Below are 72,089 nucleotides of genomic sequence, written 5' to 3'. Positions count from 1 at the left end.
TCCACTTTCTCCCCACTCCCCCAGTCAGCTAATAGGTAGAAAGATCATAGAACGTTAAGGCTGGAAGAGACCTTAGGGATCATCTAATCCAACCCCATCATTTTACAGAAGTTTGATTGAGTCACTTTTCCTGAAGGCTTCTCAGGAGCAGCTTGTGGGGTTCACTGGCCGCTCTCCAATCCAGCTAGTTCAAGCCCTGAGATAGAATTGCGCCTTTTGCGGCCTGAAGGAGGCAAAAAGGTCAGTGAAAAGTGGTTTCACTTGCCCTCACCTCTTGTCCAAAAAGAACTCCCATTAGAGGAGGTCCAATAAGATATATAGCCCTCGAGTTATACACATGTGCCATATAATACAACCATTGATTCCAAAGAGCCGGCGCTGGTTATGGTGGCAGATTTATTGTGTGTGCCATGGGTCAAGGATCATAGGTCATTTTGCAAATATCCTTTTCAGGTGTCTGTGAATTCCTACAAAAACACACACAAAGGTACGAAAGCACTCAGAAGAAAGTTATTTTATTACCTGCCCAACTTAGAGTCAAAATGAAAACAAGATAAATATTCTCTCTTTAGAAATACTAGGTACTCATTCTTCTGGAATCTCTGGCACTTTGTAAGTGCCAGGGGCCATGAGCCAGAACAGATAGGGGTGTAATCTGATTGGATAGGGGGCACTTGAAATGCTCTGCCTTGCCTGTTTCAGTTGGAAGACTCTTGGGCTGTCAACTTGGTTTGGTAACTTGTCTCTTTTTTTTTTTTTTTTGGCGGGGGCAGGTTTCAAAGAATTCACAACATTAATTTTTTTCAACAAGGAATGAAGCAAAGAGAAATCACTTCTCGAAAAGCACCTTGGTGCCTAGCCCGTGAGATTACTTCAAAATGACTGGATTGCAGTTGGGTATAACCGTGTTTAATTCCTCTTGGTTCTATTAGTCCACATTTATGTCAAGCCAACAAGCATTTATTAAACACTTAGTATATGCCAGGCACTATGCAAAGGGCTGGGAATACAAATAGAAGCAAAAAGAGAAACTTCCCTCGCTCAGCTTAGTAAGGGAAGACTATCCAAAAAGGGAGCTGAGAGGTAGAGGGAGATATTTCCTTACGAATGTTGAAATTCAAGAAGTTTGAAACATAGCTAGGAGAAGAATGAAGGCTGGCTGGCTGAATCTCTCACCAAAATAGAGTCACTGGGAGAAGCCCACCAGTGGCAGATGGATGTTCTACCACAATAAGGCAATAGGGGGTGAGGGATATTGCAGAAGGAGGAGACCCCAAGTGCAGAAGAAAGTGGGAGGGTGAAACTTATGGTGTTATATGGTATTGAAGCCCAGAAAGTCAGTCCTGGCATCAGAACTTAGAACTTTCTTTTGGAATGAGACATTTTTTTCTGGGTTCTGATTTGTAAATATCTGTACATGGCTCAGAATTATTTTCAGCCAGGAAAGTTCTTTTTTTTAAAAAAAATAATAATTTTTAACACACCACCAAAATGTGTTAACCATGGAAATATTTGATATGTCTTGTTCTTACAGAGAAACAGCCCCTCTGATGTTTGAGGGGGGAGATTTTCAAACATCCTGCTGATTAAAAACCATTGTTTATGTAAAAATATTAAAACATCTCACTCATGTTTAAAACAGACTTGCTGAAGTACTTCCTGCAAAGAGAGAGGTTGGGAAATATAGAGTATCATGTTCTGATAGATGCATAACTGTGGATTTTAGCATCATTGTCTGGTAGCTGTGGGTTTTGTGCTGCTATTTTCCTGTGGTATTGGATAACTACATAGAGGTTTTTAAATTCTTCTTTCACAAAAGAGGGGGGAAAAGGAAAGGAAATTAAAAGACAAAAAAAAATCCACTCCACCCATGTCTTGCATAACTGTTAATAGTATGTGTCCATGTAGTCCCTGGAAGTCAGGAAATGTGGAAGTTCTCTCTGTTTCCCTTGAATGTGTGTGACTATTATATTTAGAGCTCATTAATGTGGGCCATGAAGGTATATAAGTGAGTGTTTCGGTGGGAACTGAGGCTTTTGTGCTTTTTGTCTCATGTTTGCATCAGTATTCTTTGTATTACTTTTTTTTTTTTTAGTGAGGCAATTGGGGTTAAGTGACTTGCCCAGGGTCACACAGCTAGTAAGTATTAAGTGTCTGAGGCTGGATTTGAACTCAGGTCCTCCTGACTCCAGGGCTGGTGCTCTATCCACTGTGCCACCTAGCTGCCCCCTTTGTATTACATTTTTTAAAATTTTCTGGATTTGATTTTGGAAGGGGGCGGAAAAGGATGCCTTGTCCATTAAAAAAAGGTCCATTAAGGGGGCAGCTAGGTGGCACAGTGGATAAAGCACCGGCCCTGGATTCAGGAGGACCTGAGTTCAAATCCAGTCTTGGACACTTGACATTTATTAGCTGTGTGACCCTGGGCAAGTCACTTAACCCTGATTGCCCTGCAAAACAAAAAACAAAACAAAGAAACAAAAAAGGTCCATTAAGCAGCCAAGGCATGGTCACTAAGGTCCCAAATTTTATTTATTTTTTATAAGATTGGGTCTTCTGATCTCATTCAAACTAGAAGTACAATAGCTAATCAGGGGCCCATTCCCACTACTGATGGACTGGGGGGCTTTGAAATACTCTATTTAGACAGCCTGGTGCCTCCACTTCATCCACTCCCAGGGGTTCACCATATTGGTGTCAGACAGTACACAGACATCAGGTCTGCATAACTTCTGCAGCTCAAATTCCCTGAGCTCCTCCAGCAGCAGAGGTAATAGGTATGCGCCCCCATGCCCAGCCCAAATTTGCTTTTCTGCTGAACCTGAGAAAATGCTCATCTGTGATTTCATTTGTGACCGTCCCTTTCGAATGACCTTTGGAGCAAAAGTTGGAAGGAATGAGCTCACAGGAAGTTTGGATGAGAATAAATCTCACCCAATTTCTAAGCACTTTGGAGAAATCTCAAAGCTTGGTGTCAGTCACTTGTTCCTTTACCTTTGCTTCTAGAAGGGATCTTGGGTGGCTTCAAAAAAGAAGAAGAAAGAAATCTTCAACCCTCATTCATTTTCATTTTTCTCATCATGGCACAATGATCACATGATGACAGAACGTGTGGCTGACACTGGAGGAATTATAGAACCAGGACATTCTCAAGACAGATGGGTCCTTGGAAGTCATCAAATCTAATCCCTTCCCCCTCCCGCACACATTTTACAGACAAGAAAACTAAGTCCCAGAGAGGTTACATGACATGTACAAGGTGATGGTATTGAATAACAAAAACATAGGACTATCAGTCAGAAGACCTGACTTCTAGTCCCAGCTCTGAAGCCAATTCACTGTGCTATCTTGGGCAAACTGCTGCCCCTCCTGGCCTCTTCTTCCTCATATAAAATAGTGACAGTAGAGTCCATGATTCTCTAAGGTCATCCACCTTGAAATCTTGTGATCTTTCCAGCTTTAAAGTTCTCTCTCCCTCTCTCCCTCTCTCTCTCTCTCTCTCTCTCTCTCTCTCTCTCTCTCTCTCTCTCTCTCTCTCTCTCTCTCCCTCTCTCTCTCTCTCTCTCTCTCTCTCTCTCTCTCTCTCTCTCTCTCTCTCTCTCTCTCTCTCTCTCTCTCTCTCCCTCTCTCTCTCTCGTCATTGAATGCTTGCAACCAACCTTTTGAGGTAGGTGCTTTAATTATCCGCATTTTATAGATGAGGAAATTGACCCTCGTCATGAGAGAAGCTGGCAGTTTCATGACAGACAAGTCAAATGAACACGCATACAAAACAAATTTGTGTCTTGGAGAGAATATATGCATAAATCACTTGGAATGCATCAATAGTTGATTAGTATATCTCCAGTCTCTTCTCTGTCTAGTGTATGCTCCACACTGCTACCAAGTTAACCTTCCTGATCCACAAGTCTCAACAGTATCATATACACATACAGACATTCAACAATCTTCACTGTCTCCCTATTGATTAGTGGACAAGACAGAAGCTTTGCCACTTAAACCTTTTCACAATTCTGTTTCCAACTTTCCCATCCAACCTTGCTATAGTCCCCTCCCCTTGCCACACATATATTTCAGTCGAACTGGATTGTGAACTGTTCTCTAGTCTTACCCATGCCCAATCCCTAGAAGGCACCCTCTCTCCATTTCTACCCGGCTTTGCACATTTTCCTATTGTTGAGTCATTCAGTCATATCCAACTCTGTCACTCCATGGACTATGCACATGCCATTTTCTTGGCAAAGATACTGGAATGATTTGTCATTTCCTTTTCCAGGATGCCCCTATTTTACAAATGAGGAACTGAGGCAGATAGGAGTCAAGTGACTTGCCAAGGTTACAGAGCTAACATCTCATGCTGGATTTGAACTCAGATCTCCTGATTCTAGGCCAAGGGATCTATCCACAGCACCACTCAGTAGTTTTGTATGTGGAAAGTACTTAATAAAGGGTTTGTTAAACTAAATTGAATGAGCATATCAGAAAGAAGCACATATTGTGAGTACTAAGAAGTGGTTCTGAAGCAGAGTATTCAGTTAAATTTGAATGCCTCCCACTCTTCCAACCACTTATCCAAATCCTATCCCTCCTTTAAGACCTACCTAGGGTCCTAACTGCTCCAATCTCCTTCTGCCCTGAACTTCTGGAACCATCTGTGCTAAGCATTTCAGGAGACTCTTGGAAAATTAATTTGCCCACTGCTATGTCTAAGTGTTTAAGTCTTCTCTTTCCATCTGAATTATGAGTGTCTTGGAGGTGGTAGCCCTATCTCACATTGTCTTCCATACCCCCTGTAAACTGTTAATGCTAACTAACTAAGACCATGATCAAGGCTTCCTGGAGGAGCAAGATAGAGCAAAAAATTGGATATGCTTATAACTTATATTGGATTGTTTGAGTTCTTGGGGGTGGGGGTGGGAAGGAAGTTTTAAATTGATGTCAAAATTTGTTTTTACATATATTTTGGAAAATAAAATTCCAAACAAAAAAATTGGATATGTAGGGGGGACTTTCAGGAAAGAAATTTGGGGGCAAGAGAGGGAAAACCATTTGTAGGGAGATCCAATTAAGTTTACCTAGATGTGGAGTAGAGATTGGAAAGAGCATATTGCAAGAAATAAATATAGCTACTCTTTCAGAGCTTCAGTTTCTTCATCTGTGAAAGGGAATTTCTTCCTTTTTGAATTTCTTTCTCACTTGACATTCCCTGTACCAATGAAATCATAAGTCTTCTCCAAAAAGGGAGATGAATGAATGAAAACATATTTATTAAGCATTTATCATGTTCTAAGTATTTGGCTAGTTGGTGAGGTGGATAGAATGCTGGGCCTAGAGTCAGAAATACTCATCTTTCTGAACTCAAATGTAGCCTCAGATACTTACTAGCTGTTGTGCCCTGGACAAGTCGGTTAACTCCAACTGCCTCAAAAAAAAAAAAAAAGCCCCAGGATCCTTAGGGTGTAGCAGCCAAGTAGAAGGCAAGGGTTTTTCTTTTTTGTCATTTCCACTGAGAAAATCCTGATATTGAACTAATTGACAAGTAGTCCTTGACAAAAGCCAAGGACTTTGGTGACAAGAATTCTCTCTTCTGGATCTTTAAGAGATGCAGCTGTAGCAACTGGAGGAGCAGTTGGCAGGTTATACCTTCCACAGGGGTTGCTTCCCAGTATTAGAACTGTGAGTATTGACCTGGAAGTACTCTTGTTCCCAAGGCACTTGGGTTAAGGATACTGAGCTTTCTGCATCTGCTTTGATTTCATTTACACTCACAAAATCCTATCATTTTCTGATGTCGAACTATTTGGCAATGCCAAGGAAACATGGTGGGAACTCTCTGGGTTTTCAGGAGTTGTGACTGCAGCACCCTCTAAACCAGTAGCCATAATACATCTAGTTTCTTTTCTGGGAAAATGGCTGAGGGGACTGCACTGGAAGAAGGACCAGTGGTCTGGGAGGGGGCTGCCATTCCCATTGATCTTGGGTTTCTTTTTTTAAAATATTTTTCTTTTTTTATTTTTATTTTTATGGGGCAATGAGTGTTAAGTGACTTGCCCAAGGTCACACAGCTAGTAAGTGTCAAGTGTCTGAGGCTGGATTTGAATTCAGGTCCTCCTGAATCCAAGGCTAGTGCTTTATCCACTGCACCACCTAGCTGCTGATCTTGGGTTTCTTTATTCATTGAATGGGTTATCAGCTGGTGGTAGTGTTGGCAAGGGAGGCAAGCTCCCTCTCCATAGTGATCACTAACTGTCATGGCTTAAGGAACCAGCTAGTAGCAGGTCTGTCAATGGTGGGGGGGGAACTACTACTCCCAAGCTTCTTGGGTTCAGAGGCCTACCTCATCTCCATTAACGTCAGATAAAGTATTATGTGCACTAACCCACTTCAGGGTTGTTGTGCAAGATCTGAGGTTCTAGAAGAAAGGGTCAAAGGGAAGCTTATGGGAATCTTTCCCTTCCCTCTTTTGAGCAGTAGATGGTGATAGAGGTGGAGGAAGAGAAAGAAAAAAGCAGGCTCAGCATTTCACATTCCACCTTTTGGGGTTCTCCATGAACCCCAGGGGAGCCACCTGCCCACTGTGACAGGGACCCTGCCAGCATCCAGTCCAGTCCTGGCTGAAGAATCTCCCTTCTTCCCCAGGGAATCCTGGATGGGGATGAGTTGTAGTCAACTCCAAGAACAGGCCCCAAACCAAGGGGCTTACAGTGTCCCAACCTGGCAAAGCCTGTCCTCCTTTTGGTCATTTTTGTTCCTGAAATGCTCTTTTATTTTGTTTTCTTTCTAAAAGACCCTCTCCCTCTCTTCACAACCCCCACCCCGGCTTTTCTTGCTAGTAGCTCTTTGTGGGCTCTGTGGGGTTCTCCACAACTACTGCCCCTCCTTGCCCCGGATTTGAGAGTTTGTAACTTCCAAAGGGAGATGATAAATGACCAGGAATTGAAAAATGATGGAAACATTAGGGAAATGTTTTCAAACTGCTCAGTTAAACCAAGCCATTGATTTAAATTAAAAACAACTTAAAACAAAACAAAACAACAAAGCTAAAAGCGATCCCCAGAACGCCCCAAAGCCTGCTTCAGATGTCCGTGTCACTTGTAAGACAGTTGTTTTCCCATGAATTCTAGCCATATGGGCAGTATGAGAAGCCTCAAATTAAAATAAATTATTATTCAGAGAGAGTCTCTCACTTGCGCCAAGATACCAAACTTTACATTTTTTTTCATCTTTGCCTCCAGTTAGGAGCACAAGAAAACAAAGGGTCCAGTTACATTGTTTAAAAAGCTTCAGCATTTTTTGTTCATCGTTCAAACCCAGCAATTTTTATCTTAACTGCCCTCCTCCCTTCTTCTGTCCCTCTCCACCAACCTTCTTGTGAGGGAAAACAGAAGGGCTCAACTCTACCTTCCCACCTCCTAGGATTTTCCCCACAAACCCTTTTTCTGCCCCTCCCCCACCATGTCTCATTTCACTTTCATTCTCCCTCACCCTCTTGAAGACCAAGTCCCCACTTAAGCAGCCTGATCAGCCGTGCTGAGGAGGAGTGGGGCCAGGCCAACAGAAAGCCTGAGCTCAAAGGAGAATGCTTTCCTCAGATTGGGAGGTCACTGTGACCTCTGGGAAGATTGCTTCATGGATTGTTGATTTTTAACTAGGCATACAGTCAGATCTTATATGTCTTGGCTTCATTTTAGGTCTTAGAAAGGAGGGCAAGTCAGATCAATTAAGATAATGTATGTAATGTGCTTCACACACCTTCAAATACTGCATGACTGTCAGATATATGTGTGTGCATATACATATATAATATATGTGAGTGTGTGTATATTTTATATGTGTGATTTTTGTATATGTGTGTGCACATATATGTATTTGAACAGGACCTGGGATTTCATTTTGGCTAGGGCATATGGTGAAGAAACTTTCTCTGCCAATGAAGATTGGCAACTTCTGCAACTTTAAAGTGCCTGGAGCATTGAGACACTCTTTTAGATGGAACAAGGATCGATTGTGATTTCATTGGTATAGGGAAGTCCTGGGGTGGGAAATTCCCTCGACCAATGTAAGTCAGCACCTTGTCTGCCACTTATAGTGCTTCCCAGAGTCCCAAAAAGTTAAAGTGAGCTACCCAGGGTCCCACAACTAACTTGAACCAAGTGGTCCTCATTCCCAACCTGTTCCCTCTCCACTTTGCCAGCTGCATCCTCTGTGTGTGTGTGTGTGTGTGTGTGTGTGTGTGTGTGTGTGTGTGTGTGTGTAGGATCGGATTGGATTCTATATATTTCATTCCATTAGAGATCTCTTCTAATCACCTTAATAATAGATGAGATATATTCTCTAACTTGTCTTAGATAATTGCCTGGGGGCACTGAGAGGGTAAGTGATTTATATAGGGTCATGCAGCCAGTTTGCATCAAAGGCTGGCTTGAACCTTGGTCTTCCTGACTCCCAAACTGCCTCTCTATCCATTACACCAGCATGCATGTGCACATGTGTGTGTACATATATACATGTGTGTATGTGTACACATGTAAAGAATGACACCCATATAAATACACAGAATATATGTGTGTATATACATATACATATATAAGCATATATCTCTATATATATCAAGAGGCTCTATTCTGCATGTTAAGTGTGTATATATGTCTGTTAGTCTGTTATGTGTGTTATATATGTTATGTATATCTATATATAAAATCTAGAATAAAGCCCATATAAACAGACATCCATTTGGGAGGAGCTATGTATATATACATACAATATACACATACATATACATATGTACATACATAAGTACATAGACACATACATTTAGAGGGTGTCCATATAGGTATACATACACATATAATTTATATTTTATATATATAATACACCACACCAAGATATATATTATATATATGGATATGTGTGTATTAAGATGTGTAACACATTTTGGTGTAGTGGATATATAGATAGATATGATATAAATATACATTATATAAGTGAAAATTACATATGGATGTATATCCATACGAGCATCTCTATATTCAGTGTGTCCAAAAAATCTCCGTATAGTTTCAAGTTTAAACTACTACTAAATATCGAAGTTTAAAGCTTAAACTAAAGCTACTAAAGCTTAAACTACAAGCTACTAAACTACTAAAGTTTCAAGCTTAAAGTAAAGCTATTAGGGGCAGCTAGATGGTGCAGTGGATAGAGCACCGGCCCTGGAGTCAGGAGGACCTGAGTTCAAATCCGGCCTCAGACACTTAACACTTCCTAGCTGTGTGACCCTAGGCAAGTCACTTAACCCCAATTGCCTCATCAAAAAATAAAAACAATAAAGTAAAGCTATTAAAACTTAAACTACAAGCTATTAAGGACTAAAGTTTAAAGCTTAAACTAAAGCTACTAAGCTTAAACTACAAGATACTAAACTACTAAAGTTTAAAGCTTAAACTAAAGCTACTAAAGCTGCAAACTGCACTGAGACTTTGAGGACACCCTATATATGTTTATGAATATGTATATGCATATGCATACGTTCATGCTCATATTCATGTCTACTCTAAATGCGTGGGTCCACAACTCCTCCCAGGTGGTGCTCTGTTTCTGTGGACTCTATTCTTCTTCCTGAGATGAAAGGGGGATGGGGTGGGAATAATCTCTTTTCTGTGTTTCCAGGAGGAGATTTTTCCTTTTCCCGTTGCCCCTTGAGGTTCCCTTCAGGAGAACAAACTTTAGAGTAAGGGTAGAGAAGAGATGAGGGTCCAGACGCTGACTCTGGAAAGGAAGAAAGTTAGCCCCCCAAAGGGTTAAAGGCACAGACGAGTTTTCCCTTTTTCAGATGTAGCTGCCCCACCCTTACCACATGCTGTTTGTCCTCAAGTGTCTGAGCACATATGGTGCTAAGGATGAGGACTTCGCTCAGAGCCCTGGGCACCATGTCTGCACTGTGAGATCTGGAGAGCCTGGTGCAGGGGAAACAGCTTGACTGGTGTGTATGTGCCTAGATTTCAAATTGCAGGCTGCACCTCGATGCCATTCAGGCCCCAGGCTCAACAGCCTGAGTTAAGGACAAGCTGTCATCCCCAGTTTGGGAGCCTTAACTCTGAATTCTCTGGCTCCTGGGGGTTTAAACCAGACCTATAATGTTATTTTAACTTTGTCACTTGTGATTTAATGGAGTTTATATGTGCCATGAATGTATGACTAGCAGCAGGATTTACTGAGAGGTCAGAGTCTCTCTAGAATTGCAATTTATATCCATCTTCCTTCCCCTTTCCACACCCAGTCCCACTGGCCCAAATGACAGAGGAATCCTAGAAATGGAGCTGACCTTTCTTTACTCAATCAATTTATCCTCTCAGACCTCATCTTTGGTCTCATTACAATGAGCTACACCACACACATACACTGTATTATTGCCCCTGCAGAGCTACACCAAATGCACCAAGGAGGCATGGAGATTAGAGGGTAGGGGATGTACAGTGGAAATACCTTTGGGAAGTACATTTCCTACCAAAGGCCCCTTTGATACAATGCTCTTCTCTTACTGCCTGGGGCAATCCCGATCTGTTGCCTTCTTTAATTCTGACCACTATTTTCATCTCTAGTTCCCTTCAACTTAACCCACTCTATTTGTAGCTAAACAAAGAGCAAAATGGCAGGCTGAGATAGACTACAAGGACAGTGATAAAGAAGTTAACTTACCTTCTTTTTTCAAACACATATGTGCATAAAGAATCCTGGGGGGGGGGCAGCTAGGTGGCACAGTGGATAAAGCACCAGCCCTGGATTCAGGAGGACCTGAGTTCAAATCCTGCCTCAGACACTTGACACTTACTAGCTGTGTGACCCTGGGCAAGTCACTTAACCCCCATTGCCCCATAAAAAAAAAAAAAGAATCCTGGGGAGGGTCATAAATGAAAATTTTAGAAAGCTACCCCTTGGCTCCTTTGAACTACAAAATTAATTAAACTCCAATAGATGGGGACCATATTGTTTTATATCCTCCTTCCTTTGTCAAAATGTAGGGTCTCAGAAATTCTTGTAGTAGTAGTAGTAAGTAGTAGAAGTAGTAGTAGTAGTAGTAGTAGTGGTAATGGTGATGGTCATGGTGTTGGCGCTGGTGCTGGTGGTGGTGGTAGTGGTGGTGGTAGTGGTGGTGGTAGTAGTGGTAGTAGTAGTAGTAGTAGTAGTAGTAGTAGTAAGAATGCCCCCCCCAAACTGAGAAAACAATTTAACCCATGTCCATGAGTCCCCTACAGAATTTCCATCCTGAATCTCATCATGAGGCTGATAGGAATTGGAACAGGAGAATGGAAAAATGGGTTAATGAGCTCTACACTACCAATTCTAGGTCTACTCAGAAAAGGTTTTCAACAATCAGGTCCTTTATCAATGGCCTATATAGGAAGCATATGAGAGGAGTGAAAAAAAAAAAAACAACATAGAATTTGAAGCCAGGAGAGAGCTGGATTCAAATCCAGTGTCGGAAGCTTGTGAATTAATTAAATGATTTTGGCCAAGTTGCTCAAATTATCTGTGCCTTAATTTCTCCTTCTGTAAAAGAGAGATGATTACACTATTATCCTCACAGGTTTATGAAAATCTAAGGAAATGGCATATATAAAGTGTTTTGCAGCTTTAAGCAATTTATGAATATCAGTCATCTGGAAAATGGGTATAAAGTGGACACGTGTCTACTTTATAAGATGATTGTGAGGTTCAAATGAAATAATCTATTGAAAGCCTCATACAGGATGTCCTAAAAGTCTTGGTTCAGTTTTAAGATTTAATAGCTGACAAGCTTTAATTACTTTAAACTGCACTAAGACTTTTGGGACACTCCATATAAATGACAGCTATGATGATGACGTAGATGTAGATATATATCTAGATGTAGGGTTGCACAATCATTTCCTCAAAGCAGGTCAGGCAAACTTTTCAGAATTCAAGATTGTAGGGCCAAAGGAAAGGCTTTGGCATTTCTCTCTTCATCTACTTTTTTCTTACTCCAACTTTCACACACCATAAACCCCTTCCTCAACAAGTACTTTCACTCCCACCCAGGTCAATAATTATTTCTTTCTCATCTTCTTCAGAGGGGCAGACAGGGGATTCAGTGCAGGAGTTATCCCTGTCTAAACCTGCACAGAGGATACTATTCACACACATGGGTGCTATTCTCAGCTTGCAACATGGTATAGCAAGTAGAGCCCAATAATTCCAGTGCCTTACCTCTCTTCATATTTCCAACTTATTTTGCATATAGCTTGCTTTGTATATATCAGTTTGTATATATTGGTTTACATGCTGTCTCCCTCATTAGATCCCTGAGAGCAGGGACCGGCTTTTGCTTCTTTTTTTTTGTATCCCAAATGCTTAGCACAGTACCTGGGACATAGTAGGGACTTAATAAATATTTATTAAATTGAAATTGAAGATGGAGTCAGAGGACCTGGGTTCAAAGTCTATCTCTGCCACTTGCCTTTGTGACCCATGGACCCAAGATGGTATAGTGAACGGAGTAGACTTGGAATCAGAAAGACCTGAGTTGTAATCTTATAGACAATGATTATCCATGTGACCCTGGGCAAGTCACTTAACTTTACTGGGACTCAGTTTCCTCATCTGAAAAAATGGGAATAATAATAGCACCTACCTCACAGGATTGTTATTAGGGGAAAGTAAAATTATATATACATATATGTATATATATGTGTGTGTATAGTGATTTGCAACTTTCTAAGAACTACATAAATGCCAGTTATTATTATTGCTAATTATTATTAGTTTCAAAGAAAAAAAGTCTCGAATAGTCTAAGAAAATGGTTTGCCTGCTCCTCCTCCACTAGGAGGGGCTACAGGAAATGATTAGCAGTAGAAGACCACCAGGATCACCCAGAGACAATGGCTTCTATAGGAGTAAAAAAAAGGAGGAGAGGGGGACCTTAGAACAATCAAGATCACTTAAGAAAAGTACTTTGTAAACCTGAACTTGCTCTTCAAATATCAACCAGTATTATGATATTATAGCTGTTAGATTTTCAAGAAACTCCACATGACTGTTTTCCTAGGTGTGCTCAGTTCCACAAACATCCCCATCAATCCTTCACAAAAGGATTTCTTGAAACCTAACCATTCTTTAGGAAAACACATATATACATATGTGTATATATAGACACTATAGACACAAATTATATATACACACACATAGATTATATATAGATTATAGAGCTAGAGATAGAGATGGGCATGGACATAGACATAGACATAGACATAGACATAGACATAGACATAGATATAGATATAGGTATAGATAGCTTTCATTTGACCCCTCAAGCTATTGAGCTATATCTATTTCTCCAGCTTTTCATACCCAAACTTCTAGAAGAAGCTCTCTGTATTTGTTGCCTCCATTTAGTCTATGTCCACTCACTTCTCAGTCCCTAACAATGTCTTCTGACTTCCTCACTCAACTGAAGCTCTCGTCTCCAAATTTGCCAAGGATTCTGAAGCACTAAATCCAGTGGTCTATTCTTAATCTTTATCCTTGACCTCTCTGCAGCCCTTGATACTGTTGATCACCCTATCTTGCTGGATACTCTTTTGTTCCTGGGTTTTTGTGTCCCTTGATCTCCAACCTGTGTGTCCACTCCTCTTCAGTCTTTTTTTTTTCTGGAAGTGGACTTTGCATCTGTATCCTGACTGATATGTGTGGCTATCCCAGGGCTCTATCCTGGTCCTTCTTCTCTCTCTTCATCCCCTCTTGGTAATCTAATCAGCTCCTATGGGTTTAACTAACACCTCCCAGATCTATGTATTTCACTTTGTTCTCTCTCCTGAGCATCAGTCTTCTAGCACCAATTCTCTCTTCAACATTTTCCAAATGAATGCCCATAGGCATCTCACACTCACCATGTACAAAACAAAATTCATTACTTTTTCTCCCCTTCCTAACTTCCCTGTCACCACTGAGAATGCCACCATTCTCATAGTCATCCAGGTTCATAATCTCAGTCATCAACTATTCCCTCTCCCTTACATCTCATCTTCAATAAGTTGCCAAGATTTGTTGATTCTCCCTCTCTAATTTCTCTCACATTCATCCCCTTCTCTCCACCCACACATCTGCCATGCCAGTCTAGAATCTTGTCAACTTGTACTATTGAAATTGATTCCTAACAGGTTTCCCTACTTCCATTTTCTCCAATCTAATTTATCTATGCCTTTGCCAAACTGTTTTTCCTAAAACAGGTCTGAACATCTCTCCCCTGCTCAAAGAGCTCCATTAGCTTGCCTTTAGGACAAAAATATGTATTATTTCATTTGTTATTTAAAGTCCTTCACAATCTGCCTCCAGCCTACCTTTCCACACTTACTATACACTTATCTCCTTTACACATTCTATATTTCTGCCAGACCAACCTACCTACCGCACAATATTCTATTCCTTGCTTCTGTGGCATGCTATAGGCTGTTTTCCATGCCTGGGATGCACTCCCTCCTCACTTCCAACAGGCACAGACCTTAGCTTCCTTCAAAGCTCAGCTCAGAACTACCTCTTTCCCCTTCATGAAGTAATTCAGAAATTATTTTGTATTTTCTTTACATATATTTTCCATTTACGTATCATGTACATGTTTCTTCCTTCCAAATCAAAGGTAATGTCCCTCCATTACCTACTATAATATTTCACTCACATGAACTTAATGAAAGCTTATTGAATGAATAAATAAAATAAAAGCTTGTTCAATTCAATTCAAAAAAATTTTTAAGTGTCTAGGAGTTATAGGTTATTGTGCTCAGTATTAGGGGAAATCCAGAGATGGATATGACACTGTCCTTACATACAATGTCATTTACAATATACCACAAAATCATAGAATCTCAGAGATGGAAGGGACCTTCTGGGACCATCTAGTGAAATTCTAGTCTAAACTGTATCTGACCAAGAATAATCCTCCTCTAACACTGACTAGAGGTGATTATCTCTGCAGTTAGGTGGCACAGTCTATAGAGTGCTGGATTTGGAACCAGGAAGATACAGGTTCAAATCCGGCTATGGATACTGGCCATATGATCCTAGACAAATCATTCAACTTCTCTAGGTCTGAGTGTCATCATCTTTAAAATGGGAATAATAGTACCTACCTCACAAGATTGTAATGAGGATCAAATGAGATAACATGTGTAAAGCATTTCACAAACCTAGGTATCTAGTGTCTGATTAAAGATTTCTAGTATCAAAGGACCCACTACATCCTAAGGCAGCTGATTCTACTTTTGGATAACTCTACATAATTAGAAGGGCAACCAAGTGGCACAGTGGATAGAGTTCCTGGCCTGGAGTCAGGAAGACATGAGTTCAAATCTAGCCTCAGACAGTAGTTATGTGACCCTGGGCAAGTCACTTAACCCTGTTTGCCTCAGTTTGCTCATCTGTAAAATGAGCTGGAGAAGGAAATGGCAAACCACTCCAGTATCTTTGCCAAGAAAATCTTAAATGGGATCACAAAGAGGTGGACATAACTGAACAACAACAACTTAATTTGATGTTTGTTTGGTTTTTTGCGGGGCAATGGGGGTTAAGTGACTTGCCCAGGGTCACAAAGCTAGTAAGTGTCAAGTGTCTAAGGCCTGATTTGAACTCAGGTACTCCTGAATCCAGGGCCGGTGCTTTATCCACTGCGCCATCTAGCCACCCCAAACAACTTAATTTGAAATGTTTTCTTCTGCGTGTATGTTGGAGGATAGCCGTGGGATAGGGCACATACACAAAATAAATGAAATCAAAATAAGTGCATGAGAAGTACAAACAATATGCTAGGAGAGGTCACAGGAGAGAAAAATCACTTCCAGGTTGGGGAATTAGGAAAGCTTTCATGGAACAAGTATATTTGGGCTGTTATCTTGAAAGATATGCAAAGTGGTACAGTGGAAAGCACATTACATGTATGGTCAGAGGTCCTGGGTTCAAATCCTAGCTCTGTCATTTACTGACTTTGGGACAATCGTTTAACCTTTCTGGAGTGGCCTGTTTCTTCAATTGTAAAATGAAGGGGTTGGACTAAAATAACTCCAAGATCTCTTCTGTCTCTAAATGTGTGGTCCTATTATTCCAACTGGTGGCATATGGGGCTAAGGCGGCAGGGGGTGGGGGGTGGGGAGGTTGGATCCATTCCAAGTATAGGGAAAGTGTGAGCAAAGTCAAAAAGGTAGAATACCAAGGAGGAGGATGGCTAATATGCTCATTTGGCTGGGGTGTCAAGTACATAGAGGTGAGTAATGTTGAAATGAGGCTACTAAGGTGGGGTGGATTGTGGGTGGCTGCTGGAAAGGGTTATAGTGTTCATGATATTGTAAGTTTGGATTTCTTTTATTAAAAAAATAATTTGGTTGACACAAGGTTTTCTTCTAATAAGAACTTTCTCATCTATGTCATAATGAAGAAGATAAAAAAGAAAGGAGTCTGGGGGAAGGAGACATCAGCAAACCAAATTCTTGATCACTTCCAGTGTCTCTGGGGAGAAAGCCAGAGACTTCCCCTTCCATACAGACGCTTCACTGGTTTTCCATTCAGCTTTCCGGAAGTCTGATGGGCTTCTGTTCATTTTCTCCCATGGATTTTTCCCCAGTCAGCTGCTAACCCTTCAGCAAAGGTCAGTCCAGTATGGTCACTCAAGGTCAAGGTCGCTTGACCCATAATATATCTAAGTGAGATATCAGTGCTCAGCATACAACAGCCCAGAATATCTCAATGGAATTTAGATGCCTGTCCTGCACAGCCTCACTGTTTGTCATGCTGCCTGTACTACATAGAACTCATACTACACCACTGGATTTTATACAGAATTTGGGCAGAGAAGCCACTCAAACAAAGGAAATGGATGATATTTTGCAGAATAGCCTGGATGTCGCAAACACTTTGTAACCTAGGGTCAGGGAAGGTAATTGAGAATTGGAGAAGATACAGACCATTTTTGTATTGGTGTCTCTGTGAGCCCCATTCATTTGTACGGAGGAAAATTACCAGACTGGCTTAAGAGAAAGAGAGAGAGAGAGAGAGAGAGAGAGAGAGAGAGAGAGAGAGAGAGAGAGAGAGAGAGAGAGAGATATCTTTGCTCCTATATTAGATTTCTTATCCTGGTGTCGATGAACTTAATTTTTTTAAAACTGCATTTTTCATATCTAGTAAACACTTTTTATTTATTCATGGCACATTTCATTTTTAGGATTTTTTTTTTTTTTGGTGAGGCAATTGGGGTTAAGTGACTTGCCCAGAGTCACACAGCTAGTAAGTGTTAAGTGTGTGAAGCCGGATTTGAACTCAGGTCCTCCTGAATCCAGTGCTCTATCCCCTGTAGCACCTAGCTGCCCCAAGACTTTTTTTTTGTTTTTTAGTGAGGCAATTGGAGTTAAGTGACTTGCCCAGGGTCACACAGCTAGTAAGTGTCAAGTGTCTGAGGTTGGATTTGAACTCAGGTCCTCCTGAATCCAGGGCCAGTGCTCTATTCACTGCGCCACCTAGCTGCCCCCCCCAAGATTTTTTAAAATTATTTTTTCTCCCTCTCACTTTCCTCTACCCACAGAAAAGAAAAAAGGAAGGAAGGAAAGAAAGAGAGAGAGAGAGAGAGAGAGAGAGAGAGAGAGAGAGAGAGAGAGAGAGAAAGTAAGGGAGGAAGGGGGAAAGGGGAAAGGAAGGAATGGGGAAAGAAGGGAGTAAGGGAGTGATGGAGGGAGAGAAGAAACAATGAAAGAAATCCTGTATCATATAAACAGCATCCGGGGAGAAAATCCTGGTATTGATGTCTCTACTAATCTGTACTAGTCCATTATCTCTCATTCATTCTTTGGGTAGAATTCAGCTTTATGGTTGGTCATTTAGTTGGTCAGAATACCCAAAACTTTTAAAATGGGTTGTTTTTACAATATTGATGTTATAGCATAACATTAATAGTATAGTATAATATTATAGAATATATTATATAAAATATAGAGATGGTGTATGCTATATATGACAGATCATATATACTATGTCATTATATAAATATATCTATATATCATAGCTATATAATATAGTATTCTAATACTATATAATAGTATAGTATCATTCCAGTTCTGCTCACTTCACTGCATCAGTTCATACAAGTCTTCTCAGGTCTCTCTGAAACCATATTTCATTTCTCACAGAACAATGGTATTCCATTATATTCATATACCACAATTTATTTAGCTGGTCTCCAATTTATTAGTATCCCCCTTAAAGACTATATTTCAGTGTATTTAGCCTCCTTTGCAATCCTATGTGTTTTCTTTTATTCATTAAAAAACATTCTGAGAAGGGGTCCACAGGCTTTCCCAGACTGCAAAGGGAGTCCATGACACACACAAAAGTTAAGAACGCCTGCCCTATGTGAAGAGTATTTGCTTTTTTGAATGATGATTTGTGCTAAATGAAAATGGATGAGATTTCCAAATCAGATGCTTTGAGCATCTAATAAGCAAGCAAATGAATATACATACCTATAACTAACCAAGGTTAAAGATTGATTGAAAACCCTTGGCCAAGATTGCAGCTGCATTTGTTGTTAGAGATCCCAGATTTGAATGCTGTTTCTGCTATTTATTTTGTGACCTTGGGCAAATCACCTCTTTGGGCCTCATTTCCCTAATCAGTAAAATGAGGGGATGGACTAGATCACTCTGAGTCTATGATATTGTAATTCCATGTCATCTAATTCCAACCTCTGTTGCAGAATGTCAGGTTACTTGCCAAAAGGGGAACTTTTAGATACTGAGATATGAAATTGGTGAATAGATTGGGTAATCTCTAAAGTCTATGAAACTGAACAGGAAAATTGCTACAAAATACTTGGTCATAGGAAAGGAAGAACAGACTGAAGAGGAAAAATTATTTAATGTTGGCACAAAGCAAGCTCCCAAATAAAAAAGAAGATTGATTACCCAGTATCATGAGTAATAGATGATAGGAAAAGAATGACACTAGGGGAGGGGAGAATTCCCCAAACCCTGCAAATAGAATAAATAATAACTGACAAAGGACATTTTAGTCTTACAACAACCCCTGTGAGGTAGAGGCTATATAGATCAGTGGGGTCAAACTCAAATAGAAAGTGATCTATAAGGATCCCTACGCAACATATTGACTTAGAAAACCACAAATTACCATCATCTGTGTTTTAGTGCATTTAAATTTTGTTAAATACTTCTCACTTTACATTTTTAATATTTACATTTTAATCTGGTTTTAATATTTACATATTAATCTAGTTTGAACAGCATTCTGGAATGTGGCCCTCAGGCTGAATGTTTGACATTTCTCCTTTAGATATTACCATTTTAAAGATGATGAAAAAAAAGAAGTTAGTGAGGTTAAATTGTTTATATAACATTTATGTAGCACATTAAGGCTTAAGATTTGTCAAGCAGGGGTACCTAGGTGGCACAGTGGATGGAGCACAGGTCCTGGAGTCAGGAGGACCTGAGTTCAAATCTGGCCTCAGATACTTAACACTTGCTGGCTGTGTGACCCTGGGCAAGTCACTTAACCCCAATTACCACACACACACACATGCACACACACACACACACACACACAGATTTATCAAGCACTTTTACATATGTTAATTTATTTTATTATAACAATAACTCTGTAAGGTAGGTATTGTTATTCCAGGAAACTGAGGCACAGAGAGGTTAAGAGACTTCCTCAGGGTCACATGCATAGCATAGTGACTGTCTAATGCAAGATTTGAACTCAGGTCTCCAAGACTCCAGTTCTACATGCTATCCACTGTGCCACCTAGTGACCACAATAATGACATAGCTAGTAAATGTAAGAAGCAGGATTCAAAACCAGATCTTCCCAACTACAGGTCCCTCAATCTATCCACCTCACTGCCTTGCCTCTTGAGTCAAATAAATGGCCATTACAATGCTGGGCTAATACCAGGTAAAGATGTGCATTAGCTGGTATTGGAAATGCTCCTTTCCAAAGCTTTCCAACTGATGAAATGTTTGAAAATGGGGCTTTGACTTGAATTCATTATATTCTGCCACAGAATGACCCGTGGGATGCATTTAAGTAGGCAATATGGTAGGAAGGATAGGATACTGCTGATTTCTAAAAGGCATCATAAGGGTATCTATCATTCACTGTTCACTACTACACAGTATGGTCAAATATATAAGGAAATGGTCTTTTCCTTATAGTTGGGGTGTTTGTGCTTGGAAAGACATTCTATCTAAGAAGAGGAAAAAGAGAAGCGGGCCCAATATTACGTTTTAGCCATGGCCTAGAGCACTCCAAGTAATCTCTAAAAGATGCCCGAGAGAAATCCCCTTTGTTCCAAGAGCCGTGGTCCTATGGGAACTTACCGAAAAAGCAGCACTGTCGTCCTCAGAGATCACGGATGCCCTTGTCATCCTAATGCTGTGCGTATTTATTTCCTGGCCTCAGACCTTGTGAACTTGTATTTCCATTCTGTGCCTGTCCACCTGATGCAGTACTAATGGGCTCCAGATGCCTGCTGGGGCATGTCAGGGCTGCTGCCAACAGAGACGGAAAAGAAACAGGCTAGGAAACTGGGATCACAAATCGGGAATCTGGAAGCAGACCTGAACAGAGAAAAAAAATAGCCATTTCCAGGAGTCGGCCAATAAATATTAATTGACTTGAATGAGGGGGAACTTTAAGATATTCGTATGGGAACAATATCTAAGGGAGGTGGAGGGATGCGTTTATGAGCAATGGGGAGTTGATTATCTCAAGTACTTGGCTATTTTTAAAAGCTTCTTATGGAACTCTTTACCTCTTCATCCTCACCTCCTCCAGCTTCCTCGGCTTCCTTCGAGTCTCCATCACCTTCTGAAAGAAGCCTTTCCATATCCTTTTTAATCTTGGTGCCTTCCCTCTGAGATTATTTTCAACTGATGCTGTTTATATCTTGCTTGTACATAGTCATTTACAAATTACTTCCTCCATTAGACTGTGGATTCTTTGAGGGGACTGGTTTTTACCCTTCCTTGTATTCCTAGCCTTTAACTCAGTGTCTGGCACATAGCAGGTGCTTTGTAAATGGTTACTGTTTTGGCGTGAGAGAAGAGAAACAGCATGATTTAGTAGAAAAGGCATTAGATGTGGTGTCAAAGACTGGGTAGAGGGGAGATCAGGATTCCAACTTTGACTTCTATATTTGACCTTGGGAAGGACATTTAAACTCTGAATCAATTTCACTCTGAACTTCAATTTCTTCATCTGTAAAATGGAAATAATAATACTTATACCACTTATCTCAGGGGGTTGTTGTAAGACAAGCACTGTGTAAATCTCACTTCAGACACTTACTAGCTGTGTGACTCTGGGCAAGACACTTAACCCCAATTGCCTTAAACTTCCAGGGCCATCTCCAGTCATCCTGATGGGTATCTCGACACAGCACCCCAGATGGCTCTGGAGGAAAGAGTGAGGTTGGTGACCTTGCACAGTCCTCCCTCACTTAAATCCAGTTCAGTGCAAGTCATGACATCACCCCCATGTTATGGTCCTCTTAGAGAATGAAGGACAAACAACAATAACTGTGTAAACCCAAGTTGTATAAATATGATCTATTATTGTTAACATCTTGGAAAGCATAAACAGACTGGAGCAAAGTAGTAGATTGGGAAGAATTGGGAGGTCGTTAGGAAAGGTACTTCTGGTGACCTCACTCTAGTCAACGCCTCCTTTTGAGGTACAGTCAACAATTTTCTCTTCTGCCCTCAATCATACCTTTTCTGAAAATATCCCCCTCCCCATTTTGGAGATTAGTTCAAAGAAGCCAACAGGGAGACCACTTAGGGCCTACCTCTTCTAGTAGCCCACAGAATTAGGCTTGAATGCAGTTGGGCTAGGTTCTGGTGATTTATTAATTTAATTTCACATATTTGGAGATAGGCTTTCTTAATATAGCATATAAATCTGTGTGAATTAATACACACATTTATGTAAGAACCATTAGGAAAATGGATCAGAGATCTTGCTAGGGGGAGGGAGGGGGCTGCAGAGAGTAATGGTTGTCTCAGTCTATCTTCCAGTATTGTCCTTTAGGGAATTTTCAAACTCCATAATTTTTTTCCCTGAAAAAAATTTGAAAGGAAATTTTTCTTCATCTGGTTCCCTCACTATTGTCTCCTTCTTTCCCCATCCCATTAATCTGCCTCCCTGGAGGGAGCAGAGTAGTTCAAGTCATACATGGAAAAAGAGATCTAGTCTCTTCTGCAAAAGCGGAGGAAGGTGAAGGAGAAGGAGGTCCCCATGTGCCTCCAACAGAGGCTAGAAAACAGGGCCCTGTGTACTAGCAGTCCCAATGGAGACCCGCTCGCTCCTCTAATGGGAAATGTATTTCTCTGGCCCTGCAGAAAGGTCACACACATTGTACCATGGCTGCAGCTAGTCTACCCAGCCCTGAATGCCTTCAGCTGTCCGGCTGCCCATCATTTTCTGTTATGTTCTACGGCTTGTCACAGGCCCGGGATCTGAAAAGGGCAAGAGGCCCTGTGTTTTGCCTGGGGCCAGTTTGGAAGGCTGTGCTCAGTCCTTCAGTAGCTGGGAAGGGTCTAAATAGACTCCGGTAAATAAGGGAGGCCACGGAAGGCAGTCAGGCCTGTTCGTTTTCATTTGTGATATGATCGGAAGCCACTGTTAATGACACTGGGCACCTCTCCTCCCCCAGTTCGCTGGCAATTTGATTATGCTACTTTTCAGACTAGTGTCAGGGAAATGCATTTTGGGTGAATTACCCTTAATAAGAAATATGAGTGAACTATGAATCTTACATTCCAGCCTGCCTACCATAGCACCAGCTGCACAAGCTTATCCTCCTTGTCTTTTTTGCTCCTTCTTCCTTCCTGCAGAAACAAAACAGTCCAGATCTGCAGAAGTCACAGGTAGAACATTAATCAAAAGCACAGTGGGGATCTGAAAGTCATTCCTGCTACAGGAAACTGTCAGGGCAGGGTGCTACATTATTCAGTTCTGCCCATAAACTTACATAAAAACAAGAATTTAAGTGTGGGGGGGGGAGACAGAGTAGTTTAACTGGAATCTAATACTGGGACCAAAACATTCCATGGGACCATATGTTGTTAAATTGTACTTAGTTACAATGTGACTGGTTTTGGTTTTGGTTTGTTTTTGTTTTCCCTGCAAGAACTATCTGGATTTTAAGACTTTTACATTGAAGAGAGAAAGAGAGAGAGAGAGAGAGAGAGAGAGAGAGAGAGAAACGGTGGTGATGATAAACAAAGACAGAAATAAAGAAATAAGAGATAGAAATAGAAAGACAGACATATAGACACACAGAGATAGATATAGATAGACAGAGACAGATATTTAGACATACAGAGAAAGATATAGATGGAGAAATACAAGCCAAATGGAGAAATTATCAGGGAGGACTTTTGCTGCTGAAATTGGAGTGTTACTAGGGGTGTGCTGGTAAATGTTTAACAACAAGCTCTCCAGAAAAAGTCACTTGACCCTGTTTGTCTCAGTTTCCTCATCTGTAAAATGAGCTGGAGAAGGAAATGGCAAACCCCTCCAGTATCTTTGCCAAGAAAATCCCAAAATGGGGTCATGGAGAGTCAGGCACGACTGAATAACAACAACAAGGTGCTATCTCTAGGGTTAAAAAATGTATGACATACTTTTAAGTTTAATCAGCATTATTAAGATTTTCCCCATCACTTTCTTAAATCTAAATAATCAACACAATAATAAATCAAGCCCAGATTTGTAGCTTTTGCCAATTTCCAAAGTATAAATGTTCACACTGAAAATTTAACAATTGGCAGCTGATGAGCTGGCTCCAGTTTGCCGCTGGCAGTGACTCATGGAAAGAGGCCTGAAATGGAAGTCAAGAGCCTAGGCCTTCCCCTAATCTAACCTTATGTCCTAGGGCAGGTCACTCAACCCTCCTAAGCCCCAGTTTTCTCATCTGGAAAATGAGGTTATTGGATAGTTTCCAAAGTCCCTTCAAGCTCTAACAGTTTATGGTAATAAGAATTACCTTAAAAAAAAAAAAGACTCATTGCTTTTATGAAAGATACCTGGACTCGATTTAATTCAACAGACTTTTTAAAAGAATACCCACTATACGCAAAGCACTGAGGTTGCAAAGACAGAAGGGGAAAGGTCCTTGTCCTTACGAAGTTTATATCTTACTTCGATTCTCACAGACAAGTGCTATCTGGCAAATGGCTTCTCCCAAATTTAGTTTCATCAGATGGCATATTTCTTAACCCTAGACCTCTGTCTTCATCTTTGCAAAGATGAGATGAGGTCTCTTCCAGGCCCAGATTGGTTATCTGTTGATCCGTCTTCATTTTGCGATGATGGGACTAGACTAAAAAGATAATATTCTATGAGATTAAGCAGTGCTAATATTCCTTATTGTTCTACCATGCAGAAAAGACTGGCATTGGTCTGGGATGAGGGGTCTGAGTTGGTCACTTGTTGACTCAATGTCTTAGAGGTTTCGTCAGTGTCAGTGTCCGTAGGCATCACAAAGCCAGTTCCACTCATTAATGCTTCCCAGCTCTCTGGGAAATGTTCCTCCAGTTCCTATAAAGGTTGCTGAAGGAACTTTCAGTGTAGAAGGATGGGCATTTCCTACCCAGGATCTTTCCCTTCCATCGTCTCTTCCTCGACTTCTCACACCAGTCTCCCCCAGCTATACTCAAAGGGACTCCCTTCAAACCACCAACCAGTTATGACCCAATCAATATTTATATAAAATTTCCTTAAGAATGTCTTACTCTGGGGGCAGCTAGGTGGCGCAGTGGATAGAGCACTGGCCCTGGAGTCAGGAGGACCTGAGTTCAAAGTCAGCTTCAGATACTTAACACTTACTAGCTGTGTGACCTTGGGCAAGTCACTTAACCCCAATTGCCTCACCAAAAAAAATTAATAATAATGTCTTACTCTGGGGGGGGGGGCAGCTAGGTGGCGCAGTGGATAAAGCACTGGCCCTGGATTCAGGAGGACCTGAGGTCAAATCCGACCTCAGACACTTGACACTTACTAGCTGTGTGACCCTGGGCAATTCACTTAACCCTCATTACCCAGCCCCCCCCCCCCCCCAAAAAAAGAATCTCTCTCTGTCTCTCTTGCCTGGCCCTGTGCTTTGCACATAATTTTTTGTCAAATGAATGTATGACTGGCCAAAAATTAATCCAAGGGATTTGGATTACGTTAGATTAAAGAAAGAAAAACAAACAACAACAACGAAGAAAAAAACCCTGTCCCGAATCTCATTCTTAGCACAGCATGCAATTCCTCTATCATGAGAGAAAGAAAGAATAAAAGTTAGTGAAGAAGGAAAAAAAAGAAGACCCTCCCTCAGATCAAATTCTTGTTGTTCATTTTTTTTTTGTGCCTGCCAGAAAAAAAGTAGTCAGTTTAACTTAAAGATCTTCAAAGGAAAAGTGATAAAGACAATATTTTAAGAGCACAGGATCTAAGATTCTATCCGCTCAAACCTGACTGAAGCTAGATGACTTAATTTGAATATTTGAAAAATGGCTGTATCATTATCTTTCTTAATGGTATATGCATCTAATCTAGCAAGTCCCTCAGACACCGACATAGCCAGATGCTCCAGCTATTAGCCAATCTTCCTATAAATCTCTCACAGCTCAAATCCCTCAACAGAGGTTCTTGGCCTGAGCTAAGCAACAGTTAGCCAAATGGGCTTGTCTTCTGGCTCCAAAGGGGCATTAACATCTCTGGGATCAGTCCCTCTATTTTTTCCTAACTATTGTGATAAAATCTCTGCCAAGGTAGAGATTCATTTTGTGGCTTCCTTCAGGGGTACAAGCATACTATTATACCATGCCATGCCATGTCATACCATACCACTCCACACCATAACAAACCATACCATAATATCTGGCCATACTATACCATAGAGCAGGTAGGTGACATGGTAGATAGAGTGCCAGCCCTGGAGTCAGGAAGATCTGCATTGAAATTTGACCTCAGATATTTACTAGCCATGGGACCCTGGGCCCTCATCTATAAAATGAGCTGGAGAAGGAAATGATAAATCACTCCAATATCTTTGCCAAGAAAACCCCAAATGGGATCATGAAGAGATGGGCAGGACTGAAAAATGACTGAAAACATCATACCATACATACATATATACACACATATAATACACAACATACACATACACACTGCATAGTATCTGGTTGTCTAGTCTTTTCTATCATCAGTTTTTCATAGAAACAGAATTTAGAGCTTGGAGATAATACATTTGGATCCCCTTAATTTTGCAAATGAGGAAAAATAATTGCGAATGAGGAAACTATCTGCACAGGTAAAGTGACTTGCCCAAAAGTTTCAGGGTAGGTACCAGAACCCACTGATTCATTCAACAAGCATATATTAGATGCTTAAAGTCTACCAAATGTTGTAACAGATGGGGGGAGGTACAAAATGTAGATGAAACTTTGTCCCAGGACTCATATTGCTCATGTCCAAAAGGGAAGATACCATGAGGTTCAAATGAGGTTACATATGTGAAGTATTTTGAACACCTTAAAGTGCTATAAAAATGTTAGCTATGGTTATCATAATTATTATAAGTGACTGTAACTCCACAAAATTTTCAGTTCATCGGAGAAGTGCAGATGAATTCCTCTCAGCTCAGCAAAAGAACAAGTGCTGTATAAGGTTGAAGGAGGAGAAATTATTACTTACCAAGTGGATCACTACTTGAAAGAGACAACACTTTAAAAGACAGATAGGAATCCAATAGACAAATTGGGGGGGGGGCGGGGTAGAGAACAATCTAGGAATAGAAAAAACACAGAAGAGAAGGAACGTGGGGATGTCTTGGTTAAAGCACAAAATGCATTTAGAAAGGCATGGTGGGAGATTAGACTGGGAGATACCTGAAAGTGGGGACTATTCTGTACCTTTCTTTGTATCCCCAGTGCTTAGCACAATGCCTAGCACATAGTAGGAGCTTGTTCACTTAACCAGAATAGTGGGAGAGGGGCAGATTGTGGAGAGCCTTGAATGCCAGGGAAAGAAAACTTTATTTGGTGGGGAATAGAGAGCCACTGAAATTGGGGAAGGGGTGCAGGAGACAAATATGATCAGGCTTATGGGTAAGGAAGATTATCCTGGCTGTCATATGATGGATGGAATAGATAAAGGAGAGAAAGGCTCTGCAAAAACTTGTTAGGAAATGATTATAATAGTCCAGGTTGCTAGGACGAGAGTTTGTATCAGAGTGGTGACAATACGAAAAGAGAGGAGGGGGAGATAGATGAGATATAGTGGGGATGGTATTGTCAGGGCCAGGTAAGTGATCAAATATGGCAAAAGGGGGAGTGGGAAGTCAAAGAGGAGCCCAAGATTTCAAACTCAGAAGACACAGTGGAATGATGGTGCCGCAGTGAAGTCAAAAGGAGAAGTGTTTTAGGGAGAAAGATAAAGGGCTCAGTTTGGGGGTGAATCAGGGGTCTCAATGGGAAATGCAGTTAGCTAGTTGTAGACAGTTGGAAGATATGTCTAGTTCAGAAGAGAATACTAAGGTACTGGGAAGGAGATGAATTTGGGGAGTCATATGCATAAAGGTGTTGGGTGAAGGCATAGGAATGAGGTAGCTTGTTGAAACAGATAGAGACAGACTGACTGACAGAGACAGAAACAGAGAGAGACAAAGGCAGAGACAGAGAAAGAGAATCATGGACGGACCTTGAAGAATTCTCATTTTAATAATGTTTGATACTTATGTAGCACCTTAAAGTTTGCAAAGCACTTTATACATTATATTCACTTAAACTTTACAATACATTAATTCAGAGTTGCTCTGCTTTCTAGTCCATGGAACAAGATGTACACTCCTCCCTCTCCCCCCTAAAAGCTTATCACTTCTAATCTCATCACCTTGCAGATAACTCAAGCTTTGACTGACACCATCTCCCTCAGCCCTCTTCTCCTCTCTGATTGGAGGGCTGGAGGGTGGAGCACCAAACTCCTCCCAATGCCTTCCTTTATAGAGGACATAAACTGGACTTTTAGGTCACCCCATTTTGTACCTGCTGCTTTGCCTGGTTTCAACTCCACAGAACAAGATGTCCCCTGCTTCCTCCTTTCCACCCCAGCTTTCCTAACTTCTTTCATGTATTATCTCCCCTCCCACTATACCCCACCCCCATTAGATTGTAAACTCCTTAAGGGCAGGGATTATATTTATTAATTGTATCCCAAGCATTTGTCACAGTGCCTGGCACATAGTAGACTTTTAATAAATGTTTATTGAATTGGATTGGAGACTATCTCTTTTTTTTCTCTCTTTTTTTTTGCGGGGCAATGGGGATTAAGTGACTTGCCCAGGGTCACACAGCTAGTAAGTGTCAAGTGACTGAGGCCGGATTTGAACTCAGGTCTTCCTGAATCCAGGGCTGGTGCTTTATCCATTGTGCCACCTAGCTTCCCCCGAGACTATCTCTTAAGTTAAGGGAGGAAAAAGAGTAATTCATTTCAAAAGCTGTTGAAAAATGAAGGACAAAAAGAACTGAGACCACAGGATTTAGATAGACAAGTCAACAAAACAGACCAATATACTGGTGGGGGCGGGGAGAGAATTGCTATTTGTAGAGCCATCAGCACTACCTCTACAAAGGAGTGGGAGGCAGGGCCACATCATTTTCACCAAAGAATCTAGATGAAAGAGGAGGAAGAGACATTTGTCATCCATCCAGCACGAGCCCACCATATATAACCATTTTTACCCAAGAGGCTTTGAGGGTGTTCAAAACTGTTTTGGGGTTTTGCTGGGCAGTCTGGAGCTGTTACAGGAAGAGCACAACTTGAATTTGGCAATCGGAGTATCCTTTCCCATAAACCCCAAAGCAAACCCAATTAAATAAGACTGAGACAATGGCTCCAGGGCACTTTACAAAAGCAAAGACATACCACTCTCCAAGTTTCTGGTTGGAGGGAATCCACATGTTAAACAATATACTCTGCTGTTAAACAAAAGCTCCTTTTTATTGATAGTGGGTCACCGAAGCCTACCTAGCTTAGCCATGGTGACAAATAAAAGAATATTAAGGCTTAGGGTCCAAGATCAGTTACTCAGAATGCATATAGACATGTTGAGAGAACTCCCTGGTATTATTAATACAAGTATCAGAACTGAAGTGAAAGGAAATAGAGCCCTAATAAGGGCTGTAGGGAACTGTAGAACACTAGTTAAACAGAGGTTCAGAAAATAATCAATAATCAATTAACATTTTTAAGCACCTACTATGTGCCAGGCACTGTGCTAAGCATTAGGGGTACAAAAAGAGGCAAAAGTCCCTGCCCTCAGGGAGCTCTACCCCAAGCACCTAAACTTGGGGCTTTATTCATAGTAGGGACTTAATAATGTCAAATGAATAAATGAATACACTGTTAAAAATGTACCTGGAACTTCCAGAAGCATTGTAGGATCATGGATCTGAAAGATACCTGAAAAGCTGTCAGGTTCAAGACCCTCAATTTAAAATGAGGAAACTGAGACCTAGGGAGGTTAAGGGACTTGACCAAGGTCACACAGATAGTTGCATTAGAAGTAGGATTTGAATCCATATCTTCTGACTCCAGAGCCAAGGCTCTTGTCACTATATCATAGTAATTAGACCGTGAGCAACTTAAAATAAGGGACTGACTGTCTTTGACCTCTTTTTGAAAATTCCCAACACTTAGCACAATGCCTGGCACATAAAAGACATTTAATAAATGTTTATTGACTAAGCTATATGCATGGTACTTCTACAATAGGGCAGCTAGGCAGCTTAGTGGATAGAGCACTGGGCCTGGAGTAAGGAAATCTCATCTTTCTGAATTCAAATCTGGCCTCAGACACTTACTAGCTGTGTGACCCTGGACAAGTCACTTGACTGCCTCAGTTTTCTTATCTATAAAATGATCTGGAGAAAGAAATGGCAAACCACTCTAGTATTTTTGCCAAGAAAACACCAAATAGGTTCACAAAGAGTTAGCCACAACTGAAAAAAACTAAACAGCAATTAAAGGGAACTCCAAACTAACAACCAAACCAAAAAAAAAAAAACCACAAACCTATACTTAAACATACACAAAACCCTTAGCAAGTCTATCAGGGCAGAAGCAAATGAATTAACAGCAAAAGATAAGGTTGCTTCTGTGTCATTTTGTGTGAGAAATCGGGTAGGACAACGGAAGTAAGTCTAGAATAAAAAGTCACAGTGCAGTTCTTTACTAGAAGCATCTGGGAGAAAGAAAAGATCAGATAGTCTCAGCTCCTTAAAACTTTAAACAAGAGGCAGAGACTTACTGCTCCTTGGTCAATTTGGGATGGTCCCAAAGGGGAAGGCCCAGAATAATTCTTTGTTATCCTATTAAAAGGGGTCATCTTAAGGTAAGGGTGATAGTGGTCCCACCTATTGATTTTGTTTTGTGATTAAAGAGACAACCTTTGGACGAAAAAAAAAAAGACAAATTTCTTTCTTGGGGTTTACACATTACCCAGAAGCCTCTGGCTTCCTGGAATTCATAATAAAAACTCCAGGGGGGCATGCCCCTAACTGTTAGGAATGATGAATTGTGCACTAAAGAAATTGTAGGAGAGGGCAATGGTCAGAGACGTTCCTGGGGTGTAGTGAATCTAGACAATTGCCTCCACTATGGAGTTAGGGGCTGGCTGATAGGGAAGGAGAAAGCTTTTTGAGGTGGTAAAGAAGACCCAAGGCTCATGTAAATATGTCTAATAATCCTATTCGATCTCCACCATCACCATCATCATCCTCATCATACATAGGAATAGGTGGCACAGTGGATGGAGTGCTGAGGTCTGAGTTTAAATCTGTCCTGAGGCATTTACTAGTTGTGTGACCCTGGGCAATTCACTTAATCCTGGTTGTTTCAATTTTTTCATCTGTAGAATGAGCTGGAGAAGGAATGGCAGACCACTCCAATATCTTTGTCAAGAAAACCCTAAATGGTGTCACAAAGAGGTGGACATGACTGAAAAAGACTGAACAACAAAAATATTTCAATGGGAAGATCATTGAACTTAGAGTCACAGTGCATGGATTCAAATGCTAACTTAGTTACTTATGTATAGTTACTATAACTATAGTTAGTTATTTGGTTACTTATATACTTATAACTGGTATAACCTTAGGTAAGTCACAAAACTTCTCTGGGCCTCAGTTTCCTCAAATGTAAAATGAGAGGGTTGAACTAGATGACCTCTAAGATACCTTGCCGATTGAAATATATCACCTCTTATGACCAAAATAAAGCTCTCCTGTTTCCCCTGGTGAAGAAGAAGGGGGAGGAAGAAGAGGAGGAAGGGAAGGAAGGAAGGAGGGAGGGAGGGAAGGAAGGAAGGAAGGAAGGAAGGAAGGAAGGAAGGAAGGAAGGAAGGAAGGAAGGAAGGAAGGAAGGAAGGAAGGAAGGAAGGAAGGAGGGAGGGAAGGAAGGAGGGAGAAGAAGAAGAAGAAGAAGAAGAAGAAGAAGAAGAAGAAGAAGAAGAAGAAGAAAGTATGCTCAACACACTTTAAATTTAATCTGTATTATTAATAGTATCCAAGGTGTAAATGCTCAAACTGAAAATTTAAAAATCAGCTCTCAACAGCCGATATGAGCTGGCTCCAGCACACCCCTGCACACATCCCTTAGGCTTCCCTAATATCCTTTCTCTCTTCAAAATTATCCCTGGGTTCATTTGAATTTGATGTCACTATTATAAAAAATATTTAGGGAAGGAGGCATATCATCATTTTCCAGTTCTTAACTATACCAAATTTAAACAGTTGCCTTCAAAAATCACTAGTTCTATAGCTGAGATAACTGCTTTGCCCCAACCCCAAACAGGATGTGTTGACAAACTGTGGATCCTCATCTGAAAATGAGTAGAGAGGAAAGACAAAAAGGAAGGAACCTAAAACATGGAATTTCTGTAAGAAATTATTTTTAAAAAAACATTATTATGAAAGTAATAGCCTTTGATAACAAACCCAGCCTCCCCCCCAAAAGAAAAACCACAACCCATACACAAAACCTTTAGCAAGTCCAATAGGGGAGTAGCAAAATGGACTAACAAACAACAAAAGACAAGCAAAAGACTTTTGTTCTGTGTCACCTTCCAGTTCTTTCAGGACTGCTATGCTGTCTGTCCATCTGTCTGTCTCTCCTTCCTTCCTTTCTTTTCATTTTTAAAAATATAGTTAGGGTCAGTATGTATACAATTGTAAGCCTGCTTTTCTGGTTTTAAATCACTTCATACAGTTCTTTCCATATTTTTTGTATCCTTCATATTCATTTTTTATACCAACAATAGATTTTTAAAATAAAACATTCATCATCCCAGTAGAAGTAAATGTTGTGGCCAAGCACTTAACTTCTGTGCAACTCTAGATGCCATTTACACAAATACATATACATATATGTGTATATGTAGATGTATATATGTGTGTATACACATGCAATTTTATTAATATATATATAACATTTGTATATCCCGTTTTTTATATATGCACCATTTATATTTATATATATATACCACTTTTATACACACACACACACATCCATAAGTACATATCATACCATCAATAGACTACATAGTTATCCCTCCCACATCGTGACTTTCCCCATAATGGTTTCAATATATCACGGGTCTGTATAAGAAATGAAATGGAAATTTGGGGGGAGTTTTGCAGAAGCTGCAGATGACAGGCAAAGGTCAGCAGATGATGCAGAAAAAGTTGAGATGCTCATAAATGCATAAAACATATGTATAGTATTGTATAATATCAACATATTTTACCTTTTAAAACCATAATAATTCACATTTCTTCTCTGGTGCAAGAGGGTAAAAAAATTTATGCGGATTTTCTAAATGATGGGGTTGGCATGCCCCTAACCCCTGTGATGTGGAAGGGATAACTATAATTGGTGTAGGCATTCTCCATGCTGGAAGTTCTACCACCAAGTACCAGTGGCACCATTGCTGAAAGCACAGATCCTTCCCTTATCAGAGCAAGGGCCAATTCAGATCTCTTCCCAAGCAGTTCACTTGGTGGTATGGTAATGAACCATTTAAGCTAATGCCCCCACCAAACATACATACATGCATATAGACACACGTACACATATATACATGTATATGTGTGTGCATATATGTGTAAATGTTTATACTGTGTATATATACACCATATATGCACGCGCACAGACACAGTATACATGTATATGTGTGTATATATATACATATATATACATATATATTCCATACATAGCTCCAATTTTGCTCTGTGACTCTGGGCACTCTCCTCCATCGTTCACCCTGCAGCTTTTGGCATGCCCTTCGAGAGTCTCTGCCCAAAAGAGACAAGAAAGGGTGACATGCCACTAAAGGAAACCATACCTTTGATTGTCTTAGTATCACTGTAACAGAAACTAGCACAGTACCCAATGAAGCTATCAAGTCTCAATGGTGCCATCTTGATGGATGCCAGTTGAAAAGAGAGAGAGAAGACCATTGCTGAACACTTATTCAGACAGTTATTAAGGTGGCCATACACCCTGGAGTTTTCTTTGATTTGTCATTACAGAAAGGCAGGAGATTTGGTCAGCATTTTCGATTAGAACCATAATTTGACAGCTTTCATGATGTGTAAAATGTCCTGGCAATAATCTGCATATGAGGATTTGGGAAGATAAATTTTGAACGTGTAAATTTTATGTTCCGATAACCCGGTAGCTATAAAATATGAAAAGCAGAAGAAGGGGGAGTGGGAACCTTAGCATGTCAAGTGGAAAGAAATCAAAAGCTGACCTAAAGGTTACTCACCTGGAAAAATATACACAGTTGCCATGATTTAAGAGACTACTGCATGATTACTGTGGCACGTCAGAAAACTCCGAAGCAATCCACAAAACCCCGTTTCTTTGACTTATGCTCTCTCACTAAAGAAGCCAGAGAAAGACAGCAAGGATACCTGTGAATAATGTTGGCCTGGGGAAAGATTGCATGTAATCCATGATTCTGGGGTGGGGGGAGGGGAGGGAATTCAGTGTCTGCTTCTATTTCTAAATGCATGCAAAGTGCACTAGGGGATCCTACTGAGTCTTAGAAAGGAAAAGGGGAAGGGGAAGGGGGAGGGGAAAGGGATAAGGAAAGAGCCTTGGACCAGAAGTCACCAGACCCAGATTCTAGTCCCAGCTCTATCAATTGTTTCCTAGTTGACTATGGCCAGTACCACTTCCCAGATTTCACTTCCCTCATCTCCCAAGAGAAGGACGGGAACTTCAGGGGTTATCAAGAGTTCCCAACCTTTCTCAGTCTCTATTCCCCTTGGTTTTCTATAAATCTCCCCATATCCCCTATTAAACAAGAAAATATTAATTTAATCATTAAATTAATTAAAATATTAATTAAACAAGAAAAAAAATCCAGAGTTTGTCATACACAGACACAGAAGAAGTCAAGTAAAATAAGGTTAATTTTTTTTTTTTTTTTAGTGAGGCAATTGGGGTTAAGTGACTTGCCCAGGGTCACACAGCTAGTGTTAAGTGTCTGAGGCCGGATTTGAACTCAGGTACTCCTGACTCCAGGGCCGGTGCTTCATCCACTGCGCCACCTAGCTGCCCCTGGTTAATTTTTCAAAAAGAAAACTTTCTTAGTATATAATTTCACTAACGCTACTTTGTTTGGAATATTCCAGTGGGATAATATTTTTATCAACTATCCCGATACCTTCTTGACAAGTTTCTCTTTGGGGGAACAAATACTCCAAGTTGGAAGCCCTTGGACTAAATGAACCCTAAAACTATCTTTGCCATATTTTCAGTTCATTCCTTTTTCTTTCCCTTCCCATAATTTTCTCCTATTCTTCTACCACAGCTCAGAAGGGAAGAAAAGAAAGTATATTCAGAGTTGGGGACAATATGTTCTTTTTCCTTTTTTATTTTTTTTCTGTGTGTATGGAAACATTCTGGGCCCAATTCTTTTTGTCTAACTCAAGTTCTGCTGGGAATCATTCCATGTCATTCCCATTTATTTTCATGGTCATAGAGCTAAAAAGAAACCTCTGAAGCCAGCTGGTCCAATCCTTCATTTTACAGATGAGGAAACTAAGGTTCAGGATTGTTAAGTGACTTGTCCAAGGAAGGAAACAAGCATTTATTAAATGTCTACTGTGTGCCAGATAGAAATATCTCATTTGATCCTCACAACAATCCTGGGAGGTAGGTACTATTAATATCCTGCTTTTACAGCCAAAGAAACTGAGGCAGGCAGAAGTTAAGTGTCTTGCCCAAGGTTATACAGTAAATGTCTGAAACTAGATATGAACTGAGGTCTTCCTGACTCCAGACCTGGCACTCTAACCACTGGGTCACCAAGATCATACAGGAAGTAAATGACAGAAGCGAGATTTGAACCCAGGTTCAGAGTCTTTGTATCTTCCATTAATCTAGGCTCCTTCCCCAAATAGAAAACAGTCTCAACCTTTGTGGATCTGGTATCATTTGGCACTAAGTTTTTGTTGTCTACAATGACTCCAGAGTAACTTAGTGACTTAAAGGCCCCATGTTTCCATATGCCCCATGATTAAATGAAAGAGTGCCTTTTGATGGGGCCAACCCCACCCTCTCCCAACCAACATTCAGTATTTCCTTAAAGTACAATTTCCTGGAGGGTCTATGATGAGGAATTAATTCACAAAATCTTCAAAACCTCAGCAGTAATTGAAGAAACCCTGCAGATTAAGCACTTCAAACATATCTGGGTCTTTAGGAAAGCCTTAGGATGAAATAAAACTCAGCATCATTATGGGAGGATGGGCCCAGAGCAGGACATTTGACCAGATCCATCTCTAATCTGCCTCCTGGTTTCAATATGCTTTCTCCAGTCAGAGTCACTTAACATGCTTATCACAGTTTTCGGAGTGCTTCCTTCATCATTTTAGAGACTCTCAAGCGAGCTTCTTTGTCCTTGATTTTCCTCCCTTTTCCAACCTTCTCTTCCCTCCTCTATTTCCCATTTGTCCCAGTCGGGCATGGACTTAATTCTGGGCCAGAGATCAAAGACACAGGAGCAAAAAGCCAAACACATCTCACTACTTTATAAAACCTTCTTATTGACCTCTTGCTGCTAAGGAGTTTGGGGGGGGTTTAAACACCTTTATACCCTAGGCCTTGAGCTGGATTTTGCAAATTGAGCTCTTTTGAACCTTTAACTGTCTGTTTCAGATAATATAAATAGAGATCTTCGATGCAGCATTAACCCCTGCATTTGAGATTCAAAGTGTATGGTCGTCTGTATCAGTCGTCTCATTTAATTTACTTCCCTGTGTTTTCTATGGTGTTTCCAACTCATCGATAACGCAACACCTATAGTATTTTTAAATAAGCCTGTGTTCGTTATACATGTTAAACTTGCTATAGTTTTACAGGGTCGGGTTCATAAGGCTAGTCTGTCAGAGACTCTTCCTGTACTTGCAAACAGGGTAGCCACCACCAGCCAAAGGTGAAGGCCTGATATGACTTTGCTACCTAAACAGTTAGGCTTCCCCTGGGCATGGGTAAAAATTCACAGATTTGAGTGCCTGAGCTAGTCAAATATTTTTTCCATGAAAAAATGTTTCATTATTAAAATAACAGAGCATAAAGATTCAATTGAATAAAATCAACAATTCAATAAACACTGCATGCCTATTAGATGTGAGGCACTATGCTGGACAGCTGGGAATATAAAGATAGATTGGAGACACAGGCCCTTGTCTCAAGGAGCTTTGAAACTAAGGGAGGAAAGGACAAATGCTACAAGATGAAATTCAGTCTTTAGTTAACTTTACTCTGCTTTGTGGAGTCACGAATTGCAAACACTTACTACCATTTCTTAGCAAGGCTGTGGGATAAGAGAATATGACTGAGTCAGCACGAATCCATCACAGTCAGACTGTCAGAGTCTTAGGGGACCTTGAAGACAATGTAGGACAGCCCAGAGTGAGGAAGTGGAGGAGAGTTATTGGAAAGGCATGAAAGGAGGGGATGAAGTATGGGGTTGGAGAAACTGCAAGTAAGCCAATGTAGCTGAATCATAGGGTGTATGAAGAGAAGTACATAAGTAAGAAGATTGGGGAGGTAGAAAGAGGTCACATTATAATAAGTCTTAAATCCCTAAGGACTTTATATTTGATACTGGAGGTAATAGGGAACCACTGGAATTTTTTAGAGGTAGGGAAGAGTAAGGAGGAGTCAAGAGGAGCAGGAAATGTGGCATAGTCAGCTCCATGGTTTAAAAAGAAAATCACCTTGGGAGGTGAGTGAAAGATGGATAAGGTTGGAGAGAGACTTGAAGCAGAGAAAACAGAAGGCTATTGAAGTATTCTAGGTGAGAGATCTTGTTGTTTGTCCTTTGTTTGCAAAGGGAACCAATGGTATCATGAGGTGATATGTTTTTTTGAGGCAATTAGGTTTAAGTGACTTGCCCAGGGTCACATAGCTAGTAAATGTCTAGGCTCATATTTGAACTCAGGTCCTCCCAACTTCAGGGTCAGTGCTCTATCCATTGTGCCACCTAGGACTGTGATAATGGAGAGAAGACACATATCAGAGATATGGGGAAGGTAAAAATGACAAGATATGGTAATAAACTGGATATGTGGGATTTTAAAAATTGAGCTCTTTTTTAACCTTAAAACTGCCTTTTGTGAGAGAATATAAATAGAGTGAAAGTTCAACCAAGATTGCAGAGATGAGTGACTGGGAAGGTGGTGGTCCCCTTGACAGTAATAGGGAAGTTTAGAAAGGGAGAGGCTTTGGGAGGAAGGATAATGAGTTCTATTTGGGGTATGCTGAGTTTGAGATTTGAAAGAGGCATGACTATAACTCAGGAGAGAGACTAAGGCTGACTATACAGATCTTGAAATAATCTACATAGAGATGATAATTGAACCCATAGGAACTGATGAGATCACCATGTGAGAGAGTAGAGATTAAGAAGAGAAAGGCCCAGAAGAGAGCCTTGGGAAATACCCTCAGTGATTAACAATATCAAATAATGGAGATCAAGAAGGATCAAGATTGAAGAAAATGCTATTAGATTTGACAATTAAGAGTAACTTTGAAAAGGGAAGCTTCAGGTGACGAGGTCTGAAGTCTGTTTGCAGTGGGAATGAGACATTGGGGAATGAGAAGAGGAAGTGGAGATGCTAACGAGAGATGGCTTTCTCAAGGAGTTTAGCCACAAAAGAGGGAAAAGATATGGGGCAATAATGAGAGGGGATGGCTGGGTCAAGTCAGGGATTTTGAAGGAAGGGAAAAGAAGGCATGAGCATATTTGTAGAAAGCAAGGAAGGAGCCCTTGTATGGGAAGATACTGAAGGCAAGTTAATGAGGAAGATAGTAGGGCAGTGTGCTAGAAAAGTTGGGAGGGGATGGGATTAAAGGCATATAGAGGGTTTTGCCTTGATGAAAAGGGCCTCCTCTTCCTCTGAGACTGGAGTGAAGGAAGAAATAGGGGAAAAAGAGGTCTGAATGATATGAGACAAACCCCATATATGTTTATGTATGTTTTATACATATAACATATATAAACATATATATTGTATATTACATGTATTTTGTTGTTTCATTGTTATTGTTGAGTCATTTCAGTTGTGTCTGACTCTCTGACCCATTTGAGGTTTTCTTGGCAAAGATACTAGAGTAGTTTGCCATTTCTTTCTCCAGCTCATTATACAGATGAGGAAACTGAGGCAAACAGGGTTAAGTGACTTGCCCAGGGTCACACAGTTAGAAAATGTCTGAGGGCAGATTTGAACTCAGGTCCTCCTGACTCCAGGGCCAGTGCTCTATTCACTGCACCACCTAGCTGCTCCATATAACATGTATATAACATATGTAATATGAATATGTCATAGGTTCAGAACTGGAAAGGACCTTATACCTCATTTTATAATGTGTGTATATGTGTATGTGCGTGTATTTATATATATACATACATATATATACATATATGTGTAGCTTTACTATATATAAAATATAGGTTTTTATATAGTGCTTTAAGATTTGCAAAATGTACAGTCATTAAATCTTCACAACAATTCTGTGAAGAAGATATTATTGTCCTCATTTTCTAGATAAGGGAACTGAGTCAAACAGAGGTAAAAAGGGACTTGCTGGGGGCAGCTAGATGGTGCAGTGGATAGAGCACCGGCCCTGGATTCAGGAGTACCTGAGTTCAAATCTGACCTCAGACACTTAACACTTACTAGCTGTGTGACCCTGGGCAAGTCACTTAACCCCAATTGCCCCGCAAAAAAAGGGACTTGCTCTAGGTCATGGAGCAAATAAAGTGTCTAAGACAGGATTTTAACTCAAAGTTTCCTGAATCAAAATCGAATGCTTTTTTACCTCATCTTAGTTTAGATTTGGTTTACCTTCTATGCTTTGTGTTTATATGTGTACATTTTGATGTGTTCCTATGGTCTCTCTTATAGGAAGCAAGCTTCCTGAGGACAGGGTCTACCTCATTCTTTCTTTGTAACCATAGCACTTAGCACAGTGCCTAGAATGTAGTGGGTACTTAATAAATGCTTATCTATTGATTGAGTGAAATTGTAATAGTTCCTCCTTACCTAGAGCCTCCTCACCCTGGAAATTCCTCCACCATAAGCCTCCCTTCTGCCATGGGTGAGTTTTTCCCCAGGCTTCCATTTGGGGGAGGGGCCCAAACTAGCCAAAATTCTACCCCCTCCTGCCTCTTCTTCTGACCCTCTGCACTTCTACAGTGCCCCCTCCCCCCTTCCTTTCTTGTGTTGTGTTCCCCTATTAGAATAGAAGCTTTCTTGAAGACAGGAACTGTCTTTTTGCTTGTTTGTATCCCCCCAGTGCACAGTGCCTCACACATAGTGAGCATTTAATGAATATTTGTGTTTTGTGATGCCCAGGTATCTGTCATGTCACCTTCCTAAAAGTGTATGTAAAGAGGTCAGTAGGGTGGAGTTGTATTTGTTTTGTTTTGGGTTTTCGGTGCAATGAGGGTTAAGTGACTTGCTCAGGGTCACACAGCTAGTAAGTCTTAAGTGTCTGAAGCCAAATTTGAACTCAAGTCCTCCTGAATGCAGGGCTGGTGCTTTATCCACTGCACCACATACCTGCCCCTGATGGAATTGTATTTGTAGGTAGATATTATATGTTTAAAGAAAATCCATCCAGAGAGAACTACAACTCACTCCATAGCATATTGAATTGTAAGGAACTGTTGACTTTCTTTTGGATGAAGTAAATAATTCTTTTTGTCTCTTAGAGTCCCCCTTATGGAGTAGAGGCAGGGATGTGCTGGAATCAGCTCAAGCCAGACAGCCTGCCATTAAAATTTTCAATGTGAGAATTTACACTTAAGACATTATCAAATTCTACAAAGTGGGGACAGGGCAGTTAGGTGGTACAATGGATAGAGCACCAGGCCTGAAGTCAAAAAGACTCCTCTTCCTGAGTTCAAATCTGGCCTGAGACACTTACTAACTGGGTGACACTAGGCAAGTCACTTATTCCTATTACCTCAGTTTCCTCATCTGTAAGATGAGCTGGAGAAAGAAATGGCAAGCCACTCCAGTATCTTTGTCAAGAAAATCCCAAATGGGGTCACAAAAAGTCAGACACAACTGAAAACAACTGAATAATAAAGACTTGAGAAGGACAAGTAACTCCAAAGTGGCTTCAGGATTATATTAAATTTATTTCATCTCTCTAGATACCTATCCTGCCTTTTATTTCCCCCCAATTCTTTTTCTCTATTTTTTACTGTTTTCCTTTCCTTTCTTTTTTCCTTTCTCCTCTTCTTCCCTCCTTCCTCCCCTCTCTTCCTTCCTTCTGCTCTTCCTCCATACTTTTCTCCCTCACTTCCTTCCTCTCTCCCTTTCTCCTTTCATTCCTCCCCCTCCCTTTTTCTCTCTCTCTCCCTCCCTCATGTCCTTCCACCCTTCCACCTTTCCTTCCTTCCACCCTTCCCCTCCTTTTCTTTCTTCCCTCTTCCTTCTTTTCTCCTTTTTCTTTCCTCCCTCCTTTCTTCTGTCCCTTCATTTCTCCCTTCCTCCCTCCTTCCCTTTCTTCCTTCTTTCCTTCCTTCCCTCCTCTCCACATTGCACATAAAGACTATATTTTAATCAATACTGATGCCTGTATCTAAGAGACACAAGAAAGCTATTAAATTCTGCCACATCATCCTTTGTGAATAAGAGGAAGTGGATTCAGCCACAGCCCCATCTTTCTGCCATTATCCAGTATTCAATGTCCTTCAATTAGTATGCGTAGTAAGTTCTCCCTGAGCCCCCCCACTGGTTTATGTCACTGGTGCATTAACCTCATTGGCTCCCAAAGCTTTCCTATTATTAAGCCATTAAAAGCCATGCCTTCTTTCACCTGCCAGCATTTTAGTCTCATTTTCCATCTTCTAGATTATTTGCATATACAGTATTTTTGAAGCGTCATTCCACATAAACTGGCTTTTTTTCCCTTACGAATATTCTTGTACACGCAGAAATCTCTTCCTTCCCTTGTCCCTTTTGCCTCCCCTCCACCACCACACAAATGTGCACATACGTACACCCACACAGGGTTAGCCTTTTGTAATTTTTCATAGCAGCCTCTCTCTCTGTGAGATGATAATTACTTACTTGGGAACAGGTTGGTTATAGCTGCGTGATCACAAAGCCCCAGATACGTCAGCATTGTCGTTAGAAGCCCTGGTTTTTCAGAGATTATTGGCTCCAGCTACGTCCCACAGGTGATTGGTTTCCATCAGCCACCTAAGTGCGTCTGCAATCTGACGCAAAGGACAACTCATTGAGATGCTGAGAACAAACAAGTAGAGGTCGTAGTCAGAGAAGCTATTTTTATAAAGGTTCCCTTGTCTTTTTTTCCCTTTCCTTATGTGTTCATTAAGAAAGAAGAAATGTATTTTAGGCAAATGATATATGATGTGATTCAGAGAGAAATTATATGGAAATGCTCAGATTTTGATATGGCTTAGTAGTGAAGTGAAAATATAGCGACAGCCTTTCTTTAGATAAAGAGATAGACAGAAAGACAGGCACAGAGAGAGACAGACACTGACACAGAGAAAGCTTGAGAGCCACTAAAGTGATTTTCCCAAAATGATGATCCAATCATGTCTGTCTGTCTCTGTCTGTCTGTCTCTCTTTCTCTCTCTCTCTCTCACACACACACACACACACACACACACACACACACCAGCCCCCACTCACACTCCAGTTTCCTGTGGCCTCCAGAAGCAAATACAAAATGTTGTTTGGCCCTTCATAACCTAACCCTCTTCTACCTTTCCTGTCTTCTTCTTCTTCTTCTTCTTCTTCTTCTTCTTCTTCTTCTTCTTCTTCTTCTTCTTCTTCTTCTTCTTCTTCTTCTTTTTTTAGTGAGGCAATTGGGGTTAAGTGACTTGCCCAGGGTCACACAGCTAATAAGTGTTAAGTGTCTGAGGCCGGATTTGAACTCAGGTACTACTGACTCCAGGACCGGTGCTCCATCCACTGTGCCACCTAGCTGCCCCCCTTTCCTGTCTTCTTATACCTTACTCCTCAATATATACTTTTTTGATCCTATGACACTGGCCCCCCTGGCTGTTCTATAACCAAGACACTCCCTCTCTTGACTTAGCTCTGGGCATTCTTTCTGGCATCCCCCATGCCTGGAATCCACTTCCTCTTCTCCAGCTACTGGCTTCCCTGGTTCCTTTAAGTTCTATCTAAAAATCCCACTTTCTACAGGAACCTTCTCAAACCCCTCTTAATTCTAGTGCCTTCCCTCTTAATTATTGAGATAGAGAGATGTATACATATATATGTATGTGTATATATATATATGTTGAGATATAGATATATATACATATATATCTTGCTTTGAATATATTCATTTGCATGTTGTCTCCCCATTCATTCGGTGAAGTTGAGGCTGAACTCACAGAGGAAGAGATTATATAGAGGGACATCTTACCAGCTGAATAGGGCTACAGGGGCAGAAGCCCAGAAGGAAACCAGAGTCATGGACTGAGCCAAGCCTGGAATGAGCACGGCTGGCTTGGATGCTCCCTCAGAACCTTAGAGGTGAAGGCACTGCCAGCTCAAATAAGGCTCTGGGACGGAGGTCCAAAAGGAAACCAGGGGCCCTAGGCTGAACTAGGTTTGGATTTAAGTGCTTCAAGCTAATATTAAGCTAGCTAGCATTCCATAGTAAATACTTTACATATGTTATCTTATTTGAGCCTCACACCAACACTGTGAGGTGGATGCCATTATTATTCTCATTTTACCTATAAGGAAACTGAGGCAGATAGAGGTTAAGTGACCATCTCATGGTTACATAGTTAGCTAGTGTTTGGGGCAGGATTTGAACACAGGTCTCCCTGACTCCACGTTCACCACTCTGTCCAACTGGCTACTTCTATAAGAAGTACATTAGGGATGGCTATGAGGCACAGTAGATAAAGCACCGGCCATGGATTCAGGAGGACCTGAGTTCAAATCTGGCCTCAGACACTCGACACTTACTAGCTGTGTGACCCTGGGCAAGTTGCTTGACCCCCATTGCCCCTCAAAAAAAAAGTACATTAGACAGCCCAAGATAAGGAAATATACTGTTCTAGCCCCTTTCTTGCTCCTCTCTTTCTGCCATCTTCCCTCACTTAGAATCTAAGCTCCCTGAGGGCAGGAACTATCTTACATGCTTACCTTTGCATAAAAAAATTTGAAACAAAATAAAAAAGCAAGGAACACTTGTGTCAGTCTTGAGTCCTTTTCAGGAACAGAGGGGAATCCACCAGTGAATATCTCTTTTCTAGGGATTTTGAAACTGAACTCAATTAATGAGTATCAAATACACAACGTTACAATAACACACATCATCATTGTTGATTCATTCTTTTTTTTTTTTTGGCAGGCAATGAGGGTTAAGTGACTTGCCCAGGGTCACACAGTTAGTAAGTGTCAAGTGTCTGAGGTCGGATTTGAACTCAGGTCCTCCTGAATCCAGGGCCAGTGCTTTATCCACTACTCTACCTAGATGCCCCGATTCACTCTTTTTTTGTTGTTTTTTTTAGTGAGGCAGTTGGGGTTAAGTGACTTGCCCAGGGTCACACAGCCAGTAAGTGTTAAGTGTCTGAGGCCAGATTTGAACTCAGGTCCTCCTGACTCCAGGGCCGATGCTCTATCCACTGTGCCACCTAGCTGCCCCCAGCCCAATCACTCTTATATAAAATAACAAAATAGTGGTAACAGCTCAGATTTATATAGCACTTGATAGTTGGCAAAAGAGCATTACATTCTACATCATTTGAGCTGCACAATAGGCCTATGGCTTTGTTGTTCATTAACCTCATTTTACAGATAAGGAAATCAAGGCAGATAGATTTACCCAAGGTAGTAATGTGTCTAAAGCAGGATTCAAACTCGGGTCTTCCTGACTCTGAATCCAGCATTCTATCTACAGAACTACCTAGCCACTTACCTGCTGTGTAGGCTCTAAAGTAGTATACTCCAAGACTGTGGACCCAAATGTAGATAAGGTATCCAGGGCCACACAGAACAAAATCAGAAGGCAGCAGCAGATCACCACAGCTGAGCTCACTTTCCACTTACCTCACTATTTAATCTCCTACTCTCCTATATGCCACATGGTGATTATGACCAAACATCAGCTGGTTTGACAGTTGTACACCATATTCTAAAGTGCTGACCCCATCTAAATACTCCTTCCTCTCTAAGACAGGTACAGGGGAAGCTTTCTGAGTTTGTTTCTCATGTAGTGCATGCTCTGGCATAGGTCAGTCTCCGAGAACCACACTCTACTGACAGGTCTGTTCAGCATAGGGTGGCTACTGCATCTCCCCTCAAGGTTCTAGAGATAGCCTTGAGGGGTTGGGGGTTGTTTTTCTGATGCTACAGCTTACAGGCCCCCACTGGTGTGTTCTCCCCATTGATTATCAGAATATTTCATAGTCAACCTGACTAAATATCTTTCAGAAAGGTCTATTTACCACAATGGTAAAATTGGTGCAAAACATCCATATACACCCCCAAAGTCTGTGATACACTTTCTTCCCAGTATATACAGAGTCACACAGTGGATAGAGCGCTGGGTCTAGAGTCAGGAAGACTTATCTACTGTTAAGGGCTAAAATTCTAGCTAGTCTGTCTAAAATATCTAATGAGTGGTCGCCAATAAATTATAAGCTTTAGCAAGAGTTAGACTTTTAAGCGTTTATTAAGGAGAATAAGAATTTGGTAAAGAGAGAGAGAAAGGCCTAGATCCCTATCTATTAAAGGGAGAGCACATTTCTAGCTCCACTCTCCACCAGAGTCCAAAGGAAAGAGCGCGAGACTGAGCGCCAGTCTCTTCCTTCCTCCTCCCACTAGCCCGCGTCACTTCCTGACTCCTGGTCTTGCCCTCAAAGACCTTCGCTTCATGGGCAGAACTCTTCTACAGTAAGTCTCCAGCAGGTGGCGTCATTCCAATTGTTACAGTCCCCCCTGTTGTTCCTCAAGAAACAAAATGTTTCCTTGACGGAACACTACTCAGACACGTACTAGCTATATTACCCTAGGCAAGTCACTTAACCCTGTTTGCCTTAGTTTCCTCATCTGTAAAGTGATTTGGAGGGGGATATGGCAAACCACTCCAGTACCTTTGCCAAGAAAACCCCAAATGGGGTCAGAGAGTCAGACACAACTGAAACTATTGAGCAACAGCAGCAACAACAACATATAGAGTTTAGGGACTATTTTACACACAACCCATAGGGACATGAGTAAGCTTCCTCAGCCAATCTGAACACACTTCCTGTGTTCCTCTCCAGTTCATCCAGTGGCCTTCAAAGACATCTAAATAGATTAAGGAATTCTTCACCTTTATTCTAAAGTTTGTAATTGGTTGATTTAAGGAGATGTCCAAGTCGTGCTCACACACCTTTGATAGATCAATTCGCCTAATAAAGGTATCAGGACTAATTGTGGTGGGGGTGATTGAGTAATTGACTCTATAGATCCTCCCACACCCTTACATTGGTGTGTGGTCCCCATTATATTCCTCCATCTCCCCACATATACTTGTTGCTGTTGGACAAATGAGCAATTTATCCAAGCTCTGCAGATACTCTAAGTTGTGGTTTTCTGAAGTGTTTTTGCTTCTAGACAAATCTCTTTGGGAAATTAATTGGGGTGTAAAAAGTATCAGGGTTATGGGACTGAAACTCAATATATACATAGACACATAGAAACATACTGTATATGTATGTGTGTGTTATGTGTGTATGTATATGTATTTCTAATCAAATAAACACCCATTAAGCACCTACTACATACCAGGCACTGAACCAAGACCTGGAGATACAATTAATAAAAAGAGAAAGAATCCCATCCCTATTGGGGAGGGAGACAACAAACAAAATTAGGTAGGAAAGGAGGGAAAAGGAGAGGGAGTAGGACACCAGAGCGTGCCTGGCACAGGATCATCTTGTTCTGTGGAATTGAACCCAGATAGAGCAGCAAATACAGAGTAAAGTGAACCCCAAAGTGCAGTTTCTGCCCTCTATATAGTAAGGTATTGGAAGGAGTTTGGTATTCCAGCCTCCATATATGCAAGCACACATGTGTGTGTGTGAGTGTCTATGTATGTACATGAGCACCTATTTCATAGGGTGATTATGAGAATCAAATAAGCTAATATATGTAAAGTATTTTGGAAACTTTAAAGAGCTCTATAAATATAAAGAGCTCTACTATTGCTGCTGCTGCTGCTACTCCTCCTCCTCTTCCAACTGCATGAATAAAGCAGTGAGCTTGGAGTCATGAAAACCTGAGTTCAAATATAGCCTCAGACACTTTTAGTTGTGTGACCCTGGGTAAGTCATTTAACTTGTTTGCTTCAGTTTCCTCATCTGTAAAATGGGGATAATAATAGCACCTACCTCCTAGGGTTGTTTTGAGGATCAAATGTGACAATAATTGCAAAGTATATAGTATAGTGCCTGGCATATAGTAAGTGCTATATAAATGCTAATTATTATTACTATTATTAACTACTGCTCACATTGGCAAGCGTCAAGTCAAATCTCCAAAGGGCAACTAGCTAAATCTTCTCCTCAGGGTTCTAAAAGAGTACCCTGGAGGAGCTAGGGTACCTTTATAATGCTCTTGATCTTTGTCCCCATTCTGGTATTTGCCCCCTCCCTATATCAATACGTCAGTTCACATGTCCTCAGTATCATTGATAAGCAATTGATCAATTCACCTTTTTACAGAGGGGTATTTACTAGGGCAGCTAGATGGCACAGTGCCTAGAGTCCTGGGCTTGGTATCAGGAAGATTCATCTTCATGAGTTCAAATCTCAGACACTTCCTAATTATATAACCGTGGATAAGTCGCTTTGGCCAGTTTGCCTCAGTTTCCTATATCTCCTTTTTTTTTAAACAGATTACCTCTTTGTACAGTAAGGCTTAATCAAGAGCTAACCTAATTGAGGTTAAAATCTTTGAGGCAAAATGAAAATATTTCAAATATTAGAAGTCTGAAAAGTATTTAATTCCCTGTTAATAAGGATCATTAAAACATGTACACACTCAAATTAGTATCACATGCTCATATACCAAGGTATCAGAAAAAAAAAAAACATTCACAACAATATTTCCCCTTGTTAAGACGCTGTGTCTGTGTTGCAAGCCTAGAGCTCACTGCCAAGGGCTGGCTGCTCTGCCTCTTGTCAGACCAGGTTGGTTCTGTTATTTTGACTACTATTGCAGTCTAATTCAAAATATTTATTTTTGATATTTTTAAATAATGGCAGCCTTTTCTACTTCATTTGTTTTGATAGATTGATGTCACTGATCTCCCTCTTGCACCACTACTGGGCTGTGGCAGAAATTTCCTTAGGGGATCTTATCATTTTTCTTGGTTGTAAGTCTATTTTAGTCGAATGAGGTTCACTCTCAGAGGGAAAATGTGCTCATTATAGTCAATTTGAATGTTCCTTTCCGTCAATTCTTTCCTTTTCTTCCTAGTTCAATCCTTTGGATCCTGAAAAAAAAAAAAGAAGAAGAAATAGTTGTGATTTCCTGAAGTTAGAAGCTTTCATATGTTTCCAAACTTTAATTAAATACAAATTCAGGGTTTTTGGTGGTTTTTTTTAAATTTCTAAATGGCTGACCCATAAAGTCATGTTCTAAGTCTCGTAGTTTCCCTTGCCTTCAAAGTAATATTAAAAGAGGTAAAATCACTTCGCTCCTACTATCTAAGTTTTAAAATGTCTTTAGATGCTTTCTCCCCGGAAAAGGCAGGGTGAGGATCAAGAGCTAGACTTCCTTTGCTTTGAAAATTGAGTTCAAATCTGAGCTCAGACACTTGACACTTACTAGCTGTGTGACCCTGGGCAAGTCACTTAACCCTCATTGCCCCACAAAAATAAAATAAAATAAAATAAAATACCTTGGTTTCCCCCACTTGAGATCTCTGGTCATTGGGAGAGGCCGTTGACCCAGTTTTTTAGCCTAAACAATAAACTGCTCAATAAACCTTGGCTTTTTCTAAGGTGCCAGAATGACCCATTTTGCTAAAAATATACCTGTCACTGTTAATAAAATTATATCTTGCCCTGGAGAAAACTATACCTCGCATTATTTTTATTCACTACTACATAGCTTGATTATACATACTAGTTGGCATGTTGTATCCCCCATTAGATGATGAGCTCCTTGAGAGCAGGGATTGTCCTTTACCTTTCTTCGTATCCTGAGTGCTTAGCACAGTATATGGCACATAGCAGGCACTTAATTAATGTTTTTTGACTGGCTATTGATAAAGAAATTGAGACTCATATTGGTGAAATTACTTGACCATGGTCATTGTTGTCAGCTCCCAGTCTGGACTTTTCCATTACAACAAAGCATTTTTTTGGCAAGAAATCTTACTGGAGAGCAGCTAGGTGGTGCAGTGGGTAAAGCACCAGCCCTGGATTCAGGAGGACCTGAGTTCAAATCCAGCCTCAGACACTTGATGCTTACTAGCTGTGTGACCCTGGGCAAGTTGTTTAACCCTCATTGCCTCTCAAAAAAAAAAAAAAGAAAGAAAGAAAGAAAGAAAGAAAGAAATCTTACTGGACAAGATCTTCCATGATTGCAGTCCTTCTGGTGACCAAAGTATTTCTCTTTTATTGAATGACTTAAATTTTTATTGAATTGCTTTGATTTTAAAAAATAAATATTATTAATATCTAGGGGTTTTTTAACCTACATTTCCCAACATATCCTTCTTCTTCTCCTTCTCAGAAAGGCACCCTTTATCACAAAGAATAAAAAGAGAGGGGAAAACAGTTCAACAAAACCAACCTACACCCAAAAGCCTAATACTATGGCCAGTGTTAACCACCCATAGGCCCCCTCCCCGACTTCTGAAAAAAAAGATGGGTAGGCATAGAAGGCCTACTTTTCAAAAATGGCAGACATATAAAGAAAACTAGTACTGGAAGGATTCTGCTGGAAGGACACCATGTATTAAAACATCCACTCTAAAAGGAATCATTGCTTTCCCACCCTTTTTCTGTCTTGTCTTTGTTTATCGCAGATGCAAAACATTTATTTTGGGGTTTTTTTGTTGTTTTTTTGTGGGGCAATGAGGGTTAAGTGATTTGCCCAGGGTCACACAGCTAGCAATTGTCAAGTGTCTGAGGCTGAATTTGAACTCAGGTCCTCCTGAATCCAGGGATGGTGCTTTATCCACGGCGCCACCTAGCTGCCCCTTTTAATTGTTAATATAGAAAGCTAAGGAATATATTTTTTTAATCTGTAGGATAAACAATTGTTTTCCATAGTCTGTAGATTTTAAAACACTGACAATTTTGGCTACAAATTCTTCAGTGATCCTTTTAGTTCAACCTTTTCCAGGATAGGAATGCCTTCAACAACACCTGCTTAGATGGCATTTCTTCACTAAGACACAGGACAATTTTTTTTTTTAATATAGAGTTCTGGAAGAGAGCAACCAGCTATTATTACAATACACAATATGAAAAACTTTTTAAATGAGCCCTCAAAGAACCAAAGACACAAAGTAAAAAATGTATATCTCCCCAAGAGATGAACTCACTATTTTATGCACTTAGGCTAAAACAGGAAATTTCAAAGCATGAATCGATTTTAACTGTGATTTGAAATATTGGTATATCTAATGCTACTACTTAGAGAATAGACAGAACCTACATTTATGACCTTTTTAACTACTTCCATTCACTGAAAAATAAAAGGATAACTATGTTGGAGAAATACCTACTCTCACCCTTTGCTATTTACTGCGACAAACTTTTTGCAAGGATTTGGGAAATTTCCTCAAAGTCCCCCAAAGGTACTCATTGCACCAAAATTTTCCAGTTGTGTCTTCTTCAGGAAGTACATATATAGCAGAATAAATGAAATTAACATCTTGACTGAACTTGAGGTTTTCCACATAAATAAATAGTGGCTGTGAGAGAAACCAATAAAAACTATATGGTACAAAGAGTCAAGAGGATTGAAGATGAAACATACTACCCATTTCCTTCCAGAGAAGTGATGGGCTTAAGATCCAAAGTGAGACATGCATTTTTTAACATGGCCAATGTAGATATTTGTTTTAATGGACTATGTGTGCTTGTTATAAGGGTTTTCTTTTTTAATTGTTCAATGAGGGGGTAGGGATGAGAGGGAGATATAAGTGTTTATAAAAATAACTTTACATATAAATATATGTGTATATATAAACATCCTTTATATCTACATATAATTATAATGCACACAATGCAATTATAATTATGTAAATATTTCTATAACCGGTTATATAAATAAATATAACTGTATTTAGTAATATGACCGATGGTTTTATACACACAAACACAGAAAGAGTCCATGGTACAACTAAATACAACACCAAACAGGGTGTCCAGAGTTTGAGGTCTGGTCTTATTTTTTTTATCTTGTTCTTGTTTTTTCCACTTCTGCCTGAGAATCCAGATGTGCCTTTTAAAAAAAAAATTTTTTTTTTTGAGAATGCAGAGATAAATCTCTCCACCTATTGGGAACCTGATAGAGAGAAAGTCCTTGCTTCTGTTTCTTTCTAGAACAGAGGCTCTTAACCTTTTGTGTGGGTCATGTTTCCCTTTTGCAATCTGTGGACTTCTGGAAATAATATTTTTTAATGTATAAAATAATATCTATAGGATTATAGAGGAAACTAATTGTATTGAAATCCAGATATCAAAATGGTTTTTTTTAAAAAGCAACAATAATACAAGTTCACAGACCCACCTTTTGTTCCTCCAAGTGAATTTTCTTATTATTTTCTCTAGCTCTAGAAACAGGAGATCTTAATGTGTTTTGTGTCATGAACCCCTTTTGCAGTGTGGTAAAGTCTATGGACCCTTTTTTCAGAATGTTTTTGAATACATGAACTAAAATACTTAGAATTACAAAGGAAACATCTTATTTAAATACAGCTCCAGAAAGAGTTCTTTATATATTTTTTGTGTCATGGAGGCCTTTGGCAGTGTAGTGAAGCCTAGGATCCCTTTTTAAAAATACATAAAATAAAATATGATTATCAAATTCTTTTAAAAAAAATAAGTTCACAGATCCCAGGTTTGAAAGAAATATGTGGAAAAATTTTTTGATGGGACCGGGTAGTATTGTGTTCTAGATGAGTGACTGACATGAATAAGAAGGCCATCTTCAGACTGAAATTCAGAAGACAAAAAAAGAGAAGGAAAAAAAGAAAAGAAAAGAAGTGGAAGAGGAAAAAGGAGCTATTAATTGGAACGAATAGCATCTTTTCTCCTATGCTTTGATGAATTAAACAGCTTGCATCCTCAAAAAGCTTATGGGAGTAAAAAAAAAATTACTTTTCTTATAACTTAGCATTTGTAGCAAAATCAGGGAACAGTGACACATCGCCTACTATTTGGTCCAAGGCCATTGTCGTCAGAGACCAAATAATGGTGGCAGTTCCTAAGAGAAACTTGTCTTTTTCCTTAATGACACATAATAGGAGAGCAGGATGTACAACAGCACACAGATTTATTCTGAGTCATGGTTTCAAGGACTTTGAATATCGTAATTCCTCAAAATTATGCTTCACAATTCATGAAAATTCTCTATGACTGAGCCCGGCTGCATGGTTCACTTTAAGGAAGGTATGGTGCGCGTTGGAAAGGGGGAGGGGGCACAGTGAGCCTGTGATTTTTGAATCTGTGATTCAAAAAACCTGCGCTTTACTTTATTTAATCCTCTGCGGAAACTAACTGGCTCTGGGGAGGTTTAAAAAAACCCAACCTATTATATTTCTACCTTACTAAGCAGCTCTCTTTTAATTTTGCAAAAGTTCTCTTTTTTTCTTCACTAGGGACTTAGGTGTTCTTATTTAGTGTATTATTCTTCTTGCTAATCCCTTGCTTCTCTAAATGCATATTTTATTATACAAAAAGATTTTAATAATTTCTTATTATTGCATTTCCTGGAAAGGCTTTGCCACTTTTTGGATTACCATTATGTCCACAGTGTGCCAAAATGCCAACCTTCCCTGTGGAGAATATTCATGAATAATAATTCACATTTATATAGCACTCGAAGTCTTTGTAACACACTTTCCTCACAACAACCCTTTGAAGTAGGTAACAACTGTATGTTTAGCCCCATTTTACAGATGAAGAAATGGAAGCACAGAGAGATGAAGCAAATTAGCCAAGGTCAAACGGCTCATAATTATCAAAGCCAAGATTTCAACCCAAGTCTCTCCTGATTCCAATAGTTGCTTTAAAAATAAAAAATTAATTCTGTATTAAAAGCTTAATACTGTACATTAATATAACAGACTGAACTTTTAAAAGTAACCATTCACATTTAAATTAATGCTACAATGAATATGAACATTTTACAACCCATCATTGTTTATTTCATTTTTTTAAATTAACATTTTAATGACCAAAAACAAATTTCCTCTCCCAACTCCATTTTTTAAAAATAGAAAACCCTTTTTACAATATTCATAGTCAAATAAAACAAATTACTGCAAGAGAACCATATCCAAAAAATATTATATACTGAGTTAAAATCGACTCAGATATTTACTATCTGTATGACACTGAGCAATTCACTTAATCCTGTTTGCCTCAGTTTCCTCATTTGTAAAATGAGCTGGAAAAGGAAATGGCAAGTCACTTTAATATCTTTGCCAAGAAAACTCAAATGGGTTCACAGAGTTGGACATAATTGAACAACAACAAAATGTATACATGTGTGTGTGTGTGTGTGTGTGTGTGTGTGAGAGAGAGAGAGAATTCAGAGAAGCATAAGAAGAAATGTGAATTGATGCAGAATGAAGTAAGCAGAAGTAAGAAAATATACACAATAGCTAAAACAATGTAAATGAGGGCAGAAATGACATCAACCAAAAAAACCTGCATAATCAGTAATTATGATGATTAAAAGTTTGTCCTCGAAGAAAAGAGGAGAAAATGAAAAGATGTGGAGGACTATGAGTGTGAAACATTTTATATACTGGCATACATGTTAGATCTGTTGGTTAGATTTGCTAAGCTACTTTTGCCCCATTCTTTCTTTCTCTTCCTTCCTTCCTTCCTTTCTTTTTGTTGCAAAAAAAAAATTCTCTGAGTAGGGGAAAGGGAAAGATACATTTTAGAAATGAAGATTATGTAAAAACCAAAGCTATCAATAAACACTTAAGGAAAATCATAGTAACTAGGGGCAGCTAGATGGCGCAGTGGATAGAGCATCAGCCCTGGATTCAGGAGGACCTGAGTTCAAATCTGATCTCAGACACTTAACACTTACTAGGTGTGTGACCCTGGGCAAGTCACTTAACTCCAATTGCCTCACAAAAAAAAGAAAGAAAGAGAGAAAGAAAGAAAGAAAGAGAGAAAGAAAGAAAGAAAGAAAGAAAGAAAGAAAGAAAGAAAGAAAGAAAAATCATAGTAACTTTTCAGCCACTCCATCTAAATTTCCATCAGTATGCTGTCATTTATTCTAATTCAATTTTCCACTTAGATTGTTGTAATTCATAAGTACTCCATTTTAATAGTTCTGCCTTTTTTTCCCTTGCTTTTCATGATTTCATAAGAATCATTCTAGATTTCTTTGTATTCCTCATACTTATCCTAATGGCATTATAGTATTCTATGACATTACTATGCCACAATTTATTTAATCATCCCCCTATTATTGTACACTTAGCTCGTTTCTAATTTTTAACAATCACATAAAATTCTGTTAAGAAAATCTTTTAGTAGATAGCTCTTTTAAGTTTTAGATAACACTCCCAGGGTATTATTTCCAGCATGGGAATTACTAAGTCAAAGTCCAACATTCTTTCCACAACAATACAATGCCTCTCAAGACAGAAAGGTCAAAATATTACCCTATGTTACAGGGGGAAATGTGGGGCTAAGAAAATTTTATGTCTTGCTCAAGGTCACCTACCTGCAAGCTATCTAGCAGCAGAATTGGAAAGCTTGAGGCTCCTGGTGTTATATTTAATTCGGTAGCCTTCTTTGTCCCTCATGTTAGGGAGGATGAAAAGAGAGAGAATATTGCCCTTTCTGAATCACAACACTGTCTGGGCACTATATGTGAAGGTCAGATTTTGTCATCCAAAGTTATTGGAAGCCACAGTCATGGAAATTTCCAAAGTAATTGAAAGGAAACTATAAGAGCAGCTTGTTCCTTAGAGAAAGTCTGGGGAGTAAGACCCATAAGAACTTAGTAATAGTTGCTCATGGGCAGCTAGGTGGTGCAGTGGGTAGAGTGCTCGGCCTAGAGTCAGAAAGACTCATCTTCCTGAGTTCAAATCTGGTCTCAGACACTTATTAGCTGTGACCCTGGGTAAGTCAGTTTCCTCATCTGTAAAATAAGCTGGAGAAGCAAATGGCAAACCACTCTAGTATCTCTGCCAAAAGACCCGCATGGGATCCCAAAGAGTCAGACATGACTGAACAACAACTATAATAAATACTTGTTAATACTGATACATGACCTCTATATCTTGCTTTAAGATTTGTGAGCTCTACATATTCATTATCTCATTTTACCCTCATAAAAGCCCTGTGAGGAAGGCCCTACACATGTTATTTCCATTTTGCAGATGTGGAAACTGAGTCTCAAAGAACTTAGTTGACTTACTCATGATCACAGATCTAATATATGTGAAAACAGGATTTGACAGGTCATTTTACATATCACATATTATATACATACATATTACACTTACGTATTACATCAAAGAATCATATAATTCTATCTCTAGAGCTAGAAAGTGACTCAGAGGCTATTTAGTTCAACTCCCTTCTTTTTCCAAATGAGAAGTGCTTAGCACAGTGCCTGGCACATAATACATGCTTAATAAATGTTGACTGAATTATTGAACTGAGAAATCTGAGGTCCAGGGAATTTAAACGAATTGCTAAGGAGCACATAAGTAATAGGCAATAAGGGCAGGATTGGAAGCTAGGCCTTTTGAATCCAGAGCCAATGCCCTTTCCACTGTACCATCTTACCTCCTAACTCTGTCAACAACATAGTCCTTTGTTATTCTCTCTTAGCAATGACTTCTAAGAAGTCTTCATAGATTTTTACTTTGTATCCCACCATGACACCAGGTGGAATACGATAAGAGCAAAGGAGAAAGATCCACAAAGTCATCCAAGAAAATGTGAAAAGTGAAAGAACATTTTTGGCTCAGGGCGTTCATGAAGAATTTAAGGAGAAGGTGATACCTGAACTGAACCTTCCATTTTCATAAGGGTTTCAACAAGCAGAGATGAGAAGCCATGTACTTCAGGAAACCGGTATGCATTCATAGAAGTGGGAAAGTACAGAACAGATACGGTACAGCTAGTTAGTGGTCTTGTTTGTCTGGAATGCAGAGGACATGGAAGAGAATCTAATATTCAAAATATCAAGGACTGGTGGGTTTTGTGGGGTGAGAACTCCCTGCTTGGTCAGAATTGCCTGAGGCTCAGAGAGATTATTTGATTTGCTAATGGACATAAAGCCAATAAAGGTCAAAGGTACAACATGAATCCAAATCCTCTACTCTACCCAATGTGCTGCGTTTTCTGCTTCTGGAGGAAGAGAGAGGAAATTACATGTCAACAAAATCATTGGGACTGAGGGCACATGGCGATTATTCCACCATAACCATAACTTTGGTACTTCAAAGATCCATACCTTTGTTGGTGTGCCTGGTCCTTTCACCAATACAAATTATAGCCCTCTATCCTGTAGTAGATGGTATTCAAAAATGGTCGTGACTGAAAATGTTATGACACTGTGATCAACCAAGGGATGACCTTCTCTAAATGCAGGTAAGTTGATCTGTTCTAGCCAGAAACTCTGAGTATCTTCCCCTCCCAGACTGATTCTTTTATGAAGGTAAACTAGGCTATCTTTTTCCTCCATTCTTACCTAGCCTTTAGTTACTGAATGGGTGTTGCCTCAGGCAAACTGAGATCTGGGAGGCCAAGGTCTCAGACCCACTGCATCCTGGGCCTTTGCCAGTCATTCTGACTTATGTCTTGCCACTGGACTCTGAATGAATCTGGAGGAGAGAGTGAGGCTGATGACTTTGTACTTCTATGCCTCGATTAAATCCAATTCACTTGTTCCTCTATGTTTTTGTTTAGTCATCTCAGTCATGTCTCATTTGGAGTTTTCTTGGTAGAGATACTGGAGTAGTTTGCCATTTCCATCTTTAGCTCATTTTACAGATGAGGAAACTGAAGCAAATAGGGTTAAGTGACTTATTAAGGGTCAGAGCTAGGAAGTATCTGAGGTTGGATTTGAACTCATGTCTTCCCAGCTTCAGGGCCAGTGCTCTGTCCACTGTACCACCTAGCTGCCCCAAAATTCTAAGTAAATGTTTACTATCAAGGAGATAAAATCATAAAATCAGTCAGAAAAGACAAAAAGGAACCCATCACCAATAGTCCTGAACTTAACCACAAAGCTATATTTAAAGTTTCTCTTTCTCTCTTTCTCTCTCTCTCTGTCTCTGTCTTTCTGTCTTTCTGTCTCTGTTTCTCTGTCTCTGTCTCTGTCTCTCTCTGTCTCTCTCTCTCTTACTCTTATGTAATGTGTCAAATGAAATAAATAAACAGAAGGAGGGAGGACAGTTATATCACCTGACCTTCTTTTAGATGATTGGGGCTACACAAACATACTCCTCTGTAATGTCATCATCTTTCTGGTACTAAAAATCAGTAGTGATTTTTCCTTTAAAAATAAATAAATAAATGAGTGAAACTCAATTAGACTTTGAAGGGGATTGAATTCTGATCAGTGTCTCATCATTATGCTTCCTCATGGAGTGCCTGGTTCCACTTTGCCTCTTTTAAATTCCTCCTTACCTCTTGCATGCTTCAGTTTCTTTCCACAAACCTTAGTCTCTAGTCATCATTTTTTTAAAATTTGGAAATAAAAATCTGACATTTTATTGTCATTTTTCCACTGGTGTATCATGTGGGCCAGAAGCAATATGAACAACAATAACTATTATGATGGTGATGGTGAAAATGGATAGAGAGATTTAAGATTTGAAAAGCACTTTATATACTTGATTACATTTAATCTTCACAACAAAACCTTCTCTGCCACTCACAGCATTAGGAAATTGTCTAGAGAGCTAAGAGGTTATATAAGTCACTCAGGATCACACAGACAAAAAACCTCAGGGGTGAAACTTGAACCCAGCTCTTCCTTGATTCTGGAATTTGTTTATAGGGAATAAATAGAGCAAGTCTCTAGTCATCATGTTACACTAAGGGAAAGAGTAAAGGTATTATTATTTTATAGATGAGCAAACTTAAGTTCAACAGTTTTTCCCATGATCACACACCTGGTAGGTGTCAAAGGTGGAATTCTAACGCAGGCCTGTGCTGACTCAGTCCAACACTCTTCACTGCTCTTAGGTTCATCATCTCTAAAAGGGCAACATATTTCAATGAGGTTGTTTTGAAGAAATTGTTCAAGCACTATAAATAGATATTGTGAATGAGAAATTCTCAGCGACCTGAGGTCACCTTAGTAGTTGTGTGAGGGAAGCAAATCCAACCCTTCCAGCTCACCCACTGCAGTGAGGTTAATAGACACAGAAAACAGCCCTGAATGCAGAACAGACTCAATGAGTCGAGGTCAGATTGACTTGGGTGACACTGGAAATACAGAAATCGAGTAGTAATGGGAAGCAGACAACAAATTATGACAAAGGTCTCAGGACCCGGATTTTTTTAAGAGGCAAAGTCAAGAGGGTTTGGAGAAGCAGTCGCTTCTACAGGTTGGGACAAGGTAGGGCAGAAAGTCAGGTTAACAGCATTAAGGAGAATGCCTGGAGCATTTAAATATTTGGCTGCATTTGGTGATGCCTCCTTTCCCTGGTTTACAGATGATGAGTCTTGGTGTGTCCGATTCTCCCTAATATTCCTATGTTTTTGTTTGTACCAAAACCCAACAACAATCACCACCCCCACCACAGCAAAATTAGACTTGGGGATTCCTGCTTTGATAAGAATTGCCTTCCCACCCCCCACCCCCAATTTTTTTTAATACAAACAAGTAAATAAATAGAATTTTTAAAAATTGCCTTCCCTCTGAGATAACCTCCAATTTACTTAGTCTCTATCTTGAATATACATAGTTTTCTGCATGTTGTGTCCCACCTCCCATCTCACCCCCATTAGAATGGAAATTCCTTGAGGAAAAGGATCATGTTTTAACTTGTCTTTGTATTCCTAGATCTTAGGACAGCACCTGTTACATAGTAAGTGCTTAATAAATGCTTGTGGACTGAACTGTATTTTGTATACCAGGATTTCTGGATAAGTTCTTTCCACAAATAAACTATTATATTGCTCTTGTTGGTCAGTCATGTCCAACCCTTTATGACCCCTCTTGAGTTTTTCTCAGGAAAGATACTGAAAGTAGTTTGCCATTTTTTTCCTCCCACTCATTTTACAGATGAGGAAACAGAGTCAAGCAGAGTGAAATGACTTGCCCAGGGTCACACAACCAGGGAGTGTCTGAGGCCAGATTTGAACTCAGGAAGATGACTTTTCCTGATTGGAGTGCTGGGTCTCTAGCCACTTTGCCACTTCCATATTAACTCTATCGAAACCAAAACAAAACAAAATGATCATTTTTAAAAACCATTAACAAGAATCCTCTTTCCTCAAGGTTTTGCTTCAGTGTCACCTCTCTTGTGAAGTCTCCTCTATTTCTGCCTCCCATCTTTAGTGCTCCCAGACCCTTCTACAATTTTTTTTGGGGGGGTGAAGGTGCTAAAAATAGCGTGGTCACCAATTCCATAGTAGAAATGTGGAATTGTTGCTAGCAGACAATAAAAATAAAAAAATTTTAAACAGTGTGAAAAGACTTGGTGTTGAAGTCATGGGACTAACAGCCAGTTAGATGTTCTTTTCACGACTCTATACTTTAGGCACTCATTTAGTAAGAATAGCACTAAGAGGCAGTGTGGTAATGAATAGAGGGGCAGAAGAGAATCAGAAAGACCTAAATCCACATCCTGCTTCTGATAATGTACTGGCTGTGTGATTCTAGGCAAATCACTTAACCTGTCAGTACCCCTCTCACTATCTTCATCCTAATTCCTTCCTCCCAGCGCTCCTCTCCCACCTGCCCCCACCGCTTTCTCCCAAAGAAAAGAGCAAGCAGAAAGGATAACAAAGAGGACATTCAAATGAGGAGGTAAACCTGGAGGTAAAATAAATTTCCCTCAGCAAAGAATAGGAACATTCTTTACATGAGAAACATTTCATTTTTAGAAAAATTATCACATTGACATTAATAGAGATTTTTATCATTCATTAGTTTCCAGTTCTTCAGGACTCCATTTTGCGACACTGGAATGGTTTGTCATTTTCTTCTCCAGCACATTTTACAGATGTGGAAACTGAGGCGAAAAGAGTTAAGTGACTTGCTCAGAATCACACGGCTAGGAAATGTCTGAGGCCAGATTTGAACTCAGGAATATGAGTCTTCCTGATTTGAGGCCCTGCTCTCTATCCACTGTGCCACCCAGCTACTCTATTATAGAGAAAGAGCATTTATTAATTGCTTACTGTCTTCCAGGCATTGTACCAAGTGCCTCATATGATAGCAAGACAGTCCCTACCTACCTGCCCTCAAGGAGTTTGAATTCTAATTGAGGAAGACAACAGCACATTATATAAGTTGGCAGGGAGGATGATGCTAACAGTGGCCAGAAAGCAGCTGGTATGTTGTGGAGTTGGTTCCCAGCAAGATAAGGGCATAGTTTGACTTTTGGAGGTGGAGGGACCTAGAGGCAGATATGACAAAACCGTTATGATTTTAATTCTATTTTTACCTCATTTTGTCATCAGACACATTTCTAAAAAGCTACAAGTAAAGCAAGACTTTGTATATCAAATATGATTTTCCCATTTATTTACTTCTTGATTGCAAAAAATTGTAAAGATTTCTAATCTTTACACTTGGCCAAAACATACCATAAAAATGAAAAGAAGGCTAATTGTGGTTTCCAGGAGCATTTTGCTTTTGCTAATGCATTTAATCCTCCATTGTAATTCCTTGGAACCAGAGTTAACCAAACAAGCAATGCAGGATGATGGGATCATAGGATTTAGAGCTAAAAGGGACCTTAGAGATCACTCAGACCCACCCCCTCATTTTCTGGATGGGGAAAATCAATATGAAGTGTGAATTTTGCATACTCAGCAGAAGCACTCACATACTGAAATGTATCATCCGCTCACATTTCCTTGGGATTTCTTTCCCATTCTATGGGATCCAAATGTTTAAGTAGCCACAATGGTTAAGCCAATCTCCCCCAGAGTTCAGCAAAATCCCTGGCTAGAAAGCCCCATGGAGCTACTTATTCAGACAGAACTCACAGGTTCACAAACATTTATTGTACTTATTTCTTAAATGTTCTTTGAAAGAAAAAAAAAAAAGAAAAATGTTAAGACTCCTTTTCAATACTCATTAAGATTTTTGAATGACACCACCAAGGGGTACATGGGACCTTTAGAAATCTATTCCACATTGTGGCCAAATGCACAGTATCTTTCCACTTTCTATAATATGGACATTATTCAGCTTTGCAAAATATAGTTGTCCTTGAATTGATTAAATGATCAATTAAGCTACTACACTGAAAGCAAACTGAATTTTAAAAATTCAGGAAAAGGAGCCTGATTGAACATTTTTCCAACATATATATACACACACGTATACATATACACATACATACATACATATATTACATACATATACACACATCTTTATTCTTTCACAGGTGCACCCAATTCAGATCACCTTGATTTCTTGAATCCTCCGGGCTGAGGCCTTAAGGAAAAGTAGGATTGATAGAGTTTTTTAAAAATGCTCTCTTTTAGATTTTCATCTTTTTCAATTAGTCATTTTCCAGACAAATCACCAGATGTGCGTGGCTTGCTCTTTTATCAGTTCTTGCTAGGATTTCAAAATTCTAGATCTACAAGTACTAGGAAATGTCCTAACTTGCAGTCTAATTGTGCAAGTGTGTATTTTGGTCTCTGCTGCTATGTCAGAGCAATGCTGCCGTTGCCATGGAGATAGAGATGTTTGAGTCTGCTTTGTCACCTTTGCCCTGCTATTTAAAAACACACACTCAGAGCAAAGCTCGGCAGCACGGGGCTTTCTTTGGAAGGTCATCCACCTTTTTCTGTTCTCTCTCTTTTTTTTAAACAGCAACTTGACAGATTAATGCCATTTTCATTTATGACTGGTATAAAACATAATGTAAATATCCTCTGACACAGAATGAACTGGCAGTTTTGTGTGTCATCAAATCCCAATAAAAGAGCAGGAACCTTAAAAGTTTCCTGGATCAAATTCCCCCAATAATTTCTCCTGATCTGTTTCTGCTGTGGATTCTAAAGACTCCTCTGTATACCAGCAGCAGGGATGGATCAGAACAAATAAGTAAATGAAATAATGAATAAATGAATAAATAAATGAAAATCAAAACAGTTGAAAGAAAACTATTCTTTAAATTGCTGCTTTTAAAAGTACTGCTCTATATTACTATGCCTTCAAAAATATTAATATAAATAATTCAGGGAAGCATGGGAAGACTTTTATAAACTGATGCAAAGTGAAGTAAGCAGAACCAGGAAAACAGTATATAAAAGGGCTGTTGTTTTTTCATATGTGATTGTTTGTGACCCCATTTAGATTTTTCTTTGCAAATTCACTAGCGTAGTTTCCTATTCTGACTCATTTTGCAGATGAGTAAACTGAGGCAAATGGGCTAAGTGACTTGCCCAGGGTCACACAGCTAGTTAGTGTTTGAGGCCAAACTTGAAATCAGGAATGAGTCTTCCTGACTCCAGGCTTGGCACTATTATTCACTGTGACACCTAGGAGCCCTAGAAAAGGACTACAACTATAACATTGCAATGCCAAGCACACAAAAAATGAAGTTGAACACTATGTATTGACCAAGATTGGTCCCATACAAGAGATGAAAAAATTCACCTTTTTTATAGAAGTGGGGTACTATGGGTAGAACATCATCATCTATGGATTGAATATCCTGTCAGATTTGGTAGATGTGTTGGTTAATTTTGTGGATCTGCTCTCCCACTCCTTTTTTTTTTTTTAATTTCTTATAAGGAATGGGTCCCTGAAAAAAAAGATTACTAGTTTATGGAGTCAGAAGATCTAGATTTAAATCTCACCTCTAATTCTTACTTATATATATGACCTCAATTAAGTCTTTCTAACCTCTGTGGCCCTCAGTTTCCTTATTTGTAAAATGAGGAATTAGACTATATAACTTCTGAGGCCCCTTCCACTCTAGATTTTTTATCCAATGATCCATCTATAGGGAATAAGGTAGAAGATATTTTGAAATGAAGGTGATCTAAAAAAATATCAATAAAAATATAAAAAAAATTAAAGCACCGCCATTATTTTAACAAAAGTGAACTTTTCTCAATATGTTTGTTGTTCAGTCAATTTTTCAGTCATGTTTACTTCTTAATGACCCCATTTGGGGTTTTCTTGGCAAAGAGTGGTTTGCCATTTCCTTTTCCAGCTCATTTTACACATGAGGAAACTGAGGCCGACAGGGTTAAGTGACTTGCCCAGGGTCACACAGCTAAAAAGTGTCTGAGGCCAGATTTGAACTCAGTCCAGCACTCTATCCACTATACCAACTAGCTTCTCCTTTCTTCTTCTTCTTCTTCTTCTTCTTCTTCTTCTTCTTCTTCTTCTTCTTCTTCTTCTTCTTCTTCTTCTTCTTCTTCTTCAGGGCAATGAGGGTTAAGTGACTCGCCCAGGGTCACACAGCTAGTAAGTGTCAAGTGTCTAAGGCCAGATTTGAACTCAGGTCCTCCTGAATCCAAAGCCGGTGCTCTATCCACTGTGCCACCTAGCTGGCCCCCTAGCTTCTCTTTTCAATGCCAAAAAAAGCTACAACAGTTTGCCTTAGAGGATCACTAATTATCCCTCTTCTATGTGCACACAGTCAGGTCTGAATGACGACCCTGAATCTACCCTTGTCAGCTTTTTCTATTCTTTCAGTACATCTTAAATGTCCCTCAGAGAAAAAACAATACATACAGACAGACAGATAGGTAGAGATAGACAGGTAGATAGATGATACATATAGGCAGAAAAACAGATAAGATAGACAGAGAGATAGACAGACAGACATAGATAGATAGATAGATAGATAGATAGATAGATAGATAGATAGATAGATAGATAGATAGATAGATAGATAGATAGATAGATAGACAGACAGACAGACATATATATCTATCTAGATAGATCTTTGGATAAATACTGAAATATTATTTCTTCATCTTGGTCAGAATTGATCATGGCCTCGAGTTCTGGTATCAGCATAGAGAACAAGCACTAAATTGGAGAACCAGCAGCTGCTATTGAAAATCGAGACCTGCTGATGAGGATATTGGATATTTAATAGCTTCATCTCATCTTCTCAGGATCCTGGCACTGGAGAAGTGGAAAGGGGGGAAAAAATAAACCTTGCATAAACCATAAATAAACACCCCACCATGACACGGTTGTAAATCTCTACACATGCAGACACAAATAAATTTATTTTTATCAAATCTCAGCCACTGTAAGCTCACACAAAATGACAGCTCCATCTCCTTGTGATGGGGGACCAGCCTGCTCAAATCTGCCATATTTCTTTCCTTCCCTGACCAAAAGGTCTTTGGGAGGCCAGTGTGATGGGCTGAGACACGCTGTGTGAGTGATTGGGAAATCGTCTCAGCTCCTCATTACAGGGGTGGAGAGTGTCCCATTAAACCCAGCAGCCCATCCTAGGAAGTCAGATAAACCCTTGGGTTTTGACTAAGCTCAGAATAGCACGAAGTGTATTACCGCCATTCAGTTTTACAGTGTGGATGCCGAACTAACGGCAGGAAACTAAAAATTGCCCGGCAAGGGAATCTGGACAGTTCTATCACCTTGCTGTGTGCTTACAATCTTCACGTGGGGCCAAGGCTTCATTATATGACAGGGAAGGGAGTCTGTAGGCCCATTCCCCCCTGGCTCTCCTCAAAACTTAGTTGTCAGATTTTCATCAACAGTTAGCCCTCCAGGAGTCATAATGTTGTCCTGTATCCTGGCCAGTGAGAAAAAGCAAAGGGAAAAGATTTCCCCAAGTTTCTATTAAATAGAGTATTTCTGAAGGCAGCTTGAAATCATGAGAGACTCATCAGTTTGGGCTTTGGTTTTCAAAAAGAGATATTTGACAAAAGGCAAAGGATAGAAATCTTTGGAATATGGTGGTTTAAAAAAAGATATAACCATATATATTATTACAAAAATCCCCATGCCACATTCCTTTTTATATATATAATATATTATCCTTTATTTACAACTACAAGATACCGCAATTTTTCTTTTGTCTTTTATTTGAATAAAGACAAAGATGAAGTCTAATATTTCCTTTAATCAAGTGCTAGAGATTCCCAAAAGACATGTCACCTCTCTAACCCAATCCAAGCCAACAAACTATGTTCTAGGCACTGTGCTAAATGCTGGGGATACAATTCATTAAAAAGATACTTTCTGACCTCAAGACACTTAAAATCTAAAGGGAAGGACAACACACCAAAAGAGGTCAGATAGCTGAGAGATGGGTAGGAACCAGAAGATACCTTATTCCATAGAACTGAAACCAGTCAGGGTAGCAAAGTGGAGTAAACTCAAAATGGTTTCTGCTTTCTAAAAAGGAAGGCATTGAGAAGAGTTTGCTACTCTGCCCTCCAGTCAGAGGAGAGAAGAGACTGAGAGAAATGGTGTCAATCAAAGCTTGAGTTAGCAGCCTGTTGAGATTAGAAGTGAGGAGTTTAACCTGGGAGAGGCATCTTGTTCCAGAGAGCTGAAACCAGTCAAAGCAAGACTTCCCCATGGAGTCCTAGGAAAATGAGAGGTTAACGTAGTAACATTCATTCCATTAAGTGCCTAGCATTGTGCCTTACAGTTTGTAACAACTCAATAAATACTTGTTAAATTGAATGGAATATTAATGGAGTTGAGGAGGGAGGGGTATAAGCTAGTAGTAAGTGGTACTTACTGGGAGATGGGAGGATCAGACAAGTGGGAAAGCCAACAATGAGTCTGTATCATAGGCACTTGTGAAAGATAACTAGTGTCATGCCTAATCTCCTCCTCGTACAAAGAGATAGGGACACATGGGAATCCATTAAAAAGAAAGACTCAATAGACAAGTATTAAATACCCTCTCTTTGGGTTTATGTGATTTTGACATCATAATGAAACTGCATAGGTATGCTAGACATTGTGTGTGTGTGTGTGTGTGTGTGTGTGTGTGTGTGAGAGAGAGAGAGAGAGAGAGAGAGAGAGAGAGAGAGAGAGAGAGAGAGAGAGAGATTCTCTCAGTTAAATAAAGATTATTTATTTTTCACTCAAAGGGTACTTTGGGATAAATTAAAATTAAATTAGTTCAACCAGTGGACTCATGAAAGCTGATTGTTAAATTTTCAGTGTATTTACACCTCAGAAATCATCAGATTTCAAATTAGGGCTTGATTCATTATTTTTTTAATTATCTATGCTTAAGAAAGAATGGAGAAAATGCTAATAATGCAGATCAAATTTTGGTCTAGTATATTTTTTTCCATAAAGCTGATTGTTAAACAAAATTTACCAGCACACCCCCGATTCTAACTATCCTCTAGAGAAATCTGTAGTCCATTGTTTTTCTCACTTCTTAGTCAATAGAATGTTGTCAGTTACTCTCCCTCCCCACTCCAAACCCCAAACACTCATTTTGTCAATTGAGTAATCATGAAATCATGACTTGAAGAATGGGAAAAGCTGTTGTAATAATAGCTGACAATCATCTAGTATTTTCAACCTACCTTAAACATATTATCCCATACAAAAAGCCAGTAACATAGATGATATGATTATTCCCATTTTACAGATGAGGAAAGTGAAACTCAAGGAGGTTAAGTGACTTACCCAAGGTAAAATAACTTAGACCTCCTTGAAGGAGGGATTTGAGCCCAAGTCTTCTTCACTCGGAGTCCAGTGCTTTATCCATTAAGCCACCCTGTCTCTAACAACATCTTGAATTGTATAGGGATTTAAACTTTTTAAAAGTCTTTCCATTTCTGCTATCTCATTTTGTCCTCTCATTTTCTCCAAAAGTAACACTGAGTGGTTTAAGTGATTTACCCAAAGTCACAAAAAAAGATGGGTACCAGAGTTAGGAGTAGAATATCACTTTATCCCCTATCAGTCCAGAACACATTTTGGAATTAGATTAGTTGGTGAGATCCATATTAGATTGTGAGTTTCTCATTAGATAGTGAGCTCCATGGAAGTAGGGACTGTCTTTTTTGTTTCTTTGTAACCCCAGCACTTAGCACAGTGCCCAGCACATTGTAAGTTCTTCATAAAGGTTTATTGACCAACTGATGAGTTCTAGCCTAAGTTCCAAAGGCCTCCTGCACTTACTTTGCTATGCTATAGTTGAAAAAGAAGAAGGAAAAGGGAAATGGAAAGAGAACCTCTAGATGTAGGCTGCCTAAGATTTTTTATTTTTATTTATTTTATTTTTGATGGGTGATGGGGGTTAAGTGACTTGCCCAGAGTCACACAGTGTTAAGGGCTAAAATTCTAGCTAGTCTGTCTAAAATATCTAATGAGTGGTCGCCAATAAATTATAAACTTTAGGAAGAGTTAGGCTTTTAAGCATTTATTAAGGAAAACAAGAATTTGGTAAAGAGACAGAGAAAGGCCTAGATTCCTATCTATTAAAAGGAGAGCACATTTCTAGCTCCGCTCTCCACCAGAGTCCAAAGGAAAGAGAGCGAGACTGAGCGCCAGTCTCTTCCTTCCTCCTCCCACTAGCCCGCGTCACTTCCTGACGCCAAAGAAAAGACTCCTGGTCTTGCCCTCAAAGACCTTCACTTCATGGGCGGAACTCTTCTACAGTAAGTCTCCAGCAGGTGGCGTCATTCCAATCGTTACAACAGCTAGTAAGTGTCAAATGTTTGGGGCCTGATTTAAACTCAGGTACTCCTGAATCCAGGGCTGGTGCTTTATCCACTGCGCTACCTAGCTGCCCCACCTAAGATTTTTAGTACTGTTGTTCTTGGAGAGAAGAGTGGAAGAGGATTAAAGAAATCTACTCCTCTCTCTATACCAGGGAAGTGTCTCCTTGCATAAAGGGAAGAAGGGAACAGAATGAAATGGAGTTTTATACAATAATTGAATATTGTATTTGTCAGATAAATGCATAATAAATTCTGTGTAAGGCTGAATTACTAGTACAACATTGATTTTAACCCCAATTTAAGACAATACCATCCATGTTTTAAGAAAGTAGGAATGATGATTTTTTTCCCATACCAAATCATTAAAATCCTCAAATTGCATTTGGAATTTAGAGATAAGGTACTGAAAAGCAATCAATGATAAGTAACTTTGAATTTTGAAGAGAATGAGTGAAAAAGCATTTATTAAGTAACTGTTATGTGTCAATTTGGGGGGGAGGGTGGTTTATGGGTGTTTAAGGAGGACTAGCTCTTATGGTGTGAGGCCTTTTCAGACCTTTTCAGGACTGCTCAATCTACCTTTGGTATCCACCTGGCACTTGACCTGTGACTCCAATAAGCCGTGGCATGTTAAGTATACCATCTAAGTGAATGGGCTGAGGGTAACTGATGGGCCACAAAGCTGTCATTGAGTTAGGGGGATGTCTACTACTAGCAAGTGAAGACTTCTACCAGTGGAATGGGTGGATGAAAGCAGTTTTTTCCAACAGCCAAGAAGGCAACTGAAATAGGCCTTGTGGAGTGCTTAGAGCTTGTTCAGACATCAGAGATGCCAAGGTCATTCATGGCATGCCAGGCCATCACCAGGCCTCCTGACTTTTGTCCTGTCACTGGACTTTGATGACTCTGGAAGAGAGAGGCTGACACTGACAATTTGGGGCAGCTCCATTTCACTTAAAGCCAATTCACACACAATTCAAGACAACACTCATTTGTGAGGTCATTGGTCTTTTTTGAAAAGGAAGGAAACACAACAATTGTTTGCTAAACATCGTGCTTAGTAAGAGGTAATAAAATACAGAAGCAGAGAAAGTTCCTATTATAAAAGAGGCTACAATCCAATAGGGAAAGAAAACACATATCAGGGTAGTACTAGGGAGGAGAACTTTGGACCGAAATGTTACAGCGATAGTGAATGGGAATATAGGAAAGTAGACTGATATATCCCTTCTGGAAATAATGTCAGAGTTCATTTAATTATGGTCCCAGAACTAAATAATGAGGGAGAGGAAGTAGACATACATGCATCAGCAAAGCCATTGGCAGGGATGGCCAATAGGGAGTGAAATAAAGCATGACTGGGATCTCCCCAAAATAGTAGGTCAAGTAAAGCAGGCAATAATCAAGACAGTGGGACCCCGGGGCTGAAATTTAATAGATAAAAGGGTTAAAAATTTCAGAGCTTGGTTTCTGATTAGGTGGCAAGGCTACTGATGAGATTGTAGAAAGGTAAACTTCCCTCAAAAATTGTGTTTTTCTTTCTTCCTTCCTTCCTTCCTTCCTTCCTTCCTTCCTTCCTTCCTTCCTTCCTTCCTTCCTTTCTTTTTTTCTTTCTTTCTTTCTTTTTTGTTATAAGAAAGTGCTGACCCCAGGGACTTCAGAAGTGCTCTCTCTTCTACCAAGGGACCCCTCAACTTTCGGTTCATGAGCAACCAGTTTCAGTCCTAGGGGAGCCTAGATAGTAAAAAGAAGAGTCAAGTTCTTTCTCATTGCCCCTGGATCTTTACACTCCCCCCAGAATGAAATCACTGAAAGAAAAGAGGTCTGGCTCATGTCTAATATCTCCGAAGAAGAGAAGAGAAAGGTATTCAATGTAAAATGTAGATGATGGGGCAGCTAGGTGGCGCAGTGGATAAAGCACTGGTCCAGGATTCAGGAATACCCGAATTCAAATCCGGCCTCAGACACTTAACACTTACTAGCTGTGTGACCCTGGGCAAGTCACTTAACCCCATTTGCCTCACCAAAAAGAAAAAAAATGTAGATGAGGTATAGGACAGCTATTTATTTCCTTAGCACAAAAGAAATGCATAAAACACAATGACTCATTGTCATTGACAAAAACTTTCAGTATTAAATAGTAACTCATGACACCTGTTATGCTCTCCTTGGAAATCAAAACTGGAAACATTTTATGAGTCTGCTAAACAATCATTTCACCTTCATCATGGCTCTTCACAATTGAACAAATTCAACAAATCCCTCAAAGTTTCCATCTTATAGAAAACTCCTACTTCTAGTCAGCTTGCTCTAAGGGACCCAAGAGTTCCCAAGGTCTTGAATTCACAAGGTTGCCTCTAAGTCTGGAAATGTCCATTTCAAGAATGCTGTTCAGTCGCCTATCCTCATGAAAAGAATAGAAGAGACAGCCAGAGTCTTGAAGCTAGGTAGCACATGCACCCACTGCCATAAACAAGAAGGATTAGAGGGTGGGCGAAGAGATGGCCTCTTTCTCTTTCTGTTTCTCTGTCTCTTCTCTGTCTGTCTGTCTGTCTCTCCAAGAAGTCCCCACATGCACCCCAAATGGGAAAAGAAAAAGCATCAGAGGATGAAGTCTCTCCTTCTAAAATCTAATGCTTAAGCTACTCTTCCTAGCTCAGTGGTCAATTGTCTTTGATTCGCTGCCTTCATGGGAATCAAGAGAGCCCCCCCAGTGCTGAAAATATGTGTCCCCAGAAGTAGCTGGGGGAATTAAGCCCAGCATTACACATGTTCCATGAAGTGTGCTCCAATTCAACCCCTACTACACTGGGAAAACAGGAAAATCTCACTAATGCCGACTAATTAAAGAAAAAACAAGTAGGTATTAGAGAAAACTCTGAATTAGAAACTATTTTCACGTAAATGAAATTTTATTACCATCAAGTGAAGTACCATAAGGTCCTTAGTTCATCTCTTTAATAAACAGTGAAGAAAGATTTCCAATTAGCATATCAATTATTTGTATGCAAATAGATGTTTCCAAAGGGCTTGAGGGTACCTGAAAACAGGGTTTGTTCTTTTAGTAATCTCTGGTGTGTCTAGAAGAGCTCTGAACTAGAACTGGAGGAATTTGGGCACCAATTCTGGCTCTGCCATTAGTTAATTGGGCAAGTCATTTGACCTCTGTGGGCCTTAGTGTGCCCAGGTGTAAAATGAGGAGTTAGGATTTAATTCAAATTACCTTTACTATTCCTTCTTCCCTCATCAAAATTCTACAAAGTACTTTTAAACATTCGACCTTTGATGTAGTTTACTCTGGCCCTTTCTATGAACAAAGGATTTCTATGAACAAAGTAGATTTCTGTCCGGCTTCTGCTCAACTTCCTCTAACTTGGAATTAGTAGAATTCATTCATTCAAAGGAGTAATTTATTGCTCACTAAACAGAAGGCTCAGTGTTACTTATCTAGTTTAGAGGCAGCATGGAATAGCGGAGGAAACACCAGAATGGATATGAGGAAGACTTATTTGTCTCAACTAAAATCCCACCTTCTACAACAAGCCTTCCCTGACCCCTTAATTCCAGTGCCTTCCCTCTTTTATTTCCTATTTATTTATCTTGTATATAGCATACTTTGTATAGATCTGTTACTATGTTCTCTCCCCCATTAGAATGTAATAATCTCCTTGAGGCGAGGGCCTGTCTTTTGCTCCTTTTTGTATCCCCAGCACTTAGCACAATGCCTAGCACATAGTAGGTGCTTTAAAAATATGTTTATTAATTGATAGTCCCGGATAAACTACTCACTGGTTAGATGATGTTGGTCACAGTCACTTCCTATCTCTAGGTCTCATTTTCTTTATGTGAAAATGAGGTTAGAGTAGATGGGCTCTAAGATCCTTCCCAGTTCTAGCATTCTATGATTTGTCATCCTTTAATATTCCTTCCCCAGAGGAGAGCAATGTTCCTTAACTTTCCTTCTCTGAAAAGTTCTCTGTTCTTTCTGCTCTTCTGGTTCTCTTTGGTTTGGTCCTTCACCAGAATGGCTGCATCTTCATGATATCATTCTCTCAGAGGTTGTTTTCAGTTGTTCTGTTCAATCTTTGAAAAAAAAAAAATCAAATCAGGCAAAAGCTTGACCCTTGATCATTCATTCCCAATACTATCTGACAAGAGCCTTGTGAATAAATGAGTTTCCAGTGTAGGCAGAGATTACTGTTTTGTTAATTTTGAATAGATGGAAATAGACAGCAATCAACAAACCTTTGGCTAAGGGGAAAAATCCCTTTAACTCACATTTTCCTTCAATTACAAGGAGGACAAAGAAGCACGTTGCACCATGTGCTTGAATGGACGCTTTGTTATTCAAAACAAGCATCAAAGAGCATTATGTCCCCTATAGAAAATATG

Source organism: Dromiciops gliroides, chromosome 3 (assembly GCF_019393635.1).
Source record: "Dromiciops gliroides isolate mDroGli1 chromosome 3, mDroGli1.pri, whole genome shotgun sequence".
NCBI classification, from domain to species: domain Eukaryota; kingdom Metazoa; phylum Chordata; class Mammalia; order Microbiotheria; family Microbiotheriidae; genus Dromiciops; species Dromiciops gliroides.
Note: the sequence above shows the minus strand (reverse complement) of the source record.